The sequence below is a fragment of the Petromyzon marinus genome, unplaced genomic scaffold, assembly GCF_048934315.1.
Source record: "Petromyzon marinus isolate PM22_M1 ecotype Great Lakes invasive population unplaced genomic scaffold, UKy_Petmar_22M1.pri1.0 PM_Scaffold_361, whole genome shotgun sequence".
In the NCBI taxonomy this organism is placed as follows: domain Eukaryota; kingdom Metazoa; phylum Chordata; class Hyperoartia; order Petromyzontiformes; family Petromyzontidae; genus Petromyzon; species Petromyzon marinus.
In genome coordinates this window covers 42,215-104,622 of record NW_027423348.1, presented here as the reverse complement: position 1 = coordinate 104,622, position 62,408 = coordinate 42,215, and the positions used below count along the sequence as shown (strand labels likewise).

At 52.8% G+C, this 62,408-nt stretch overlaps 2 protein-coding genes across 4 annotated transcripts; one reads left to right on the top strand and one right to left on the bottom strand.

Moving 5' to 3' along the window:
- Positions 1-2,496: 2,496 nt before the first annotated feature.
- On the bottom strand, positions 2,497-45,528 carry LOC116958321 (scaffold protein ILK). Of its 3 annotated transcripts, none has more exons than XM_076064253.1 (10): positions 45,250-45,528; positions 32,154-32,246; positions 30,690-30,855; positions 28,996-29,091; positions 23,346-23,442; positions 22,452-22,535; positions 15,067-15,152; positions 13,115-13,224; positions 6,858-6,985; positions 2,497-2,741 (listed from the first exon to the last, which is right to left on the bottom strand). In XM_076064253.1, the coding sequence occupies exons 2-10, from the start codon at positions 32,240-32,242 to the stop codon at positions 2,521-2,523; spliced, it is 1,077 nt and encodes a 358-aa protein (XP_075920368.1). In that variant the 5' UTR covers positions 32,243-32,246; positions 45,250-45,528; the 3' UTR covers positions 2,497-2,520. The 3 variants fall into 3 exon arrangements, with proteins under 3 accessions (XP_075920368.1, XP_075920369.1, XP_075920370.1); XM_076064254.1 differs by lacking the exon at positions 45,250-45,528 and adding an exon at positions 33,561-33,633; XM_076064255.1 differs by lacking the exons at positions 30,690-30,855; positions 32,154-32,246; positions 45,250-45,528 and adding an exon at positions 30,324-30,443.
- Positions 45,529-49,036: 3,508 nt separating this feature from the next.
- On the top strand, positions 49,037-54,756 carry LOC142923253 (cytochrome c oxidase subunit 7B, mitochondrial-like). Its single transcript, XM_076064256.1, has 3 exons — positions 49,037-49,222; positions 51,272-51,408; positions 53,515-54,756. Exons 1-3 carry the CDS (start codon positions 49,186-49,188, stop codon positions 53,587-53,589), a joined length of 249 nt encoding a protein of 82 aa, XP_075920371.1. The 5' UTR covers positions 49,037-49,185; the 3' UTR covers positions 53,590-54,756.
- The last annotated feature ends 7,652 nt before the right edge of the window (positions 54,757-62,408 follow it).

Here is a 62,408-nt window from a genome sequence, read left to right as displayed (position 1 = left end):
AGTGAGTGACTGAGTGATGTGAGTGAGTGACTGAGTGAGTGACTGAGAGTGACTGATAGGAGTGTGTGAGTAGTGGGTGAGTGAGTGGGTGAGTGAGTGACTGAGTGAGTGTGTGAGTGAGTGTGAGTGAGTGGGCTGAGTGAGTGACTGAGTGGGTGAGTGAGTGACTGAGTGAGTGGTGAGGAGTTGAGTGAGTGTGTGAGTGAGTGAGTGAGTGAGTGAGTAGTGAGTGAGTGGGTGAGTGAGTGACTGAGTGAGTGGGTGAGTGAGTGAGGGGTGACTGAGTGACTGAGTGAGTGAGTGGGTGAGTGAGTGGGTGACTGAGTGACTGAGTGACTGAGTGAGTGAGTGGGTGAGTGGGTGACTGAAGTGGTCACCATAATGCTGCGACTGTTGAGGTGGAGGCGAGTGAGTGGGTGAGTGACTGACTGAGTGAGTGAGTGAGCGGGTGACTGGGTGAGTGAGTGAGGGGGTGAGCCGTCACCATAATGCTGCGACTGTTGAGGTGGAGGCGAGTGAGTGGGTGAGTGAGTGAGTGAGTGACTGAGTGAGTGAGTGACTGAGTGAGTGTGTGAGTGAGTGACTGAGTGAGTGAGTGTGTGGATGAGTGAGGGGGTGAGCCGTCACCATAATGCTGCAACTGTTGAGGTGGAGGCGAGTGAGTGGGTGAGTGAGTGAGTGAGTGACTGAGTGAGTGAGTGTGTGAGTGAGTGACTGAGTGTGTGGGTGAGTGAGTGTGTGAGTAGTAGGTGTGTGAGTGAGTGAGTGTGTGAGTGGGTGAGTGAGTGAGTGAGTGACTGAGTGAGTGTGTGAGTGTGTGAGTGAGTAAGTGACTGAGTGAGTAGGTGAGTGAGTGACTGAGTGAGTGAGTGAGTGACTGAGTGAGTGACTGAGTGACTGAGTGAGTGTGTGTGAGTAGTGGGTGAGTGAGTGGTGAGTGAGTGACTGAGTGAAGTGGTGAGTGAGTGAGTGAGTGGGTGAGTGAGGATGGTGAGTGACTGAGTGTGTGGGTGAGTGAGTGTGTGAGTAGTAGGTGTGTGAGTGAGTGAGTGTGTGAGTGGGTGAGTGAGTGAGTGAGTGACTGAGTGAGTGAGTGAGTGTGTGACTGAGTGAGTGAGTGAGTGACTGTGTGAGTGAGTGAGTGAGTAGGTGAGTGAGTGAGTGAGTGACTGAGTGAGGGGGTGAGTGAGTGGGTGAGTGGGTGAGTGACTGAGTGGGTGAGTGAGTGAGTGAGTGACTGAGTGACTAAGTGAGTGACTAAGTAAGTGGGTGAGTGACTGAGTGAGTAGGTGAGTGACTGGGTGAGTGAGTGGGTGACTGAGTGAGTGAGTGAGTGACTGAGTGAGTGTGTGAGTGAGTGACTGAGTGAGTGAGTGTGTGGATGAGTGAGGGGGTGAGCCGTCACCATAATGCTGCGACTGTTGAGGTGGAGGCGAGTGAGTGGGTGAGTAGGTGAGTGAGTGACTGAGTGAGTGAGTGTGTGAGTGAGTGAGTGAGTGTGTGAGTGAGTGACTGAGTGTGTGGGTGAGTGAGTGTGTGAGTAGTAGGTGTGTGAGTGAGTGAGTGTGTGAGTGGGTGTGAGTGACTGAGTGAGTGATGTGTGACTGAGTGAGTGAGTGAGTGACTGAGTGACTGTGTGAGTGAGTGACTGAGTGACTGGTGATGAGTACTGAGTGAGTGAGGGGGTGAGTGACTGAGTGAGTGAGTGAGAGAGTGAGTGTGTGAGTAGGTGAGTGAGTGAGTGACTGACTGAGTACTGTGTGTGTGAGTGAGTGACCTGAGTGTGTGAGTAGTGACTGACTGAGTGGGTGTGTGAGTGGGTGAGTGAGTAGGTGAGTAGGTGAGTGAGTGACTGAGTGAGTGACTGTGTGAGTGACTGTGTGAGTGACTGTGTGAGTGACTGAGTGACTGAGTGAGTGAGTGGGTGACTGAGTGACTGAGTGAGTGAGTGGGTGAGTGAGTGAGTGAGTGGGTGAGTGAGTGACTGAGTGAGTGAGTGAGTGACTGAGTGACTAAGTGAGTGACTAAGTAAGTGGGTGAGTGACTGAGTGAGTAGGTGAGTGACTGGGTGAGTGAGTGGGTGACTGAGTGAGTGACTGAGTGAGTGACTGAGTGAGTGACTGAGTGAGTGAGTGGTGAGTGGGTGAGTAGTGGATGAGTGACTGAAGTGAGTGGGTGACTGAGTGAGTGAGTGTATGTGTGAGTAGTGTGTGTGAGTGAGTGAGTGACTGAGTGAGTGACTGACTGACTGAGTGACTGAGTGAGTGTATGTGTGAGTGGGTGACTGAGTGACTGACTGAGTGAGTGAGTGACTGTGTGAGTGAGTGAGTGACTAAGTGACTGAGTGAGTTTGTGAGTGAGTGAGTGTGTGACTGAGTGAGTAGGTGACTGAGTGTGTGAGTGAGTGAGTGTGTGAGTGGGTGAGTGAGTGAGTGATTGACTGAGTGGGTGAGTGAGTGGGTGAGTGAGTGTGTGACTGAGTGAGTGAGTGTGTGTGTGGGTGAGTGAGGGGGTGAGCCGTCACCATAATGCTGCGACTGTTGAGGTGGAGGCGAGTGAGTGGGTGAGTAGGTGAGTGAGTGTATGAGTGAGTGACTGAGTGAGTGGGTGAGTGGTCACCATAATGCTGCGACTGTTGAGGTGCAGGCGAGGGATGAGAGGCTCCAGAGTGTGCAGGAACGCAAAGCCCTTGGCCACGTCCAGAGCAAACTTGACAGCCTGCGCCTGGTCCACCACCAGACCTACACACACATAGACACACACAGATAGACACAGATAGACACACACACAGAGAGACACACACACACAGATAGACACACACAGATACACACACACACAGATAGACACACACACAGACACACACACACACAGATAGACACACACACGGATAGACACACACAGACACACACACACAGATAGACACACACACAGACACACACACACACAGACACACACAGACACACACAGACACACACACACACAGACACACACAGACACACACAGACACACACACAGATAAACACACACACAGACACACACACAGTGACACACACACACAGATAGACACACACACAGTTAGACAGACACTCACAGTGACACACACACAGATAGACACACACACACAGACACACACACACACACACAGACACACACACAGTGACACACATAGATAGACACACACAGTGACACACACAGTGACACACACACACAGTGACACACAACAACAACCGCCATTCGCCACTAAGGTGGCGGTGACGTCACCACGACGCTTGTGCCAGGCTATGTGCACCTTGAGGCCACGTGAAGTGTCGAACGCCCGCTGGCAGGAGGTCACGGGGCAGACCCAGCAGGTGCCACGGGTCGACTGACTGAGATGACTGGCTGATGCACCACCTGTGCCCCCTACTGTGCCAACCTGCTGTGCTTTAGCCACCCGGCGCTCCGCTCGTTGTTTGTGAGCGTCGCTCCTCCGCCCTCCGTTGTTGTTGGAGGGCGACTGCCTCCAACTGTCCAGTAGCATCCTTCACGAGCCTCCTCCACAGAGGCCGATCTTGACACCGCTGGTACCAGTCATCGGCAAGTCCACTCAGCTCCACGTCCTCCCGTACCACGTCACTCCATCTCTTCTCTAGCCCATGCCGCGCCCGCTTAGCCCCCTCAATCCGGCAAAAACAAAAGCTGTTTCGGGATGCGGTGGCTGGGCATGCGGGCTACATGACCCAGCCATCGCAGCCTTGCCTGCCGGAGGAGCTCACCGATGGGACCCTGCCCAGATCTTTCAAGGATTTTTGAGCTCCTCACACAATCCAGTCTGGTTAAACCCAGGATGGATCGTAGGCAGGCCAGCCTAAATGTTTCTGACCGGCGAAGATGTTCCATTAGGGGGGTCCACGTTTCGCAAGCGTAGAGAAGGGAGGGAATGACCGTGGCCGAGAAGACCTGAAGCTTAGTGCGGAGCGACAGACCAGGTAGCTTCCACACAGCGTTACGCAACCGATGAAAAGATATTGCCGCTCGACTGATTCGGAGTGAGACCTCTGCTGTTAAACTGGAGCCGGTCATAAGCACACTGCCCAGGTATGGGAAACTCTCCACTCTCTCCACAACTGCCCCATCACCGATTGGGAGTTGTGGGGGGGAGTGTTCGATGGTACAAAATACCCAGGCAGGTACTTAGTTTTGGTGGGGCTGATGGTAAGGCCCCCATCTCTTAGTGGCACGCTCCAGTCTCAGCAGCAGCGTCTCCAACGCCTCCTCTGACTGAGCAGCTATTACCAAGTCATCAGCATACATAACGTGGTTGAGCAATAGGGAGCCATCCCTTGACCGCATCCGGGCATCAATCAGCCTCCCATTATATCTGTACCATATGGAGATTCCCCCGGCACAGCTATTGAAGGCTTCACAAACTACGTGGTCGAAATAGATGTCAAATAATGTGGGAGCCAGAGGACATCCCTGTCGCACCCCAAGGTGTACAGGGAATGGCTCTGACTCCCGGCCACGTAGTTTTATCCGGGCCCACTCACCATCATGAAGGTCCTTAATGATCGTGAGCAGTGGGTCAGGGACTCCAAAAGCACGAAGAACGACCCAGAGCCCAGGCCTACTGATGGTATCATAGGCCTTGACCAGGTCAATAAAGCAGAGATGTAGGTCTTGCTGGAATTCCCTACACTTCTGCTGTAGCAGGCGGACAGAAAAATATGGCATCTGTGCAGGACGGCCCTTTCCTGAAACCGCATGGGGCTCCGCAAGCCTCTCCTCAGCGTGCCTGGCAAGGCGATGTTGAATAATCCTTGCCAGGACCTTTCCCGGCACACTGAGGAGTGAGATGCCCCTGTAGTTGGTACAGTCTGTGCGGGGTCCCCCTTCTTAAAGAGGGGGACCACACATATAGGGCAGTCATATAGTCATATAGGGCAGTCTGTGCACAAACGCCACCCTCCCTCAGCATTTCGCTTGGGAGATCATCTCTGCCCTCTGCCTTTCCTGGTCTCAGACTCCGGATCGCCTTCAGTACTTCCTCAACAGATGGCACCTCAGCCAGCCACTCACAGGGGTGACTTCTTCCAATATTTGAGGCACCGCAGCCTCAGCAGGGTCATCCTCACTTTGTGCCACGATGTTTTCCTGGCTGAGGGATTTTCCCTCCCCCAGGACCTCACAGAAATGCTCAGCAAATCTGCAAACCTGTTCCTGGGGGTCGGAGATTGGATCACCATTTTTTCCTCTAATGATGGTAATAGGTGTGGCGCTGCAGGTTACTTTTTGATGGCGTTAAATAGAGATTTGTAATCGTGGGCCACTAAGGCAGACTCCATCTCCTCAGCAACCCGCGACCACCACCCATCCTTGCAGCGCCTCACGGCTCTCTGAACCTCCGAGCGAAGGCTGCGGTAATCCTCCTCATTCTCTGACGTGGGATTGTGGCCGATGACAGTGGGGCCTGTTGCTTTTCTCAACTATCCTGAACACCTCCTCTGTCAGCCAGGGTCTCTGGGGAGGTCTGGACCGCGTACCCAAAGCAGCCCATTGCAGCTGCATGAGTCACAGTCCTAAACCTCGCCCATTTACCCTCGACATCAGGAGGAGTCGGGGACGATGCCAATCCCAGCCGCAAGCGATGATGAAATTCTCGCTTGCAACTTTCATCAGATAACTGAGACCAGGCCACTTTAGGTTGGAATGGGGTCCTGGGTGTACACCCACCACCGGAGTGGAAGAATGGCAGGCACATCTTACAGCTGACTAGTCGATGGTCAGAGGGCAGATCAGCTCCACAGTAGGTCCTGGTGTCAAGGACATGGGCTCGCATCCACTGGTCCGTCACTATGTAGTCCAGCAGATGTTCTTGCTTGGACCCGGCATGCATCCATGATGTTGTGTGGATGCGCCGATGCCAGAACAGCGTGTTGGTAATGACAAGCCCATGGGCTGCACAAAAATCTAGCAGACTCCTACTATTGTTATTGAGCTGATCCGGCCCATGCCCTCCAATCACTCCAGACCAGGTACCAGCATCATGACCAACTCGGGCATTGAAGTCACCCAACAAGATGACTCTATCCCGAGGGGTCACTTTAGCCAGCACCTGTGACAGGAGGCCATAGAAGGCATCTGACTCATCGGCTTTGCCTGCATCCCTCCACGGATGTTCGTCTTAGGTGGGGGCATAAGTAACCACGACCACCACTCCTCACCTCCGATTGATGGGAAGGCGAGCCCAAAGTAGCCCGGGGCTTACGGCTTCCCACACCTCACCGCCACGCTCCCACGCCCCCTTCATTCTTTTGTTCAGAAGAAGAACCACACTCCCTGTTGTTTGGCAGTCTGCTGCCCCGAGTAGAGGACTGTCCACCCCTCATGGTGGCAGGAGCCAGAGCCGGTCCACCAGACCTCCTGAATGCCACACAGATCCAGGCGGTACCGGTCCAACTCCCGACAGAGGAGTGGCAGCCTCTCCTCGCAGTGAGCGTTCGAACATTCCACGTGGCCTCACGAAGTGGCTTTTCGTTGTTTCTGGAGGAACCCCGAGGGTAAAGATTCAATCTCCTGGCTCCGCCAATTGTGGTTTGGCCAGGAGACGTCTCACACACACACACACAGATATATATACACACACACACACACACAGATACACACACACACACTCACTCGTGTGTCATCCACTGATGCCCCACCCCCTACTGGTGCCCCCCCCCCCCCCGTGTGCCATCCACTGATGCCCCTCCCCCTACCGATGCCCCCACCCACCCCCCGCGTCACCCACTGAGGCCCCTCCCCGACTGATGACCCTCCCCCTACCGATGCCCCTCCCCCTACCGAGGCCCCTCCCCCCCCCACGTGTCACCCACTGGTGCCCTCGTGCAGGAGGTTGTAGAGGGAGCCGAAGGGCATCAGCTGGGTGATGACGGTGGGCGCTGGGGCCGTGGGGAAGGTGCAGGCACCCAACACCGGAAGCACGTTGGGGTGGGAGAAGATGCTGGGGGGGGAGGGGGGGGGAGACACGGGGGGAGGGGGAGACACGGGGGGGGGGGGGGAGACACGGGGGGGGGGGGAGACACGGGGGGGGGGGAGACACGGGAGGGGGAGAGAGACACGGGGGGGGGGAAGAGACACGGGGAGGGGGGAGAGAGACACGGGGGGGAGGGGAGAGACACGGGGAGGGGGAGAGAGACACGGGGAGGGGGGAGAGAGACACGGGGAGGGGAGAGAGACACGGGAGGGGGGAGAGAGACACGGGGAGGGGGGAGAGAGACACGGGGGGGGGGGGGAGGAGACACGGGGAGGGGGAGAGAGACACGGGGAGGGGGGAGAGAGACACGGGGAGGGGGGAGAGAGACACGGGGAGGGGGGAGAGAGACACGGGGAGGGGGGAGAGACACGGGGAGGGGGGAGAGAGACACGGGGAGGGGGGAGAGAGACACGGGGAGGGAGGGAGAGAGACACGGGGAGGGGGAGAGAGACACGGGGAGGGGGAGAGACACGGGGAGGGGGGAGAGAGACACGGGGAGGGGGAGAGAGACACGGGGAGGGGAGAGAGACACGGGGAGGGGGAGAGAGACACGGGGGGGGAGAGACACGGGGAGGGGGAGAGACACGGGGAGGGGGGAGAGAGACACGGGGAGGGGGGAGAGAGACACGGGGAGGGGGGGAGAGAGACACGGGGAGGGGGAGAGACACGGGGAGGGGGGAGAGAGACACGGGGAGGGGGGAGAGACACGGGGAGGGGGGGAGAGAGACACGGGGAGGGGGGAGAGAGAACGGGGGAGGGGAGAGACACGGGGAGGGGGGAGAGAGACACGGGGAGGGGGGAGAGAGACACGGGGAGGGGGGAGAGACACGGGGAGGGGGGGAGAGACACGGGGAGGGGGGAGAGACACGGGGATGGGGGGGAGAGACACGGGGAGGGGGAGAGAGGGGGAGACACGGGGGAGGGAGAGACACGGGGGGGGGGGGAGAGAGACACGGGGGGGGGGAGAAGACACGGGGGGGGGGGAGAGAGACACGGGGAGGGGGGGAGAGACACGGGGGGGGGGGGAGAGAGACACGGGGGGGGAGAGAGACACGGGGGGGGGGGGGAGAGACACGGGGGAGGGGGGAGAGAGACACGGGGAGGGGGGAGAGACACGGGGAGGGGGGAGAGAGACACGGGGGGGGGAGGAGACACGGGGAGGGGGAGAGAGACACGGGGGGGGGGGAGAGACACAGGGGAGGGGGGAGAGAGACACGGGGAGGGGGGAGAGAGACACGGGGAGGGGGGAGAGAGACACGGGGGAGGGGGGAGAGAGACACGGGGAGGGGGGAGAGACACGGGGAGGGGGGAGAGAGACACGGGGAGGGGGGAGAGAGACACGGGGAGGGGGGAGAGAGACACGGGGAGGGGGGAGAGAGACACGGGGAGGGGGGAGAGAGACACGGGGAGGGGGAGAGAGACACGGGGAGGGGGGAGAGAGACACGGGGAGGGGGGAGAGAGACACGGGGGGGGGAGAGAGACACGGGGGGGGGGGGGGAGAGAGACACGGGGGGGGGGGAGACACGGGGGGGGGGAGAGAGACACGGGGGGGGGGGGAGACACGGGGGGGGGGGGAGAGACACGGGGAGGGGAGAGAGAGACACGGGGAGGGGGGAGAGAGACACGGGGAGGGGAGGAGACACGGGGAGGGGGGAGACACGGGGAGGGGGGAGACACGGGGAGGGGGAGAGACACGGGGAGGGGGGAGAGAGACACGGGGGAGGGGGAGAGACACGGGGGGGGGGGGAGAGAGACACGGGGAGGGGGGGGAGAGACACGGGGGGGGGGAGAGACACGGGGGGGGGGGGAGAGACACGGGGGGGGGGGAGAGACACGGGGGGGGGGAGAGACACGGGGAGGGGGGAGAGAGACACGGGGGGGGGGAGAGACACGGGGGGGGGGAGAGACACGGGGAGGGGGGGAGAGACACGGGGGGGGGGGGGAGAGACACGGGGGGGGGGGGGGAGAGACCAACACAAGAAATGTGAACACGGTCAGCCACGGTCCTACAAAGACAAAGCTCCCCGTGTAGCCTGCCCAGACTGCCGGGGCAAGTGCAGTGAGTAGCGAGTGGCAGCGCCTACGTCACCACGGCGCCCGTGCCAGGCTAGGTGCACGTCCAGGCCAACTCCTCCATCCTTAGTCGTAACAGCAGTAGTAGTAGTAGTAACAGCAGCAGTAGTAGCAGCAGTAACAGTAGTGGCAGTCGTAGTAACAATAGTAGCAGCAGTAGTAGTAGCATCAGCATCATCAGCAACATCAGCAGTAGTAGCAGCATCGTCATCAGCAGTAGCATCATCATCATCAGCAGCAAGTAACTTCACCATCATCGCCATCATCATCAGCACCCGGGCATCGATCAGCCTCCCATTCCTGCACAGCCATTGAAGGCTTCACGAACTACGGGGTCAAAATAGATGTTAAATAATGTGGGAGCCAGAGGAAGACATCCCTGTCGCACCCCAAGGTGTACAGGGAAAGGCTCTGACTCCCGGCCACGTAGTTTTACCCGGGCCCGCTCACCATCATGAAGGTCCTTAATGATCGTGAGCAGAGGGTCAGGTACTCCGAAAGCACGAAGAACAACCCAGAAGCCCAGGCCTACTGATGGTATCATAGGTCTTGACCATGTCAATAAAGCAGAGATGTAGGTCTTGTTGGAATTCCCTACACCTCTGCTGTAGCAGACGGACAGAAAATATGGCATCTGTGCAGGACCGTCCTTTCCTGAAACCACATTGGGGCTCCGCAAGCCTCTCCTCAGCGTGCCTGGCAAGGCGATGTTGAATAATCCTTGCCAGGACCTTTCCCGGCACACTGAGGAGTGAGATGCCCCTGTAATTGTTACAGTCTGTGCGGTCCCCCTTCTTAAAGAGGGGGACCACCAGGGCATCCTTACAATCCTGCGGAACCCGTCCAGCGGTCCAGACTGTTGTTATGATGTCATATAGGGCAGTCTGTGCACAAACGCCACCCTCCCTCAGCATTTCGCTTGGGATATCATCTCTGCCCGCTGCCTTTCCTGGTCTCAGACTCCGGATCGCCTTCAGTACTTCCTCAACAGATGGCACCTCAGCCAGCCACTCACAGGGGGCGACTTCTTCCATTATTTGAGGCACCGCAGCCTCAGCAGGGTCATCCTCACTTTGTGCCACGATGTTTTCCTGGCTGAGGGATTTTCCCTCCCCCAGGACCTCACAGAAATGCTCAGCAAATCTGCAAACCTGTTCCTGGGGGTCGGAGATTGGATCACCGTTTTTTCCCCTAATGATGGTAATAGGTGTGGCGCTGCAGGTTACTTTTTTGATGGAGTTAAATAGAGATTTGTGATCGCGGGCCACTGAGGCAGACTCCATCTCCTCAGCAACCCGCGACCACCACCCATCCTTGCAGCGCCTCACGGCTCTCCGAACCTCCGAGCGAAGGCTGCGGTAAGCCTCGTCATTCTCTGACGTGGGATTCTGTAGACGATGAGAGTGGGCCTGTTGCTTTTTCTCAGCCAGCCTGAACACCTCCTCTGTCAGCCAGGGTCTCTGGGGAGGTCTGGACCGCGTACCCAAAGCAGCCATTGCAGCTGCATGAGTCCTAAACCTCACCCATTTCCCCTCAGGAGTGGGCGATGATGCCAACCACAGCTGCAAGCGATGATCAACTTCTCCCTTGCAACTTTCATCAGCTAGCTGATGGGTTTGAATGGGGTCCTGGGTGTACACCCACCACCGGAGTGGAAGAATGGCAGGCGCATCTTACAGATGGGCAGATCAGCTCCACGGTAGGTCCTGTGGCAAGGACATGGGCTCGCATCTGCTGGTCCATCACTATGTAGTCCAGCAGATATTCTTGCTTGGACCCAGCATGCATCCATGATGTTGTGTGGATGCGCCGATGCCGGAACACTCAGCCACTCACTCACCACACACACAGACTCGCACTCACTCCACACACACACAGACTCGCACTCACAACACACACACTCACAACACACACACTCACAACACACACACACAGACTAACACTCACTACACACACACAGACTAACAATCACTACACACACACACAGATTCACTACACACACAGACTAACACTCACTACACACACACACAGATTCACTACACACACAGACTAACACTCACTACACACACACACAGATTCACTACACACACACAGATTCACTACACACACACTCACTACACACACACAGATTCACTACACACACACTCACTACACACACACACACACTCACTACACACACAGACTCACACTCACTACACACACACACTCACTACACACACAGACTCACACTCACTACACACACACACTCACTACACACACAGACTCACACTCACTACACACACACTCACTCTCACTACACACATACAGACTCACACTCACTACACACACACATACAGACTCACACTCACTACACACACAGACTCACACTCACTACACACACAGACTCACTCTCACTACACACATACAGACTCACACTCACTACACACACACAGACTCACACTCACTACACACACACAGACTCACACTCACTACACACACACAGACTCACACTCACTACACACACACAGACTCACACTGACTACACACACACACTCACACTGACTACACACACACACACAGACTCACACTGACTACACACACACACACACAGACTCACACTGACTACACACACACACTCACACTGACTACGCACACACACACACTCACTACACACACTCACACACACACTCACTACACACACTCACACAGACTCACTACACACACACAGTCACTCACACACAGTCACACTCAAACACACACACACACAGATACTCACACATGCTCACACACACTCACTCACTACACACACACTCACTACACATACACACACACAGACTCACACTCACTACGCCCACACTCCACTCACCCCCTGGGTGTGCCTCTATCGCCAGTCAGCTGCTTCCTGCAACTTCCTGTTGTGACAGCTTCAACTACAGCCATCACCACCACCACCACCATCATCATGGCCATCACCACCACCACCATCATGGCCATCACCACCACCATCATCATCATGGCCATCACCACCACCACCACCACCATGGCCATCACCACCACCATCATCATCACCACCACCACCACCACCATCAACACCATCACCACCACCACCATCATCATCATCATGGCCACCACCACCATTACCATCATGGCCATCACCACCACCATCATCATGGCCATCACCACCACCATCATCATCATCATGGCCATCACCACCACCATCATCATCATCATGGCCATCACCACCACCATCATCATCATCATGGCCATCACCACCACCATCACCACCATCACCACCACCACCATCACCACCACCACCATCACCACCACCACCATCACCACCACCACCACCATCATCATGGCTATCACCACCACCATCATGGCCATCACCACCATCACCATCACCAGAGATGCACCACCACCACCACCAGCTGTAGCCCCCCCACTGTGCCAGGCTAGGTGCAGGAGCTCACGGGGACAGACCCAGCCGGTGCCGTGAGGTCGACCGACTGAGATGCACCACCACCACCAGCTGTAGCCCCCCTACTGTGCCAGGCTAGGTGCACCACCACCACCACCACCAGCTGTACCTCCCCTACTGTGCCAACTATAACCACGATCATCACCACCACCACTACAATGATGATGATGTATCATAACGCTGACGATGATCAGTGTTGCGATGGCGATGATTATGATGATGATCGATGCTCGTTAAAGCCAGAGCAGATGCTCCCACCGTCCATCGCCAGTAGCAGCGGTGGTGGTGGTGGTGATGATGATGATGGTGAAGTTACTTGCTGCAGATGATGATGATGCTACAGATGACGATGCTGCGACTACTGCTGATGTTGCTGACGATGCTGATGCTGCTACTACTACTATTGTTACTACTGATACTACTACTACTGCTACTACTACTGCTACTACTGCTGCTGTTACTACTACTGCTGCTACTACTACTAATGCAGCTACTATTACTACTACTGCTACTACTACTGCTACTACTACTACTACTGGTGCTACTACTGCTACTGGATGGTTACCGTAGTCGGGGGTATTCCTCGCAGAAGTCTCGACCCTTGCGAGTGCTGAAGTCTCGGACGTTCAGCATCTTCACCACCACATCGTTACCTTGCCAGCGAGCTCGCCACAGCTACACACAGAGACACACACAGACACACACACAAAGTCACACACACACAGAGTCACACACAGAGAGAGACATCTTCACCACCACGTCATTACCTTGCCAGCGAGCTCGCCACAGCTACACACACAGAGACACACAGAGACACACACAGAGACACACACAGAGACACACACACACAGAGAGACACACACACACAGAGATACACACAGAGACACACAGAGACACACGCAGACACACAGAGACACACACAGAGAGAGACATCTTCACCACCACATCGTTACCTTGCCAGCGAGCTCGCCACAGCTACACACAGAGACACACACAGAGACACACAGACACACAGCTACACACAGAGACAGACACACAGAGACAGACACACAGAGACAGACACACAGAGACACACACAGAGACACACACAGAGACACACACAGAGACACACACAGAGACACACACAGACATACACAGAGAGAGACACACACAGAGAGACACACAGAGACACACACACAGAGACACACAGAGACACACACACACAGAGACACACAGAGACACACACAGACACACACAGAGACACACACACACAGAGACACACACAGAGACACACAGAGACACACACACACAGAGACACACAGAGACACACACAGACACACAGAGACACACACAGACACACACAGAGACACACACACAGAGACATCTTCACCACCACGTCGTTACCTTGCCAGCGAGCTCGACACAGCTACACACAGAGACACACAGAGACACACAGACAGAGAGACACACAGAGACACACAGAGAGACACACAGACACACACAGAGACACACACACAGAGACACACAGAGACATACGCAGAGACACACACACACAGTGACACACAAAGTGATAGTGACACACACAGTGACAAAGTGATAGTGACACACACAGTGACACAGTGACAGTGACACACACACAGTGACAGTGACACACACACAGTGACAGTGACACACACACAGTGACAGTGACACACACACAGTGACAGTGACACACACACAGTGACAGTGACACACACAGTGATAGTGAAACACACAGTGATAGTGACACACACACAGTGACAGTGACACACACACAGTGACAGTGACACACACACAGTGACAGTGACACACAGTGACACACACACAGTGACACACACACAGTGACACACACACAGTGACACACACACAGTGATAGTGACACACAGTGACACACACACAGTGACACACACAGTGACACACACACACACAGTGATACACACAGTGATACACACAGTGATAGTGAAACACACAGTGACACACACACACAGTGATAGTGACACACACAGTGATAGTGACACACACAGTGATACACACAGTGATAGTGACACACACAGTGACACACACAGTGATAGTGACACACACAGTGACACACACACAGTGATAGTGACACACACAGTGACACACACACACAGTGATAGTGACACACACAGTGATACACACACAGTGACACACACACAGTGATAGTGACACACAGTGATACACACACAGTGACACACACAGTGATACACACAGTGACACACACAGTGATACACACAGTGACACACACAGTGATAGTGACACACACAGTGATACACACAGTGATAGTGACACACACACAGTGATAGTGACACACACACAGTGACACACACAGTGACACACACACAGTGATAGTGACACACACACAGTGACACACAGTGATACACAGTGATAGTGACACACACACAGTGATAGTGACACACACACAGTGACACACACAGTGATACACACAGTGATAGTGACACACAGAGTGATAGTGACACACAGAGTGATAGTGACACACACCTCGCCAGACTGGTTAGAGTGAAGTTTGCCCTGCAGCTGGATCTGCTTGAGGTCGATGCCAGCGTGTTTGTTGAGCGTCCCGTTGCCTGCCACCACCACAACAACAACCACAACAACAACAACCATGACCACCACCACAACAACAACAACCATGACCACCACAACAACCATGACCACCACCACCACAACCATGACCACCACCACCACAACAACCATGACCACCACCACCACAACAACCATGACCACCACAACAACAACAACCATGACCACCACAACAACAACAACCATGACCACCACAACAACCACAACAACCATGACTACCACCACCACAACAACAACCATGACCACCACAACAACAACCATGACCACCACAACAACAACAACCATGACCACCACAACAACAACCATGACCACCACAACAACAACAACCATGACTACCACAACAACAACAACCATGACCACCACAATAACAACAACCATGACCACCACAACAACAACAACCATGACTACCACAACAACAACAACCATGACCACCACCACAACAACAACCATGACCACCACCACAACAACCATGACCACCACAACAACAACAACCATGACCACCACAACAACAACAACAACCATGACCACCACAACAACAACAACAACCATGACCACCACAACAACAACAACAACAACCATGACCACAACAACAACAACAACCATGACCACCACCACCACAACAACAACCATGACCACCACCACCACAACAACAACCATGACCACCACCACCACAACAACAACCATGACCACCACCACAACAACAACAACCATGACCACCACCACAACAACAACAACCATGACCACCACCACAACAACAACCATGACCACCACAACAACAACAACCATGACCACCACAACAACAACAACCATGACCACCACAACAACAACAACCATGACCACCACAACAACAACAACCATGACCACAACCACAACAACAACAACCATGACCACAACCACAACAACAACCATGACCACAACCACAACAACAACCATGACCACCACAACAACAACCATGACCACCACAACAACAACAACCACCATGACCACCACCACAACAACAACCATGACCACCACAACAACAACAACCATGACCACCACAACAACAACAACCATGACCACCACAACAACAACAACCATGACCACCACCACAACAACAACCATGACCACCACCACAACAACAACCATGACCACCACCACAACAACAACCATGACCACCACCACAACAACAACCATGACCACCACAACAACAACAACCATGACCACCACAACAACAACAACCATGACCACCACAACAACCATGACCACCACAACAACAACAACCATGACCACCACAACAACAACAACCATGACCACCACAACAACAACCATGACCACCACCACAACAACAACCATGACCACCACCACAACAACCATGACCACCACAACAACAACCATGACCACCACAACAACAACCATGACTACCACAACAACAACAACCATGACTACCACAACAACAACAACCATGACCACCACAACAACAACCATGACCACCACAACAACAACAACAACCATGACCACCACAACAACAACAACCATGACCACCACCACAACAACAACCATGACCACCACCACAACAACAACCATGACCACCACCACAACAACAACCATGACCACCACCACAACAACAACCATGACCACCACCACAACAACAACCATGACCACCACCACAACAACAACCATGACCACCACAACAACAACAACAACCATGACCACCACAACAACAACAACAACCATGACCACCACAACAACAACAACAACCATGACCACCACAACAACAACAACCATGACCACCACCACAACAACAACCATGACCACCACCACAACAACAACCATGACCACCACCACAACAACAAACATGACCACCACAACAACAACAAACATGACCACCACAACAACAACAACCATGACCACCACAACAACAACAAACATGACCACCACAACAACAACAACCATGACCACCACAACAACAACAACCATGACCACCACAACAACAACAACCATGACCACCACAACAACAACAACCATGACCACCACAACAACAACAACCATGACCACCACCACAACAACAACCATGACCACCACAACAACAACCATGACCATCACCACAACAACAACCATGACCACCACCACAACAACAACAACCATGACCACCACCACAACAACAACCATGACCACCACCACAACAACAACCATGACCACCACCACAACAACAACCATGACCACCACCACAACAACAACCATGACCACCACCACAACAACAACCATGACCATCACCACAACAACAACCATGACCATCACCACAACAACAACCATGACCACCACAACAACAACCATGACCACCACAACAACAACCACCATGACCACCACCACCACAACCATGACCACCACAACAACAATAACCATGACCACCACAACAACAACCATGACCACCACAACCACAACCATGACCACAACAACCATGACCACAACAACCATGACCACCACAACAACAACAACCATGACCACCACAACAACAACAACCATGACCACCACAACAACAACCATGACTACCACAACAACAACCATGACCACCACAACAACAACAACCATGACCACCACCACAACAACCATGACTACCACAACAACAACCATGACCACCACAACAACAACAACCATGACCACCACCACAACAACAACCATGACCACCACAACAACAACAACCATGACCACCACCACAACAACAACCATGACCACAACAACAACAACCATGACCACCACAACAACAACAACCATGACCACCACAACAACAACAACCATGACCACCACAACAACAACAACCATGACCACCACCACAACAACAACCATGACCACCACAACAACAACAACCATGACCACCACAACAACAACAACCATGACCACCACCACAACAACAACCATGACCACCACAACAACAACAACCATGACCACCACAACAACAACAACCATGACCACCACAACAACAACAACCATGACCACCACAACAACAACAACCACCATGACCACCACAACAACAACCACCATGACCACAACAACAACAACAACAACCATGACCACCACAACAACAACAACCATGACCACCACCACAACAACAACCATGACCACCACCACAACAACAACCATGACCACCACAACAACAACAACAACCATGACCACCACAACAACAACAACAACCATGACCACCACAACAACAACAACAACCATGACCACCACAACAACAACAATGACCACCACAACAACAACAACAACCATGACCACCACAACAACAACAACAACCATGACCACCACAACAACAACAACAACCATGACCACCACAACAACAACAACAACCATGACCACCACAACAACAACAACAACCATGACCACCACAACAACAACAACCATGACCACCACAACAACAACAACAACCATGACCACCACAACAACAACAACAACCATGACCACCACAACAACAACAACCACGACCACCACAACAACAACAACAACCACGACCACCACAACAACAACAACCACGACCACCACAACAACAACAACCATGACCACCACCACAACAACAACCATGACCACGACAACAACAACCATGACCACCACAACAACAACCATGACCACCACAACAACCATGACCACCACAACAACAACAACAACCATGACCACCACAACAACAACAACAACCATGACCACCACAACAACAACAACAACAACCATGACCACCACAACAACAACAACAACAACCATGACCACCACAACAACAACAACAACAACCATGACCACCACAACAACAACAACAACAACCATGACCACCACAACAACAACAACAACAACCATGACCACCACAACAACAACAACAACCATGACCACCACAACAACAACAACAACAACCATGACCACCACAACAACAACAACCATGACCACCACAACAACAACAACCATGACCACCACAACAACAACAACCATGACCACCACAACAACAACAACCATGACCACCACCACAACAACAACCATGACCACCACCACAACAACAACCATGACCACCACCACAACAACAACCATGACCACCACCACAACAACAACCATGACCACCACCACAACAACAACAACAACCATGACCACCACCACAACAACAACAACAACCATGACCACCACCACAACAACAACAACAACAACCATGACCACCACCACAACAACAACAACAACAACCATGACCACCACAACAACAACAACAACAACCATGACCACCACCACAACAACAACAACAACAACAACCATGACCACCACCACAACAACAACAACAACCACAACCATGACCACCACCACAACAACAACAACAACCATGACCACCACAACAACAACAACAACCATGACCACGACAACAACAACCATGACCACCACAACAACAACCATGACCACCGCAACAACAACCATGACCACCACAACAACAACAACAACCACCATGACCACCACAACAACAACAACCATGACCACCACAACAACAACCATGACCACCACAACAACAACCATGACCACCACCACAACAACAACAACCATGACCACCACCACAACAACAACCATGACCACCACAACAACAACAACCATGACCACCACCACAACAACAACCATGACCACCACAACAACAACAACCATGACCACCACCACAACAACAACCATGACCACCACAACAACAACAACCATGACCACCACAACAACAACAACCATGACCACCACAACAACAACAACCATGACCACCACAACAACAACAACCATGACCACCACAACAACAACAACCATGACCACCACAACAACAACAACCATGACCACCACAACAACAACAACAACCATGACCACCACAACAACAACAACAACCATGACCACAACAACAACAACCATGACCACCACAACAACAACCATGACCACCACAACAACAACAACCACGACCACCACAACAACAACAACCATGACCACCACCACAACAACCATGACCACCACAACAACAACAACCATGACCACCACAACAACAACAACCATGACCACCACCACAAAAACAACCATGACCACCACCACAACAACAAGCATGACCACCACAACAACAATAACCATGACCACCACAACAACAACCATGACCACCACAACAACAACAACCATGACCACCACAACAACAACCATGACCACCACCACAACAACAACCATGACCACCACCACAACAACAACCATGACCACCACCACAACAACAACAACCATGACCACCACAACAACAATAACCATGACCACAACAACAACCATGACCACCACAACAACAACAACAACCATGACTACCACCACAAGAACAACAACCATGACCACCACCACAAGAACAACAACCATGACCACCACAACAACAACCATGACCACCACAACAACAACCATGACCACCACAACAACAACAACCATGACCACCACAACAACCGTGACCACCACAACAACAACAACCATGACCACCACCACAACAACAACCATGACCACCACAACAACAACCATGACCATCACCACAACAACAACCATGACCACCACCACAACAACAACCATGACCACCACAACAACCACAACAACCATGACTACCACCACCACAACAACAACAACCATGACCACCACCACAACAACAACCATGACCACCACCACAACAACAACCATGACCACCACCACAACAACAACCATGACCACCACAACAACAACAACCATGACCACCACAACAACAACAACCATGACCACCACAACAACAACAACCATGACCACCACAACAACAACAACAACCATGACCACCACATCAACAACAACAACAACCATGACCACCACCACAACAACAACCATGACCACCACCACAACAACAACCATGACCACCACCACAACAACAACAACAACCATGACCACCACCACAACAACAACCATGACCACCACCACAACAACAACCGTGACCACCACAACAACAACCATGACCACCACAACAACAACAACCATGACCACCACAACAACAACAACAACCATGACCACCACAACAACCATGACCACCACAACAACCATGACCACCACAACAACAACAACCATGACCACCACAACAACAACAACTACCATGACCACAACCACAACAACAACAACCATGACCACCACCACAACAACAACAACCATGACCACCACCACAACAACCATGACCACCACAACAACAACAACCATGACCACCACAACAACAACAACCATGACCACCACAACAACAACAACCATGACCACCACAACAACAATGACCACCACAACAACAACCATGACTACCACAACAACAACAACCATGACCACCACAACAACAACAACCATGACCACCACAACAACAACAACAACCATGACCACCACAACAACAACAACAACCATGACCACCACAACAACAACAACAACAACCATGACCACCACAACAACAACAACAACCATGACCACCACAACAACAACAACCATGACCACCACAACAACAACAACAACCATGACCACCACCACAACAACAACCATGACCACCACAACAACAACAACCATGACCACCACCACCACAACAACAACCATGACCACCACAACAACAACCATGACCACCACAACAACAACAACCATGACCACCACAACAACAACAACCATGACCACCACAACAACCATGACCACCACAACAACAACAACCATGACCACCACAACAACAACCATGACCACCACAACAACCATGACCACCACAACAACAACAACCATGACCACCACAACAACAACAACAACCCCCCCGTGTGTCTCCCCGTGTCTCCCCCACGTATCTCCCCCTGTATCTCCCCCAAGTGTCTCCCCGTGTCTCCCCCCGTGTCTCCCCCCTGTGTGTCTCCCCCCGTGTCTCCCCCACGTGTCTCCCCGTGTCTCCCTGTGTGTCTCCCCCCGTGTCTCCCCCGTGTCTCCCCCCCCCCCCCGTGTGTCTCCCCGTGTCTCCCCCGTGTCTCCCTGTGTGTGTCTCCCCACGTGTCTCCCCCCCCACGTGTCTCCCCCCCCCCGTGTCTCCCCGTGTGTCTCCCCACGTGTCTCCCCACGTGTCTCCCCCTGTGTCTCCCCCCGTATCTCCCTGTGTGTCTCCCCCACGTGTCTCCCCGTGTCTCCCCCTGTGTCTCCCCGTGTCTCCCCCACGTGTCTCCCCGTGTCTCCCCCTGTGTCTCCCCGTGTCTCCCCCACGTGTCTCCCCGTGTCTCCCCCTGTGTCTCCCCGTGTCTCCCCCACGTGTCTCCCCGTGTCTCCCTGTGTCTCCCCCTCACGTGGACGTGTCCGCGTGGTTCCCTTCCAGCACAAGTCGTTGTACGGAGTCCGCGCCACGTTCTGACCCAGGGTCTGGGCGAGCTCTACACACGCGGAGACGCAGAGACACACACAGAGACACACAGAGACACACACACAGAGACACACAGAGACACACACACACACAGAGACAGAGATACACACACACAGACACACACACAGACACACACACAGACAGAGACACACAGACAAACACATGCACAGACAGAGACACACAGACAAACACACACAGACAGATATATACACAGGCACACACACACAGAGACACACACTCAATCACCCACCCACCCACTCACCCTCACCCACCTACTCACTCACTCACCCTCACCCACCCACTCACCCACCCACTCACCAACCCACCCACCCTCAATCACCCTCAATCACCCTCACTCACCCCCTCAATCACCCTCACTCACCCACTCACTCACCCTCAATCACCCTCACTCACTCACCCACTCACTCACTCACCCACCCGCGCACTCCCACTCACCCACCCACCCACATACTCACCCACTCACCAACTCACCCACTCACCCACTCACTCACCCTCACCCACCTACCCACTCACCCACCCACCCTCACCCACTCACTCACCCTCACCCACCCACTCACCCACTCACCCACACACCCACCCACTCACCCTCACCCACTCACCCACTCACCCACTCACCCTCTCACCCTCACCCACTCAGTCACTCACTCACCCTCACCCACTCACCCTCACCCACTCACTCACCCTCACCCACTCACCCACTCCCCCTCACCCACTCACCCTCACCCACTCACTCACCCTCACCCACTCACCCTCTCCCACTCACCCTCACCCACACCCACTCACCCTCACCCACGCTCACCCTTGAGCAGCTGCTGCAGGTGAGGTTTAGCCTTGTCCAGAGCAGTTTCCCCGTAGCGGTTACAGATCCCCACCAGAGCCCCATTGTTTACCAGCTCCTACACACACACGTAGATATATAGACACACAGATACACACACAGATATATATACACAGATATACACACAGGTATACACACACACATATACACACACACACGCAGATATACACACACACACACACATATACACACGCAGATATATACACATATATACACACACACACAGATATATACACACACACACACATATATACACACACACACACATATACACACACACACACACATATACACACACACACATACACACACACAGATATACACACACAGACACATATATATACACACACACACACAAATATACACACGCAGATATACACACACACAGATATATACACACACACAGACACACACGCAGATATACACACACAGATATATATATACACACACAGACACACACGCAGATATACACACACAGATATATATACAACAACAACCGCCATTCGCCACTAAGTGGCGGTGACGTCACCACGACGCTTGTGCCAGGCTATGTGCACCCTGAGGCCACGTGAAGTGTCGAACGCCCGCTGGCAGGAGGTCACGGGGCAGACCCAGGTGCCACGGGTCGACTGACTGAGATGACTGGCTGATGCACCACCTGTGCCCCCTACTGTGCCAACCTGCTGTGCTTTAGCCACCCGGCGCTCCGCTCGCTGTTGTGAGCGTCGCTCCTCCGCCCTCCGTTGTTGTTGGAGGGCGACTGCCTCCAACTGCCCAGTAGCATCCTTCACGAGCCTCCTCCACAGAGGCCGATCTTGACACCGCTGGTACCAGTCATCGGCAAGTCCACTCAGCTCCACGTCCTCCTGTACCACATCACTCCATCTCTTCTCTAGCCCGTGCCGCGCCCGCTTAGCCCCCTCAATCCGGCCAAACAAAAGCTGTTTCGGCATGCGGTGGCTGGGCATGCGGGCTACATGACCCAGCCATCGCAGCCTTGCCTGCCGGAGGAGCTCACCGATGGGACCCTGCCCAGATCTTTCAAGGATTTGTGAGCTCCTCACACAATCCAGTCTGGTTAAACCCAGGATGGATCGTAGGCAGGTCAGCCTAAATGTTTCTAACCGGCGAAGATGTTCCATTAGGGGGGTCCACGTTTCGCAAGCGTAGAGAAGGGAGGGAATGACCGTGGCCGAGAAGACCTGAAGCTTAGTGCGGAGCGACAGACCAGGTAGCTTCCACACAGCGTTACGCAACCGATGAAAAGATATTGCCGCTCGACTGATTCGGAGTGAGACCTCTGCTGTTAAACTGGAGCCAGTCATAAGCACACTGCCCAGGTATGGGAAACTCTCCACTCTCTCCACAACTGCCCCATCACCGATTGGGAGTTGTGGGGGTGGAGTGTCCGATGGTACAAAATACCCAGGCAGGTGCTTAGTTTTGGTGGGGCTGATGGTAAGGCCCCACCTCTTAGTGGCACGCTCCAGTCTCAGCAGCAGCGTCTGCAACTCCTCCTCTGACTGAGCAGCTATTACCAAGTCATCAGCATACATAACGTGGTTGAGCAATAGGGAGCCATCCCTTGACCGCACCCGGGCATCGATTAGCCTCCCATTATATCTGTACCATATGGAGATTCCCCCGGTACAGCTATTGAAGGCTTCACGAACTACGTGGTCAAAATAGATGTTAAATAATGTGGGAGCCAGAGGACATCCCTGTCGCACCCCAAGGTGTACAGGGAATGGCTCTGACTCCCGGCCACGTAGTTTTACCCGGGCCCGCTCACCATCATGAAGGTCCTTAATGATCGTGAGCAGAGGGTCAGGTACTCCAAAAGCACGAAGAACGACCCAGAGCCCAGGCCTACTGATGGTATCATAGGCCTTGACCAGGTCAATAAAGCAGAGATGTAGGTCTTGTTGGAATTCCCTACACCTCTGCTGTAGCAGACGGACAGAAAATATGGCATCTGTGCAGGACCGCCCTTTCCTGAAACCGCATTGGGGCTCCGCAAGCCTCTCCTCAGCGTGCCTGGCAAGGCGATGCTGAATAATCCTTGCCAGGACCTTTCCCGGCACACTGAGGAGTGAGATGCCCCTGTAGTTGTTACAGTCTGTGCGGTCCCCCTTCTTAAAAAGGGGGACCACCAGGGCATCCTTCCAATCCTGCGGAACCCGTCCAGTGGTCCAGACTGTTGTTATGATGTCATATAGGGCAGTCTGTGCACAAACGCCACCCTCCCTCAGCATTTCGCTTGGGAGATCATCTCTGCCCGCTGCCTTTCCTGGTCTCAGACTCCGGATCGCCTTCAATACTTCCTCAGCAGATGGCACCTCAGCCAGCCACTCACAGGGGGTGACTTCATCCAATATTTGAGGCACCGCAGCCTCAGCAGGGTCATCCTCACTTTGTGCCACGATGTTTTCCTGGCTGTGGGATTTTCCCTCCCCCAGGACCTCACAGAAATGCTCAGCAAATCTGCGAACCTGTTCCTGGGGGTCGGAAATTGGATCACCGTTTTTTCCCCTAATGATGGTAATAGGTGTGGCGCTGCAGGTTACTTTTTTGATGGAGTTAAATAGCGATTTGTGATCACGGGCCACTGAGGCAGACTCCATCTCCTCAGCAACCCGCGACCACCACCCATCCTTGCAGCGCCTCACGGCTCTCCGAACCTCCGAGCGAAGGCTGCGGTAAGCCTCCTCATTCTCTGACGTGGGATTCTGTAGCCGATGACAGTGGGCCTGTCGCTTTTTCTCAACCATCCTGAACAACTCCTCTGTCATCCAGGGTGTCTGGGGAGGTCTGGACCGCGTACCCAAAGCAGCCATTGCAGCTGCATGAGTCACAGTCCTAAACCTCGCCCATTTACCCTCGACATCAGGAGGAGTCGGGGACGATGCCAATCCCAGCCGCAAGCGATGATGAAATTCTCGCTTGCAACTTTCATCAGATAACTGAGACCAGGCCACTTTAGGTTGGAATGGGGTCCTGGGTGTACACCCACCACCGGAGTGGAAGAATGGCAGGCGCATCTTACAGATGACTAGTCGATGGTCAGAGGGCAGATCAGCTCCACGGTAGGTCCTGGTGTCAAGGACATGGGCTCGCATTCGCTGGTCCGTCACTATGTAGTCCAGCAGATGTTCTTGCTTGGACCCGGCATGCATCCATGATGTTGTGTGGATGCGCCGATGCCGGAACAGCGTGTTGGTAATTACAAGCCCATGGGCTGCACAAAAATCTAGCAGCCTCCTACCATTGTTATTGAGCTGATCTGGCCCATGCCCTCCAATCACTCCAGACCAGGTGCCAGTATCATGACCAACTCGGGCATTGAAGTCACCCAACATGATGACTCTATCCCGAGGGGCCACTTTAGCCAGCACCTGTGACAGGAGGTCATAGAAGGCATCTGACTCATCGGCTTTGCCTGCATCCCTCCACGGATGTTCATCTTCGGTGGGGGCATAAGTAACCACGACCACCATTCCTCGCCTCCGGTTGATGGGAAGGCGAGCCCAAAGTAGCCTGGGGCTTACAGCTTCCCACACCTCACCGCCACGCTCCCACGCCCCCTTCATTCTTTTGTTCAAAAGAAGACCCACACCCTGTTGTTTGGCAGTCTGCTGCCCCGAGTAGAGGACTGTCCACCCCTCATGGTGGCAGGAGCCAGAGCCGGTCCACCGGACCTCCTGAATGCCGCATAGATCCAGGCGGTACCGGTCCAGCTCCCGACAGAGGAGTGGCAGCCTCTCCTCTGCAGTGAGCGTTCGAACATTCCACGTGGCCACCCGTAGTGGCTTTTCGTTGTTTCTGGAGTAGCCCCGAGGGTAGGTATTCAATCTCCTGGCTCCGCCAATTGGAGTTTGGCCAGGAGACGTCATAGACGCCTGGCCCCCCGGGGGCCTCCGGCACAAGCTTAGTTGTTACATATTTCACTTTAATTCGTGGTTTTGTGGTAATTAATTGAAGGTGGAGGGGTTACCAGCCCCTCGCACCCGTCCAGAGCCCCCGTTTAGCCCCTGTGGTGGACACATATGCCATGAGGGGAGGAGCCAATCAAAATTGGAACTCAGATATATATACACACACAGACACACACGCAGATATACACACACGCAGATATATATACACACACAGACACACACGCAGATATACACACACGCAGATATATATATACACACACACACAGATATACACACACACAGATATATATATACACACACACAGATATAAACACACACACACAGATATAAACACACACACACAGATATAAACACACACACACACACATATAAACACACACACACAGAGATATAAACACACACACAGATATAACACACACAGATATAACACACACACAGATATAACACACACACAGATATAAACACACAGATATACACACACCCACAGATATACACCCACAGATATACACACACGCAGACACACACACGCAGACACACACACGCAGACACACACACACACACAGACACACACACAGACACACACACACAGACACACACACACAGCGAGCGGCTGAGCGAGCGAGCGAGCATTGTCATCGTTATCGTCCTCATCATCGTCGTCATCGTCATTATCATCATAATCATCGTCATCATCATCATCATCGTCATCATCATCGTCATCATCATCATCGTCGTCATCATCGTCGTCATCATCGTCGTCATCATCGTCATCATCATCGTCATCGTCGTCATCGTCATCATCATCATCATCGTCATCATCGTCATCATCAAAATCATCGTCATCATCATCCCACCTCAGCCAGCAAGTCGTATCCCCAGAAGCAGGCGTAGTGGAGTGCTGTGTTGCCTTGTCGTCATCATCATCGTCATCATCATCGTCATCATCATCGTCATCATCATCGTCATCATCATCGTCGTCATCGTCATCATCGTCATCGTCATCATCATCATCATCGTCATCATCGTCATCGTCATCATCATCATCGTCATCCCACCTCAGCTAGCAAGTCGTATCCCCAGAAGCAGGCGTAGTGGAGTGCTGTGTTGCCTTGTCATCATCATCGTCATCATCATCATCATCGTCATCGTCATAATCATCGTCATCATCATCGTCATCATCATCGTCATCATCATCGTCATCGTCATCATCATCCCACCTCAGCCAGCAAGTCGTATCCCCAGAAGCAGGCGTAATGGAGTGCTGTGTTGCCTTATCATCATCATCATCGTCATCATCATCGTCATCATCATCGTCATCATCGTCAACATCGTCGTCATCATCATCGTCATCATCATCATCGTCATCATCATCGTCATCATCATCGTCATCGTCATCCCACCTCAGCCAGCAAGTCGTATCCCCAGAAGCAGGCGTAATGGAGTGCTGTGTTGCCTTATCATCATCATCATCGTCATCATCATCGTCATCATCATCATCGTCATCATCGTCAACATCGTCGTCATCATCATCGTCATCATCATCGTCATCATCATCGTCATCATCATCGTCATCGTCATCCCACCTCAGCTAGCAAGTCGTATCCCCAGAAACAGGCATAGTGGAGTGCTGTGTTGCCATGTCATCGTCATCATCATCATCGTCATCATCATCCCACCTCAGCTAGCAAGTCGTATCCCCAGAAACAGGCATAGTGGAGTGCTGTGTTGCCATGCTCGTTGGCCGCGTTCACGTCCGCTTTGCTCTGTAGCAGCTGGGGGGGAGAGGGGAGGGGGAGAGGGGAGGGGGAGAGGGGGGGGGAGAGGGGGGGGACATCACGGCAATTAATTAATTAATTAATTGCCTCGCACACAACGACGCCGGTGATGACGACGATGACATCACAACCACCACAACCACCACAACAACCACCACCACCACAACCACCACCACAACCACCACCACCACAACCACCACCACCACCACCACCACAACAACCACAACCACCACAACCACCACCACAACCACCACAACCACCACAACCACCACCACCACAACCACCACCACAACCACCGCCACAACCACCACCGCCCACAACCACAAACACCCACAACCACACACCATCACCACCCACCACCACCGCCACAACCACCACCACCACAACCACCACCACCACAACCACCACCACCACCACAACCACCACCACCACAACCACCACCACCCACAACCACCACCACCCACAACCACCACCACCCACAACCACCACCACCCACAACCACCACCACCCACAACCACCACCACCCACAACCACCACCACCCACAACCACCACCGCCACACACCACCCACCAGCACACACCACAACCACCGTCACCACCACCGTCACCACCACCATCACCACCATCACCACCACCACAACCACCACAACCACCCCCACCATCGTCACCACCACCGTCACCACCACCATCACCATCACCACCACAACCACCGTCACCACCACCGTCACCACCATCACCACCACCGTCACCACCACCACCATCACCACAACCACCACCACCATCACCACAACCACCACCACAACCACCACCACCACAACCACCACAACCACCACCACCGTCACCACCACCGTCACCGTCACCACCACCACCACAATACCACCACAACACCACCACAACCACCACAACCATCACCACCGTCACCACCACCGTCACCTTGGCCACGATGTCTCTGTGCCCGTGGCTGGCTGCCAGGTGGAGAGGAGCGTCGTCGCCACGATTCACAACCACCACCACCACCACCACCACCGTCACCACCATCACCACCATCACCACCATCACCACCGTCACCACCACCACCACCGTCACCACCACCGTCACCACCACCGTCACCACCACCACAACCACCACCACAACCACCACCACAACCACCACCACAACCACCACCACCGTCACCACCACCACAACCACCACCACCGTCACCACCACCGTCACCACCACCACCACCGTCACCTTGGCGACGATGTCTCTGTGCCCGTGGCTGGCTGCCAGGTGGAGAGGAGCGTCGTCGCCACGATTCATCACGTTAATCCGTGCTCCACGCATCACCAACATCTCCACCACCACCACAACCACCACAACCACCACCACAACCACCACCACAACCACCACCACCACCGTCACCTTGGCGACGATGTCTCTGTGCCTGTGGCTGGCTGCCAGGTGGAGAGGAGCGTCGTCGCCACGATTCATCACGTTAATCCGTGCTCCACGCATCACCAACATCTCCACCACCACCACCACAACCACAACCACCACCACCGTCACCACCACCACCACAACCACCACCGTCACCACCACCACCACCACCACCGTCACCTTGGCGACGATGTCTCTGTGCCCGTGGCTGGCTGCCAGGTGGAGAGGAGCGTCGTCGCCACGATTCATCACGTTAATCCGTGCTCCACGCATCACCAACATCTCCACCACGCTCGCTCGCCCCTCCTTGCAGGCCCAGTGCAGGGGGCTAAAGCCGTGGTCATCGCTGGGGGGGGAGGGGGGGGGAGAAAGGTCCCCCAGGGTTGGAGTGTGTCTGTGTGTGTGGGTGTCTGTGTGTGTCTGTGTGTGGGTGTGTCTGTGTGTGTGTGTGTGTCTCTGTGTGTGTGTGTGGGTGTGTGTCTGTGTGTGTGTGTCTCCGTGTGTGTGTGTGTGTGAGTGTCTCTGTGTGGGTGTGTCTCTGTGTGTGTGTGTCCCTGTGTGTGTGGGTGTGTCTGTGTCTGTGTGTGGGTGTGTCTGTGTGTGTGTGGGTGTGTCTGTGTGTGTGTGGGTGTGTCTGTGTGTGTGTGTGGGTGTGTGTCTGTGTGTGTGTGTCTCCGTGTGTGTGTGTGTGAGTGTCTCTGTGTGGGTGTGTCTCTGTGTGTGTGTGTCTCTGTGTGTGTGGGTGTGTCTGTGTGTGTGTGTGTGGGTGTGTCTGTGTGTGTGTGGGTGTGTCTGTGTGTGTGTCTCTCTTTTTGTGGGCGTGTCACTGTTTGTGGGCGTCTCTATTTGTGGGCGTGTCTCTCCGTGGGTGGGTGTGGGCGTGTCTCTGTTTGTGGGCGTGTCTCTCCGTGGGTGGGTGTGGGCGTGTCTCTGTTTGTGGGCGTGTCTCTGTTTGTGGGCGTGTCTCTGTTTGTGGGCGTGTCTCTGTTTGTGGGCGTGTCTCTGTTTGTGGGCATGTCTCTGTTTGTGGGCGTGTCTCTGTTTGTGGGCGTGTCTTTGTTTGTGGGCGTGTCTCTGTTTGTGGGCGTGTCTCTGTTTGTGAGTGTCTCTCTGTGTGTGGGCGTGTCTCTCTATTTCTGGGTGTGTCTCTCCCTAGGTGTGGGTGTGTCTCTCCCTAGGTGTGGGCGTGTCTCTCTATTTATGGGTGTCTCTCTGTGTGGGCGTGTCTCTCTATTTGTGGGCGTGTCTCTATTTCTGGGTGTGTCTCTGTGTGTGGGCGTGTCTCTCTATTTGTGGGTGTGTCTTTCCCTAGGTGTGGGTGTGTCTCTCCCTAGGTGTGGGCATCTCTCTGTGTGTGGGCGTGTCTCTCTATTTGTGGGTGTGTCTCTCCCTAGGTGTGGGTGTGTCTCTCCCTAGGTGTGGGCGTCTCTCCCTAGGTGTGGGCGTGTCTCTGTGTGTGGGCGTGTCTTTCCCTAGGTGTGGGTGTGTCTCTCCCTAGGAGTGGGCGTGTCTCTCTATTTGTGGGCGTGTCTCTCCCTAGGTGTGGGCGTGTCTCTCTGTGTGTGGGCGTGTCTCTCCCTAGGTGTGGGCTTGTCTCTCTATTTGTGGGCGTGTCTCTCTATTTGTGGGCGTATCGGGACTGACCCCTGGTTGAGGTCGTTCTCCGTGTTGTCCAACCACAGGCGGACGGCCACCGCATTGCCCTCTCGGCACTGCGCAAAGATGTCGTCCATCACGCTGGCGGGCGGAGAGAGGGGGGGGGGTGACAGTGATTATGGTGGTGGTGAAGGTGGTGGTGATTGTGGTGGTGACAGTGATTGTGGTGGTGTTGGTGGTGACAGTGATTGTGGTGTTGGTGGTGTTGGTGGTGGGGTTGGTGGTGAAGGTGGTGGTGGTGGTGTTGGTGGTGACGGTGGTGTTGGTGGTGAAGGTGGTGACGGTGGTGGTGTTGGTTGTGAAGGTGGTTGTGGTGGTGACGGTGGTGGTGTTGGTGGTGACAGTGATTGTGGTGTTGGTGGTGTTGGTGGTGGGGTTGGTGGTGAAGGTGGTGGTGGTGGTGTTGGTGGTGACGGTGGTGTTGGTGGTGAAGGTGGTGACGGTGGTGGTGTTGGTTGTGAAGGTGGTTGTGGTGGTGACGGTGGTGGTGTTGGTGGTGACGGTGGTGTTGGTGGTGAAGGTGGTGGTGAAGGTGGTGTTGGTGTTGGTGTTGATGGTGGTTGTGGTGATGGTGGTGTTAGTGGTGATGGTGGTTGTGGTGGTGGTGGAGGGGGGTTACACAACAAGGAAGAACAATCATGCACACGCAAGGACTCGGTAATGTGCCTGTGGCGTGCTCATTTCTGCGTCTTTGTCTGCGAGTGCTGGTAGTGATGACGGTGGTGGTGGTGGTGGTGATGACGGTGGTGGTGTTGGTGGTGAAGGTGGTGGTGGTGATGGTGATGACGGTGGTGGTGGTGATGATGGTGATGATGGTGGTGAAGGTGGTGGTGATGATGGTGGTGGTGATGATGATGGTGGTGGTGGTGATGGTGGTGTTGGTGGTGATGATGATGCTGCTGCTGGTGCTGGTGATGATGCTGCTGCTGGTGATGATGCTGCTGCTGATGATGCTGCTGCTGGTGATGATGCTGCTGCTGGTGATGATGATGCTGCTGCTGGTGATGCTGTTGCTGCTGGTGGTGATGCTGCTGCTGGTGATGATGCTGCTGCTGCTGCTGCTGGTGATGATGCTGCTGCTGGTGATGGTGCTGCTGCTGCTGGTGATGATGCTGCTGCTGGTGATGATGCTGCTGCTGGTGATGCTGCTGGTGGTGATGCTGCTGCTGGTGATGATGCTGCTGCTGATGATGCTGCTGCTGGTGATGATGCTGCTGCTGATGATGCTGCTGCTGGTGATGCTGCTGCTGGTGATGATGCTGCTGCTGGTGATGCTGCTGGTGGTGATGCTGCTGCTGGTGATGATGCTGCTGCTGATGATGCTGCTGCTGGTGATGGTGATGCTGCTGCTGGTGATGCTGCTGCTGGTGATGATGCTGCTGCTGCTGCTATTACTACTGCAGCTATTGCTGCTGATGCCGCTGCTGCTGCTGCTGCTGCCGCCGATGCTGCTGCTCCTGCTGCTGCTTTAGGGTTTTCACACATTCCTACAATGGCACGCCACCACCTCCCCCACCCCCACCATCGCACCCGGCTCTCTACACCCACACCCCCCTCTCGTCTCTCCAAATAAAGTCTCAAAAGTCTCGCAAGGCCCTGCCCACACACACACTCACGTACACACACACACACACGCACTCACGTACACACACACACACACGCACTCACGTACACACACACACGCACTCACGTACACACACACACACGCACTCACGTACACACACACACACATGTACACACACGCACACGCACTCACGTACACACACACGCACGCACTCACGTACACACACACGCACGCACTCACGTACACACACACACACGCACTCACGTACACACACACGTACTCACATACACACACACTCACGTACTCACATACACACACACTCACGTACTCACGTACACACACACACACTCACGCACTCACGTACACACACACACACTCACGTACACACACACACACACGTACTCACGTACACACACACACACTCACGCACTCACGTACACACACACACTCACGTACTCACGTACACACACACGCACTCACGTACACACACACGCACTCACGTACACACACACGCACTCACTCACGTACACACACACGCACTCACTCACGTACACGCACACGCACTCACGTACACACACACACTCACTCACGTACACACACACTCACGTACACACACACGCACTCACGTACACACACGCACGCACTCACGTACACACGCACTCACGTACACACACACACTCACTCACGTACACGCACTCACTCACGTACACACACACGCACTCACTCACGTACACACGCACTCACTCACGTACACGCGCACGCACTCACGTACACACACACACGCACTCACGTACACACACACGCACGTACACACACACACGCACGCACTCACGTACACACGCACTCACGTACACACGCACTCACTCACGTACACACACACGCACGCACTCACGTACACACACACACTCACTCACGTACACACACACACTCACTCACGTACACGCACACGCACTCACTCACGTACACACACACGCACTCACTCACGTACACACACACGCACTCACGTACACACACACGCACTCACGTACACACACACGCACTCACGTACACACACACACGCACGCACTCACGTACACACGCACTCACGTACACACACACGCACTCACGTACACACACACGCACTCACGTACACACACACGCACTCACGTACACACACACACGCACGTACACACACACGCACGTACACACACACACGCACGCACTCACGTACACACACACGCACTCACGTACACACACACGCACTCACGTACACACACACACGCACTCACTCACGTACACACACACACGCACGCACTCACGTACACACGCACTCACGTACACACACACGCACTCACGTACACACACACACGCACTCACTCACGTACACACACTCACTCACGTACACACACACACGCACGCACTCACGTACACACGCACTCACGTACACACACACGCACTCACGTACACACACACACACGCACTCACGTACACACACTCACACGTACTCACGTACACACACTCACGTACTCACGTACACACACACTCACGTACTCACGTACACACACACTCACGTACTCACGTACACACACACTGACGTACTCACGTACACACACACTGACGTACTCACGTACACACACACACGTACTCACGTACACACACACACGTACTCACGTACACACACACACGTACTCACGTACACACACACACGTACTCACGTACACACACACACGTACTCACGTACACACACACACTCGTACTCACGTACACACACACACTCGTACTCACGTACACACACACACTCACGTACTCACGTACACACACACTCACGTACTCACGTACACACACACTCACGTACTCACGTACACACACACTCACGTACTCACGTACACACACACTCACGTACTCACGTACACACACACTCACGTACTCACGTACACACACACACACTCACGTACACACACACACACTCACGTACTCACGTACACACACACACTCACGTACTCACGTACACACACACACTCACGTACACACACACACTCACGTACTCACGTACACACACACACTCACGTACTCACGTACACACACACACACTCACGTACTCACGTACGCACACACACACTCACGTACTCACGTACACACACACACTCACGTACTCACGTACACACACACACTCACGTACTCACGTACACACACACACTCACGTACTCACGTACACACACACACTCACGTACTCACGTACACACACACACTCACGTACTCACGTACACACACACACACTCACGTACTCACGTACACACACACACTCACGTACTCACGTACACACACACACACACACTCACGTACTCACGTACACACTCACGTACTCACGTACTCACGTACACACTCACGTACTCACGTACACACACACACTCACGTACTCACGTACACACACACACTCACGTACTCACGTACACACACACACGTACACACACACACTCACGTACTCACGTGCAACAACAACCACCATTCGCCACTAAGTGGCGGTGACGTCACCACGACGCTTGTGCCAGGCTATGTGCACCCTGAGGCCACGTGAAGTGTCGAACGCCCGCTGGCAGGAGGTCACGGGGCAGACCCAGGTGCCACGGGTCGACTGACTGAGATGACTGGCTGATGCACCACCTGTGCCCCCTACTGTGCCAACTTGCTGTGCTTTAGCCACCCGGCGCTCCGCTCGTTGTTGTGAGCGTCGCTCCTCCGCCCTCTGTTGTTGTTGGAGGGCGACTGCCTCCAACTGCCCAGTAGCATCCTTCACGAGCCTCCTCCACAGAGGCCGATCTTGACACCGCTGGTACCGGTCATCGGCAAGTCCACTCAGCTCCACGTCCTCCTGTACCACATCACTCCATCTCTTCTCTAGCCCGTGCCGTGCCTGTTTAGTGCCCCTCAATCCGGCCGAACAAAAGCTGTTTCGGCATGCGGTGGCTGGGCATGCGGGCTACATGACCCAGCCATCGCAGCCTTGCCTGCCTGAGGAGCTCACCGATGGGACCTTGCCCAGATCTTTCAAGGATTTGTGAGCTCCTCACACAATCCAGTCTGGTTAAACCCAGGATGGATCGTAGGCAGGCTAGCCTAAATGTTTCTAACCGGCGAAGATGTTCCATTAGGGGGGTCCACGTTTCGCAAGCGTAGAAAAGGGAGGGAATGACCGTGGCCGAGAAGACCTGAAGCTTAGTGCGGGGCGACAGACCAGGTAGCTTCCACACAGCGTTACGCAACCGATGAAAAGATATTGCCGCTCGACTGATTCGGAGTGAGACCTCTGCTGTTAAACTGGAGCGGGTCATAAGCACACTGCCCAGGTATGGGAAACTCTCCAATCTCTCCACAACTGCCCCATCACCGATTGGGAGTTGTGGGGGTGGAGTGTCCGATGGTACAAAATACCCAGGCAGGCGCTTAGTTTTGGTGGGGCTGATGGTAAGGCCCCATCTCTTAGTGGCACGCTCCAGTCTCAGCAGCAGCGTCTCTAACTCCTCCTCTGAATGAGCAGCTATTACCAAGTCTGGCAAAACAACCCCCTACCTCCTCGCGGTGCCGGACGGGCAACTCTGTCGTGGAAAGTGCTGTGGGGAGAGGGCCAATTCCGATTGGCCCTCTCCCCTCATGGATGCCTGTGTCCACCACAGTGGCTAAACGGGGGCTCTGGACGGGTGCGAGGGGCTGGTAACCCCTCCACCTTCAATTCATTACCACTAAACCACGACTTAAATATACTCACGTACACGCACGCACTCACGCACACACTCACGTACACGCACACACACAGTCACGTACACGCACACACACACACGGTCACGTATACACACACGCTGACACTTACACACACGTGCACACACACTCACTTACTAACTCATACACACGTAGACACACACTCACGTACACACACACACAAAGATCCCCCATATAGCCTTAACAGACTGTAGGGGCAAGTGCTGTTAGCGAGCACCTATGAAGGCCGGAACGGTACACGAGGGGGTGGGTGGCCAGCACCACGCCCGACCGCCTTTGTCTCCCCAGTGGCGATGTTTACACACTGCACCAGGTGACTCATTTGAGGCTGAGTCGACACTGACGTCGACACTGACACACACACTGACACACACACACTGACACAACCGCCATTCGCCACTAAGTGGCGGTGACGTCACCACGACGCTTGTGCCAGGCCAGGTGCACCTTGAGGCCACGTGAAGTGTCGAACGCCCGCTGGCAGGAGGTCACGGGGCAGACCCAGGTGCCACGGGTCGACTGACTGAGATGACTGGCTGATGCACCACCTGTGCCCCTACTGTGCCAACCTGCTGTGCTTTAGCCACCCGGCGCTCTGCTCGTTGTTGTGAGCGTCGCTCCTCCGCCCTCCGTTGTTGTTGGAGGGCGACTACCTCCAACTGCCCAGTAGCAGCATCCTTCACGAGCCTCCTCCACAGAGGCCGATCTTGACACCGCTGGTACCAGTCATCGGCAAGTCCACTCAACTCCACGTCCTCCTGTACCACATCACTCCATCTCTTCTCTAGCCCGTGCCGCGCCCGTTTATCCCCCTCGATCCGGCCGAACAAAAGCTGCTTCGGCATGCGGTGGCTGGGCATGCGGGCTACATGACCCAACCAACGCAGCCTTGCCTGCGGAGGAGCTCACCGATGGGACCGTGCCAAGGATTTGTGAGCTCCTCACACAATCCAGCCTGGTTAAACCCAGGATGGATCCGTAGGCAGGCCAGCCTAAATGTTTCCAACCGCCGACACTGACACACACACTGACACACACACACTGACAAAGATCCCCCGTATAGCCTTAACAGACTGTAGGGGCACACACACACTGACACACACACTGACACACTGACACACACACACTGACACACACACACACTGACAAAGACCCCCCGTATAGCCTTAACAGACTGTAGGGGCACACACACACTGACACACACACACACACTGACACACACACACACACACTGACACACACACACACACTGACACACACACACACACACTGACACACACACACACTGACACACACACACACTGACACACACACACACTGACACACACACACACACTGACACACACACACCGACACACTGACACACACTGACACACACACACAGACACACACACACTGACACACACACACACTGACACACACACACACTGACACACTGACACACACACACAGACACACACACACTGACACACACACACACTGACACACACACACACTGACACACACACACACACACTGACACACACACACACACTGACACACACACACACACTGACACACACACACACACACTGACACACCGACACACACTGACACACACACACACTGACACACTGACACACACACACTGACACACACACAGACACACACACACTGACACACACACACACACTGACACACACACAACAACAACAACAACCGCCATTCGCCACTAAGTGGCGGTGACGTCACCACGACGCTTGTGCCAGGCTATGTGCACCTTGAGGCCACGTGAAGTGTCGAACGCCCGCTGGCAGGAGGTCACGGGGCAGACCCAGGTGCCACGGGTCGACTGACTGAGATGACTGGCTGATGCACCACCTGTGCCCCCTACTGTGCCAACCCGCTGTGCTTTAGCCACCCGGCGCTCCGCTCGCTGTTGTGAGCGTCGCTCCTCCGCCCTCCGTTGTTGTTGGAGGGCGACTGCCTCCAACTGCCCAGTAGCATCCTTCACGAGCCTCCTCCACAGAGGCCGATCTTGACACCGCTGGTACCAGTCATCGGCAAGTCCACTCAGCTCCACGTCCTCCTGTACCACATCACTCCATCTCTTCTCTAGCCCGTGCCGCGCCCGCTTAGCCCCCTCAATCCGGCCAAACAAAAGCTGTTTCGGCATGCGGTGGCTGGGCATGCGGGCTACATGACCCAGCCATCGCAGCCTTGCCTGCCGGAGGAGCTCACCGATGGGACCCTGCCCAGATCTTTCAAGGATTTGTGAGCTCCTCACACAATCCAGTCTGGTTAAACCCAGGATGGATCGTAGGCAGGTCAGCCTAAATGTTTCTAACCGGCGAAGATGTTCCATTAGGGGGGTCCACGTTTCGCAAGCGTAGAGAAGGGAGGGAATGACCGTGGCCGAGAAGACCTGAAGCTTAGTGCGGAGCGACAGACCAGGTAGCTTCCACACAGCGTTACGCAACCGATGAAAAGATATTGCCGCTCGACTGATTCGGAGTGAGACCTCTGCTGTTAAACTGGAGCCAGTCATAAGCACACTGCCCAGGTATGGGAAACTCTCCACTCTCTCCACAACTGCCCCATCACCGATTGGGAGTTGTGGGGGTGGAGTGTCCGATGGTACAAAATACCCAGGCAGGTGCTTAGTTTTGGTGGGGCTGATGGTAAGGCCCCACCTCTTAGTGGCACGCTCCAGTCTCAGCAGCAGCGTCTCCAACTCCTCCTCTGACTGAGCAGCTATTACCAAGTCATCAGCATACATAACGTGGTTGAGCAATAGGGAGCCATCCCTTGACCGCACCCGGGCATCGATTAGCCTCCCATTATATCTGTACCATATGGAGATTCCCCCGGTACAGCTATTGAAGGCTTCACGAACTACGTGGTCAAAATAGATGTTAAATAATGTGGGAGCCAGAGGACATCCCTGTCGCACCCCAAGGTGTACAGGGAATGGCTCTGACTCCCGGCCACGTAGTTTTACCCGGGCCCGCTCACCATCATGAAGGTCCTTAATGATCGTGAGCAGAGGGTCAGGTACCCCAAAAGCACGAAGAACGACCCAGAGCCCAGGCCTACTGATGGTATCATAGGCCTTGACCAGGTCAATAAAGCAGAGATGTAGGTCTTGTTGGAATTCCCTACACCTCTGCTGTAGCAGACGGACAGAAAATATGGCATCTGTGCAGGACCGCCCTTTCCTGAAACCGCATTGGGGCTCCGCAAGCCTCTCCTCAGCGTGCCTGGCAAGGCGATGCTGAATAATCCTTGCCAGGACCTTTCCCGGCACACTGAGGAGTGAGATGCCCCTGTAGTTGTTACAGTCTGTGCGGTCCCCCTTCTTAAAAAGGGGGACCACCAGGGCATCCTTCCAATCCTGCGGAACCCGTCCAGTGGTCCAGACTGTTGTTATGATGTCATATAGGGCAGTCTGTGCACAAACGCCACCCTCCCTCAGCATTTCGCTTGGGAGATCATCTCTGCCCGCTGCCTTTCCTGGTCTCAGACTCCGGATCGCCTTCAATACTTCCTCAGCAGATGGCACCTCAGCCAGCCACTCACAGGGGGTGACTTCATCCAATATTTGAGGCACCGCAGCCTCAGCAGGGTTATCCTCACTTTGTGCCACGATGTTTTCCTGGCTGTGGGATTTTCCCTCCCCCAGGACCTCACAGAAATGCTCAGCAAATCTGCGAACCTGTTCCTGGGGGTCGGAAATTGGATCACCGTTTTTTCCCCTAATGATGGTAATAGGTGTGGCGCTGCAGGTTACTTTTTTGATGGAGTTAAATAGCGATTTGTGATCACGGGCCACTGAGGCAGACTCCATCTCCTCAGCAACCCGCGACCACCACCCATCCTTGCAGCGCCTCACGGCTCTCCGAACCTCCGAGCGAAGGCTGCGGTAAGCCTCCTCATTCTCTGACGTGGGATTCTGTAGCCGATGACAGTGGGCCTGTCGCTTTTTCTCAACCATCCTGAACAACTCCTCTGTCATCCAGGGTGTCTGGGGAGGTCTGGACCGCGTACCCAAAGCAGCCATTGCAGCTGCATGAGTCACAGTCCTAAACCTCGCCCATTTACCCTCGACATCAGGAGGAGTCGGGGACGATGCCAATCCCAGCCGCAAGCGATGATGAAATTCTCGCTTGCAACTTTCATCAGATAACTGAGACCAGGCCACTTTAGGTTGGAATGGGGTCCTGGGTGTACACCCACCACCGGAGTGGAAGAATGGCAGGCGCATCTTACAGATGACTAGTCGATGGTCAGAGGGCAGATCAGCTCCACGGTAGGTCCTGGTGTCAAGGACATGGGCTCGCATTCGCTGGTCCGTCACTATGTAGTCCAGCAGATGTTCTTGCTTGGACCCGGCATGCATCCATGATGTTGTGTGGATGCGCCGATGCCGGAACAGCGTGTTGGTAATTACAAGCCCATGGGCTGCACAAAAATCTAGCAGCCTCCTACCGTTGTTATTGAGCTGATCTGGCCCATGCCCTCCAATCACTCCAGACCAGGTGCCAGTATCATGACCAACTCGGGCATTGAAGTCACCCAACATGATGACTCTATCCCGAGTGGCCACTTTAGCCAGCACCTGTGACAGGAGGTCATAGAAGGCATCTGACTCATCGGCTTTGCCTGCATCCCTCCACGGATGTTCATCTTCGGTGGGGGCATAAGTAACCACGACCACCATTCCTCGCCTCCGGTTGATGGGAAGGCGAGCCCAAAGTAGCCTGGGGCTTACAGCTTCCCACACCTCACCGCCACGCTCCCACGCCCCCTTCATTCTTTTGTTCAAAAGAAGACCCACACCCTGTTGTTTGGCAGTCTGCTGCCCCGAGTAGAGGACTGTCCACCCCTCATGGTGGCAGGAGCCAGAGCCGGTCCACCGGACCTCCTGAATGCCGCATAGATCCAGGCGGTACCGGTCCAGCTCCCGACAGAGGAGTGGCAGCCTCTCCTCTGCAGTGAGCGTTCGAACATTCCACGTGGCCACCCGTAGTGGCTTTTCGTTGTTTCTGGAGTAGCCCCGAGGGTAGGTATTCAATCTCCTGGCTCCGCCAATTGGGGTTTGGCCAGGAGACGTCATAGACGCCTGGCCCCCCGGGGCCTCCGGCACAAGCTTAGTTGTTACATATTTCACTTTAATTCGTGGTTTTGTGGTAATTAATTGAAGGTGGAGGGGTTACCAGCCCCTCGCACCCGTCCAGAGCCCCCGTTTAGCCCCTGTGGTGGACACATATGCCATGAGGGGAGGAGCCAATCAAAATTGGAACTCCCCCCACAGCACTGTCCACGACAGAGTTGCCCGTCCGGCACCGCGAGGAGGTAGGGGGTTGTTTTGCCGGACACACACACACACACACTGACACACACACACTGAGACACACCACCGCTTATAGACCCGCACGTTCACGCGCTCACGCAACCAATTATAGACACACACAGATAAAGCTCCCCCAGGTAGCCTCTAACACGATGTAGGGCCAAGTGCTGTCAGCAGCAGCAGCGTCTATGAAGGCTACCGGCACTGTGACACACACAGACAAAGCTCCCCCAGGTAGCCTCTAACACGATGTAGGGGCAAGTGCTGTCAGTAACAGCAGTGTCTATGAAGGCTACCGGCACTGTGACACACACAGTGGTAATGATGATGTGACGGTGGTGGTGGTGATGTGACCAGCACCACCCCCACGCCCGGCCGTCTTTGTCTCTCCCCAGAGGCGGCGATGTTTGACTCCACGACACCGCTGCTACGCCAGCGACTCGTTTGAGAAATTCCCTTCGGCTCAAGCCCGCCCACCCGCCCTTACACGCTGGGGAGTCGTGCAACATTCACAACAACCAAACAACAACAACCACAACAACAACAACAACAACAACCACAACAACCAAACAACAACAACCACAACCAAACAACAACAACCACAACAACCAAACCACAACAACAACCAAACAATAACAACAACCACAACAACCAAACAACAACCAAACAACCACAACAACCAAACAACCACAACAACCAAACAACAACCAAACAACAACACAAACAGCCTTTACCCTCACCTCGCCAACTGCGCTCAACACCACCAACACCACCCACACCACCACCAACACCACCACCACCAACACCACCAACAACACCCTCAACACTACCACCAACACCCTCAATATCACCACCACCCTCAATACCACCACCACCCTCAATACCACCACCAACACCCTCACCACCAACACCCTCACCACCACCACCCTCACCACCACCACCCTCACCACCACCACCCTCACCACCACCACCCTCACCACCACAACCACCACCCTCACCACCACCACCCTCACCACCACCACCCTCACCACCACCCTCACCACCACCCTCACCACCACCACTCTCACCACCACCACCCTCAACACCACCACCACCACCCTCACCACCACCACCGTCACCACCACCACCCTCACCACCACCACCAACACCACCACCACCCTCAACACCACCACCACCCTCACCACCACCCTCAACACCACCACCACCACCCTCACCACCACCACCGTCACCACCACCACCGTCACCACCCTCAACACCACCACCCTCAACACCACAACCACCACCCTCACCACCACCACCACCGTCACCACCACCACCGTCACCACCACCACCGTCAACACCACCACCGTCACCACCACCACCGTCAACACCACCACCGTCAACACCACCCCCACCATCACCACCACCGTCACCACCACCACCCTCAACACCACCGTCACCACCACCACCGTCACCACCCTCAACACCACAACCACCACCCTCACCACCCTCACCACCACCACCCTCAACACCACCACCCTCACCACCACCACCACCCTCACCACCACCACCCCCTCAACCCCATCCAGTGTGGAGAAATTCCGTTACCTTCAAGCCGTGCAACATTCACAACAACCACAACAACAACTCCCCCCCATCACCTCAACAAAGACGAGGAGAGAGAGTGAGGAGAGAGAGTGAGGGGAGAGAGTGAGGAGAGAGAGTGAGGAGAGAGAGTGAGGGGAGTGAGGAGAGAGAGTGAGGAGAGAGAGTGAGGAGAGTGAGGGGAGAGAGAGGAGAGAGTGAGGAGAGTGAGGAGAGAGAGTGAGGAGAGTGAGGGGAGAGAGAGGAGAGAGTGAGGAGAGTGAGGAGAGTGAGGAGAGTGAGGGGAGAGAGTGAGGAGAGAGAGTGAGGGGAGAGTGAGGAGAGTGAGGGGAGAGAGAGGGGAGAGAGTGAGGAGAGTGAGGAGAGAGAGTGAGGAGAGAGAGTGAGGAGAGAGAGGGGAGAGAGTGAGGGGAGAGAGAGGAGAGAGAGTGAGGGGAGAGTGAGGAGAGTGAGGGGAGAGAGAGGGGAGAGAGTGAGGAGAGTGAGGGGAGAGAGAGGGGAGAGAGTGAGGAGAGTGAGGAGAGAGAGTGAGGAGAGTGAGGGGAGAGAGTGAGGAGAGAGAGTGAGGAGAGAGAGGGGAGAGTGAGGGGAGAGAGAGGGGAGTGAGGAGAGAGAGGAGAGTGAGGAGAGAGTGAGGGGAGTGAGTGAGGAGAGAGAGTGAGGAGAGTGAGGGGAGAGTGAGGAGAGTGAGGGGAGAGTGAGGAGAGTGAGGGGAGAGTGAGGGGAGAGTGAGGAGAGAGTGAGGGGAGTGAGGGGAGAGTGAGGAGAGGGGAGAGAGTGAGGAGAGTGAGGGGAGAGAGTGAGGGGAGAGAGAGGAGAGTGAGGGGAGAGTGAGGAGGTTTGAGACTCACCTCGTCGTGAACGCTGAGGTCCTCACGAAACTTAAAATCACCACCACCGAGAGAGATACAAAGACGGCCGCGCGGGTGGCCTCGCCAAAAAAAAACGACGGAGATTCGTGCAAAGTTTCGCTTCTAGAATTGCAACCGTCCGAGGGATTTGAAATTTGCAACTTTTTAAACGAATTTTTAGTTTTAGTTTTTTTAAAGTCGGCGCTGAGTGAGGGGCGCGGTCGCCTGAGGCCCTGCGGAGGCTTTTTCAGTGTGGAATGCGCCACGCCCACTGGAAATCACACAGCGGATAGGGATAGGAGGGTTGCAATTGGTAATGCGGATGGGTAGGGGCGAGACGAAGGGTTGTAATTCGTGGTGCGGATGGGTATAGGGCGAGACCGGGAGGGGGGGGGGTTGTAATTGGTGTTGCGGATAAGTATAACGGTCTCAGGAATAGTTGTAATTGGTAGTGCGGATAGGTATGCGGTGAGATGGGGGTTGTAATTGGTAGTGTGGATGGGTATGGGGCGAGACGAGGGGTTGTAATTGGTGTTGCGGATAAGTATAACGGTCTCAGGAACAGTTGTAATTGGTAGTGCGGATGGGTATGCGGCGAGAAAAGGGTTGTAATTGGTAGTGTGGATGGGTATGGGGCGAGACGAGGGGTTGTAATTGGTCTTGCGGATAAGTATAACGGTCTCAGGAACAGTTGTAATTGGTAGTGCGGATAGGTATGCGGCGAGATGAGGGTTGTAATTGATAGTGTGGATGGGGCGAGACGAGGGGTTGTAATTGGTGTTGCGGATAGGTATGCGGTGAGATGGGGGTTGTAATTGGTAGTGTGGATGGGTATGGGGCGAGACGAGGGGTTGTAATTGATGTTGCGGATAAGTATAACGGTCTCGGAAAGTTGTAATTGGTAGTACGGATAGGTATGCGGCGAAACGGAGGGTTGTAATTCGTAGTGCGGATGGGTATAGGGCGAGACGAGGGGTTGTAATTGGTGTTGCGGATAATAAGTATAACGGTCTCAGGAACAGTTATAATTGGTAGTGCGGATAGGTATGAGGCGAGATGGGGGTTGTAATTGGTAGTGTGGGTGGGTATGGGGCGAGACGAGGGGTTGTAATTGGTGTTGCGGATAAGTATAACGGTCTCCGGAACAGTTGTAATTGGTAGTGCGGATAGGTATGCGGCGAGACGGAGGGTTGTAATTGGTAGTGTGGATGGGTATGGGACGAGACGGAGAGTTGTAATTCGTAGTGCGGATGGGTATGGGGCGAGACGGCGGGTTGTAATTGGTGTTGCGGATAAGTGGATAAGTATAACGGTCTGAGGAACAGTTGTAATTGGTAGTACGAATAAATATGCAGCGAGATGGGGGTTGTAATTGGTAGTGTGGATGGGTATGGGGCGAGACGGAGAGTTGTAATTCGTGTTGCAGATGGGTATGGGGCGAGACGAGGGGTTGTAATTGGTAGTGTAGATGAGTATGGGGCGAAATTAGCTGTTGTAATTGGTAGTGCGAATAGGTATTGGGCGAGACGAGTGGTTGTAATCGGTAGTGTGGATAGGTATGGGCGAGATGGGTTTTTTTCAGTTTCATGTATTAGGTATAGCCTTGTGAGCCATTCGGCTCTTGAATCGGGTGCAACCGCAACACACAACACAAACATGGACAAGAAAACGTCTTACAGTGACTTTGTGACTGTGCAAACAGAAACATCCAGGAAAAAAACCCATCAAAATATTCCTGAATTAGCACCGTGTACCCCACCAACGCTGTGTGCAACAATCCCAGTGGGATGCAAGTCAAACAACAACAACAACAACCACAAGACAACTAAGGTTAAGGCCATCAGTCTAACTCCGTACTACAACAACTAAAAAACCATGGCCAAACCCAAAAAACTTTTCTAAATCACCTAAATAAAGCCATAAAAGCAATGTAACAGTGATCATAGGGGCTGTGACCGAAATTTCACAATAAACGATGGGTATGGGGCGAGATGGGGGGTTGTAGTTGGTAGTACGGATAGGTACGGACGAGATGGGGGTTGTAATTGATAGTACGGTAGGGTTTCGGGCGAGATTTGGGGTTGTAATTGGTAGTTGGGATAGGTATGAGGCGATATTTGGGGGTTGTAATTGGTAGTGCAGATGGGTATGGGGCGAGATTTGGGGTTGTAATTGGTAGCAGGGGTAGGTATGGGGCGATATTTGGGGGTTGTAATTGGTAGTGTAGATGGGTATGGGGCGAGCTTGGGGGTTGTAATTGGTAGTACGGATAGTTATGGGCGAGATTGGGGGTTGTAATTGGGAGTGCGGATAAGTATAATGGTCTCAGGAGCAGTTGTAATTGGTAGTGCGGATAGGTATGCGGCGAGATGGGGGTTGCAATTGGTAGTGTGGATGGGTATGCGGCGATTGTGGTGTTTGTAATTGGTAGTGTAGATGGGTATGGGGCGATCAGGGTGATTGTGATTAGCGTGTGTGTTGGAGAGCAAATCAACAACATTTACAATCTGTGTGTAATCAACGCCCGCGTGGGATGTCACAATGGACGACGTCACAATTGGCGACGTCAGAATGGGCGACGTCACAATCGGCGACGTCACAAACTTCAACGGCACGGAAGTATTTATATATTTATTATTTGGTGGTGGAATATTTACCAACAACAAAAAACCGGCCAGTTTTAATCGCATTGCCAAAGGTTCGTAATAAAACTAAACTTTTAAACAAATAAAAAATTTTTCACGTTTTTACAATTTTAATTAAATAAATATGTTGAAACTTTCGGCGGAAACACGTCACGATCGCTGGCGTTTGCTCGACACTCCGCATCGCCAATCGCCAGCAGCGACGTCACGTCCGGCGACTTGTTACATTTTCGTTCAAAAACGAGGATGGACATTAAAATATACGCCGCATAATTTGCTAACCCTTGGAGATAACAACGACTAAATCTCGCGTCAAAAAAATTGTAATATAAAAAATATTTTAGTATTTAGTTAGTGACGTCACGAGACAGGAACATCCGCCCCCGGACGCCCTCCCCCTGCATGAACGTCACGTCCGGTTCTTTCGGTAAAGTTACCATCACGTAGAAGGGAAGCAATAAAATAATAAAAATATAAAACAATAAAATTCTCACGACGTTTCGACTGCAACACAAGCAATCATTATCAGGAGTGAAAACCACAACAAAAAACATTTGATCAAAAACACCACTTTTTTCATTTTTTTTGTTTAAAAAAGAGGTTTAAATATTAAAATGTAAAATGCAGAATTTACTTACCCCGAAAGGTAACAAAAACAACTTAAGCAAGCATTAAAAAATATATCTTTTATTTTTTTATTAGTTAGTGACGTCACGTGCCGGAAGCGTCCGCCCCCGGACGCTGTCCACTGCACTGACGTCACATCCGGCAACCTAACAAAATTTAGTTTTTACAATTTTTGTTTAAAAACGAAGCATAAATAATAAAACAGCGCACAATTTTCTTGACTCCCTTTGAGTTAACCTGAAAAATATATATTTTACTTAGTGACGTCACGCGGCAAGAACGTCCGCCCCCCCCAGACGCCGTCTGCCGCATCAACGTTACATCCGGCAAACCAAACCAATTTTTTAAAATTATTTTATTAAACCGAAGCACAAGAATAAAACGGCGCATAAATAACAAAACATCAAGTTAATAAAAAACCTACTGCACGCGTCGAAAAACGAACGAACTTAGTTACAAAATTTAAATTAATTTCGCCTTTGACGGAAGTGACGTCTCGGGGCCACTCCCCCTTCCCGCCATTTCGTTCTTCAGCAGTGACCGGGTCCACCTTGCCGCGTTCGGCTTCGCAAGTTCTGAGGAGAAATTTTTGTTTGTTGTTAAAACAAACATTAAATAAAAAATTTCGTCGTTAATTGTTGTTTAATTAACAAACACCTCAACAATGCTGCGTCTCACCCGCTCCGCACTGGCGATCTCAGGTGCCTAAATGTTATATTTTAAGCGACCCCTCAGGCAATCAGCCCTCTCCGGCTGGTACAATAAAATTAAACTTTACAGATATAATAATAACAATAATAACACAGGGTGCTTCGAGCAAAAACAACACAACGTTAACACTTATATGGGACTCTCGTCGCTTTTTAATGCAAAAAGTCAACGTATGTGAACGCGATAACGAATTTATGGTTTAGAGCTATCCGCATCTCTCTTGCAAATTCTCAGAAATGTTTAAAAAATGTTTTGAGAAGCACCTTGTATATATTTTATTAATAGTTAATATTGACAGAGGTGAGTGGGGAGGTGTTAGAGGTTCATTAATGTAGGGGGGGGGGGGTCACAAGACATCTGGACAGCTTTGTGTACAGCGACTCTGCGGGACTTCTTTTGCACCGTACGCGGTCAGCCGTGAAAATCTCTGGGTCTGTGGGTTTCTGTCGATCTGTGTAGGTCTACGTGGGTCTCTGTGGGTCTGGGTGTCTCTATGGGTCTGGGTGTCTCTGTGGGTCTGGGGTGTCTCTATGGGTCTCTGTGGGTCTGGGTGTCTCTATGGGTCTCTATGGGTCTGGGTGTCTCTATGGGTCTCTATGGGTCGGGTGTCTCTATGGGTCTGGGTGTCTCTATGGGTCTGGGTGTCTCTGTGGGTCTGGGTGTCTCTGGGTCTGGGTGTCTCAATGGGGCTCTGTGGGTCTGGGTGTCTCTATGGGTCTGGGTGTCTCTATGGGCCTCTGTGGGTCTGGGTGTCTCTATGGGTCTAGGTGTCTCTATGGGTCTGGATATCTATGGGTCTGGGTGTCTCTATGGGTCTGGGTGTCTCTATGGGTCTCTGTGGGTCTGGGTGTCTCTATGGGTCTGGGTATCTATGGGTCTGGGTGTCTCTATGGGTCTCTGTGGGTCAGGGCGTCTCTATGGGTCTGGGTGTCTCTATGGGTCTGTGGGTCTGGGCGTCTCTATGGGTTTGGGTGTCTCTATGGGCCTCTGTGGGTCTGGGTGTCTCTGTGGGTCTCTGTGGGTCTGGGTGTCTCTATGGGTCTGGGTGTCTCTATGGGTCTGGGTGTCTCTATGGGTCTCTATGGGTCTGGGTGTCTCTATGGGCCTCTGTGGGTCTGGGTGTCTCTGTGGGGCTGGGTATCTATGGGTCTGGGTGTCTCTATGGGTCTGGGTGTCTCTGAGTCTTTATGGGTCTGGGTGTCTCTATGGGCCTCTGTGGGTCTGGGTGTCTCTGTGGGTCTCTGTGGGTCTGGGTGTCTCTATGGGTCTGGGTGTCTCTATGGGTCTGGGTGTCTCTATGGGTCTCTATGGGTCTGGGTGTCTCTATGGGTCTCTATGGGTCTGGGTGTCTCTATGGGTCTGGGTGTCTCTGTGGGTCTGAGTGTCTCTATGGGTCTGGGTGTCTCTGAGTCTTTATGGGTCTGGGTGTCTCTATGGGCCTCTGTAGGTCTGGGTGTCTCTTATTGGTCTGGGTGTCTCTGTGGGTCTGGGTGTCTCTATGGGTCTGGGTGTCTCTGTGGGTCTGGGTGTCTCTGTGGGTCTGGGTGTCTCTATGGGTCTGGGTGTCTCTGTGGGTCTGGGTGTCTCTGTGGGTCTGGGTGTCTCTGTGGGTCTCTGGGTCTGGAGGTGTCTGTGGGTCTGGGTATCTATGGGTCTGGGTGTCTCTATGGGCCTCTGTGGGTCTGGGTGTCTCTATGGGTCTGGGTGTCTCTGTGGGTCTGGGTGTCTCTGTGGGTCTGGGTGTCTCTGTGGGTCTGGGTGTCTCTATGGGTCTGGGTGTCTCTGTGGGTCTCTGGGTCTGGGGGTGTCTGTGGGTCTGGGTGTTTCTACCAGGCCCCCACCAGCCCCCCCCCTACCAGGCCCCCCACCAGGCCCCTCCACCAGGCCCCCCACCAGGCCCCCCCCCCTCCCCCACCACAGATTATCACGGCCGGTGCGAAAGAATATCCACGTGCAACCCCCGTTGGCACGAGTCGACCCCGTCTCCTCCCCGTGTCTCCCTCTCCATGACCCCCATCCCCCACCGCCTCTCCCTCCAGGCCGCGCGTCTGCCACGCTGCACGTGGCACGCCAGTGCCACCACGGCACCGGCGTGCAGGGCGCCAACTTCCACAAGAAGTACGGCTTCCTGCTGCTGGGCAGCGGCGCTGCCTTCTGCTCCGCCGTCTGGTTTTACGTGAGGCGCGCACGCACACGCTGCGCTGCGCTACATGTATAGACACACCACACACACACACTACGTACACACACTACACTACACACACACTACACACACACACTACACACACACCACACGCACACGCTGCACTACATGTATAGACACACCACGCACACTACACTACGTACACACACACTACACTACACACACTACACACACTACGTACACTACGTACACACACTACACACACACTACACACACTACGTACACACACACTACACTACACACACACTACACACACACACACTATGTACACACACCACACGCACACGCTGCGCTACATGTATAGACACACCACGCACACACACTACGTACACACACACTACACTACACACACACTACACTTACACACACACTACACTACACACACTACACACACACACTACATTCACACACTACGTACACACACACTACACTACGTACACACACTACACTACACACACTACACATATACTACACTACACACACTACACACACACTACGTACACACTACACTACACACACACTACACTACACACACACTACACACACTACACACACACTACGTACACACTACACTACACACACACTACACACACACTACACTACACACACACTACGTACACACACACTACGTACACACCCACACCACACGCACACGCTGCGCTACATGTATAGACACACCACACACACACACTACACACACACTACACACACACTACACACACACAACACACCCACTACGTACACACACACCACACGCACACGCTGCGCTACATGTATAGACACACCACACACACTACACACTACACTACACACACACTACGTACACACACACACCACGCACACACACTACACTACATTTACACACACTACATACTCACACACTACATTACTCACACACTACACACACTACATTCACACACACTACACTACATTCACACACACTACACTACATTCACACACACTACACTACATACTCACACACTACACACACACACTACGTACACACACACACACCTGTACAGATGTGGTGGTCACCCTGTACACACGCACACACTACACGGTACTTACCACAACGGGGGTCGTTGGTATCCCTGATCAAGACCCCCCCCCGCCTGAGGGGGTGGAGGCTGTGAAGTGTGTGTGTGTGTGCGTGTGTGCGTGTGTGCGTGTGTGTGTGGGATCGCCCAGAACCCTGGTCCGAGACCAGAGAGTGGGATCGAACAAACACAGAATGTTTGGGCTATCCTGTGGCCAGCATCTCTCCCGAGGGCCGGGGGAAATCGTACGAAAGGCGGGCCTCCTATGAGCAAAGCGGGTAGTCGTTCTCACGCCGATAGCCGGGGGGGCCCCCTCAGCCCGACCTCCTTCCCGGGGGGCAGCGTCTGGACGGGCCCAGTGGTCACGTGACCCAGCGGTGCCGGCGGCCGGTCAGCCTCCGCTGGGTCTCCAGCCAAGCCGGGGGGGGGGGGCCAACGGCCGGGGTACGGTAGCCCGGAGGCTGTGCCTCCCCCCTCGTGTTGCTCGGGCAGATGGCGGGGGGCCATTACCCCCTTCGCAGTGAGGGACCTAGTGAATCGTGAATCGTGATGAGGTGTAAATTTTAAAGTATTTTGCTTGCCACCACGACTCCATCTACGTCTACTACTACTACTACTACCACACACACACAGGCGCCGGTGTGAGCTTCGTCTCTCTTACCCTTGGTCCTTTCGGCAAAGCCACCGCGTAGAAGGGAAGCGATAAAATAACGAAACGGTAAAATCCTCGCGACGTTCCGACCGCAGCAAGGGGGCAGTCGCCTTCATCGGGCGCGAAAAGCACGGCGAGACGCTGGTGTGTTTTTTCTCTCTCTTTCTTTCTCTCTCTCGCTCGCTCGCTGTGCTTTTCGCAACTGATGACGGCAGTTGCCCGTGCCGCGGTCGAAACGTCGGGAGAAATTTTTTTATCGTTTTATATTCGGCGGCGGCGACAGCGGCGGCTTTACCCAAAGGAGTGTGAATCGCCTGCAGGTAGCGCGAAAGCTTTACATCAGAATCGGTCTCCCTTGTCGCCCCCCTTCCCTCCCCCCTGCCTGCCCAGGCCTGCACTCAGACCGGAATCTCGTGGAACCTGTCCCCCATCGGCAAGGTCACGCCCAAGGAGTGGAGGCAGTGAAAAAGGGGGGGAGGGGTTTGAAGGGGTGGGTGTTGTTGTTGTTGTGGGTGGGTGGGTGGGGAGGTCCAATGGACTCTCCCAACTCGGCTCTTGACCAATCACCCTCCTTCCCGTTCAATCCTCCATACCCCCCCTCCTCGCCCGCCACCGCCACTCAAATGGTTTCTTCCACACAGAGACCCCAGTGGAGTCTCCCAAATCGGCTGTTAACCAATCACCCTCCTTCCCGTTCAACCCTGCCACCGCCACTCAAATGGTTTCTTCCACACAGAGACCCCAGTGGAGTCTCCCAAATCGGCTGTTAACCAATCACCCTCCTTCCCGTTCAACCCCGCCACCGCCACTCAAATGGTTTCTTCCACACAGAGACCCCAGTGGACTCTCCCAACTCGGCTCTTAACCAATCACCCTCCTTCCCACTCAATCCCCCCCCGCCACCACCGCTACTCAAATGGTTTCTTCCACACAGAGACCCCAGTGGAGTCTCCCAAATCGGCTGTTAACCAATCACCCTCCTTCCCGTTCAACCCCGCCACCGCCACTCAAATGGTTTCTTCCACACAGAGACCCCAGTGGACTCTCCCAACTCGGCTCTTAACCAATCACCCTCCTTCCCACTCAATCCCCCCCCGCCACCACCGCTACTCAAATGGTTTCTTCCACACAGAGACCCCAGTGGACTCTCCCAACTCGGCTCTTGACCAATCACCCTCCTTCCCGTTCAATCCTCCATACCCCCCCTCCTCGCCCGCCACCGCCACTCAAATGGTTTCTTCCACACAGAGACCCCAGTGGACTCTCCCAACTCGGCTCTTAACCAATCACCCTCCTTCCCACTCAATCCCCCCCCCCCCTGCCACCACTACTCAAATGGTTTCTTCCACACAGAGACCCCAGTGGAGTCTCCCAAATCGGCTCTTAACCAATCACCCTCCTTCCCACTCAATCCCCCCCCACCACCGCCACTCAAATGGTTTCTTCCACACAGATTCCCTCCCCCCCGCCATGTGGACGATGATGCGAATGGTTTGCCCCACCGTACCCCCCCACCGTAGCCCTGTGGCTAACTTGGTTCGGTCCGAGCCCCGACCCTTAAACTGTGTGTGTGCACGTGACCCGCTCACGTGACGTCCAATTTAAATAAAAGGTGTATACATAATTACATAACTCCGCCTCATGTTGGAGTCTGTGTGTGTCTCTGTGTGTGAGTCTGTGTGTGTGTGAGTCTGTGTGTGTGTGAGTCTGTGTGTGTCTCTGTGTGTGAGTCTGTGTGTGTGTGAGTCTGTGCGTGTGTGTGTGAGTCTGTGCGTGTGTGTGAGTCTGTGTGTCTGTGAGTCTGTGTGTGAGTCTGTGCGTCTGTGAGTCTGCGTCTGTGAGTGTGTGTGTGTGAGTCTGCGCGTGTGTGAGTCTGCGCGTGTGTGAGTCTGTGCGTGTGTGTGAGTCTGTGCGTGTGTGTGAGTCTGCGCGTGTGTCAGTCTGCGCGTGTGTGAGTCTGCGTGTGTGTGAGTCTGCGTGTGTGTGAGTCTGCGTGTGTGAGTCTGCGCGTGTGTGAGTCTGCGCGTGTGTGAGTCTGCGCGTGTGTGAGTCTGCGCGTGTGTGAGTGTGTGTGTGTGAGTCTGCGCGTGTGTCAGTCTGCGCGTGTGTGAGTGTGTGTGTGTGAGTCTGTGCGTGTGTGAGTCTGCGCGTGTGTGAGTCTGCGCGTGTGTGAGTCTGTGAGTGTGTGTCTGTGAGTGTGTGTGTGTCTGTGAGTGTGTGTGAGTCTGTGCGTGTGTGAGTCTGCGTGTGTGACGGCGGAGGAGCGACGCTCACAACAACGGAGGGCGGAGCGCCGGGTGACTAAATATTTTAATCGCGCTTTGTGCCGGAGATATCAGCCTGAGCTCGTATAACCGCGGTGGCTGGCACGAGGTTTACCAGCTCGAAAATATGTAACTTGGGCTTGCACCCATTGGCACAGTCGGGGGCACAGGTGGTGCATCAGCCAGTCGTCTCAGTCGACCCATGGCACCTGCTGGGTCTGTCCCGTGACCTGTACCTAGCCTGGCACCAGCAGTCGACCCATGGCACCTGCTGGGTCTGTCCCGTGACCTGTACCTAGCCTGGCACCAGCAGTCGACCCATGGCACCTGCTGGGTCTGTCCCGTGACCTGTACCTAGCCTGGCACCAGCAGTCGACCCATGGCACCTGCTGGGTCTGTCCCGTGACCTGTACCTAGCCTGGCACCAGCAGTCGACCCATGGCACCTGCTGGGTCTGTCCCGTGACCTGCTGGCGGGCGTTTGACCCTTCACGTGTCTTGGGGGAGCGGTGGTGCAGTGGTTAGCGCACTGTGTGTGTGTGTGTGTCTTGGGGGAGTGGTGGTGCAGTGGTTAGCGCACTGTGTGTGTGTCTTGGGGGAGCGGTGGTGCAGTGGTTAGCGCACTGTGTGTGAGTCTTGGGGGGAGTGGTGGTGCAGTGGTTAGCGCACTGTGTGAGTGTCTTGGGGGAGCGGTGGTGCAGTGGTTACCGCACTGTGTGTGTGTCTTGGGGGAGTGGTGGTGCAGTGGTTAGCGCACTGTGTGTGCCTTTGGGGAGTGGTGGTGCAGTGGTTAGCGCACTGTGTGTCTTGGGGGAGTGGTGGTGCAGTGGTTAGCGCACTGTGTGTGTGTGCCTTGGGGGAGCGGTGGTGCAGTGGTTAGCGCACTGTGTGTGTGTCTTGGGGGAGTGGTGGTGCAATGGTTAGCGCACTGTGTGTGTGTCTTGGTGCAGTGGTTAGCGCACTGTGTGTCTTGGGGGAGTGGTGGTGCAGTGGTTAGCGCACTGTGTGTGTGTCTTGGGGGAGTGGTGGTGCAGTGGTTAGCGCACTGTGTGTAGGGAGTGGTGGTGCAGTGGTTAGCGCACTGTGTGTGTGTCTTGGGGGAGTGGTGGTGCAGTGGTTAGCGCACTGTGTGTGTGTCTTTGGGGAGTGGTGGTGCAGTGGTTAGCACACTGTGTGTGTGTGGGTGTCTTGGGGGAGTGGTGGTGCAGTGGTTAGCGCACTGTCTGTGAGTCTTGGGGGAGCGGTGGTGCAGTGGTTAGCGCACTGTGTGTGTGTCTTGGGGGAGTGGTGGTGCAGTGGTTAGCGCACTGTGTGTAGGGAGTGGTGGTGTAGTGGTTAGCGCACTGTGTGTGTGTCTTGGGGGAGTGGTGATGCAGTGGTTAGCGCACTGTGTGTGTGTCTTGGGGGAGTGGTGGTGCAGTGGTTAGCGCACTGTGTGTGTCTTAGGGGAGCGGTGGTGCAGTGGTTAGCGCACTGTGTGTTTTGGGGGAGCGGTGGTGCAGTGGTTATCGCACTGTGTGTGAGTCTTGGGGGAGTGGTGGTGCAGTGGTTAGCGCACTGTGTGTAGGGAGCGGTGGTGCAGTGGTTAGCGCACTGTGTGTGTGTCTTGGGGGAGTGGTGGTGCAGTGGTTAGCGCACTGTGTGAGTGTCTTGGGGGAGTGGTGGTGCAGCGGATGTGAATGACGTCACCTTTCCGAAGGCTCAGATGACGTCACCGCACCGGAGGCTCCAGTGACGTCCCGCACCGAAGGCTCCGGTGACGTCACCGCACCCCAGGAGCGGCAGGGACGGTAGATGGGGGTCACAACGACGTCAGAGGCCACTCACGGGGTGATGATGGTGGTGGTGATGGTGGTGATGGTGGTGTTGGTGGTGATGGTGGTGGTGGTGGTGATGATGGTGGTGATGGTGGTGGTGATGGTGGTGGTGGTGATGATGGTGGTGATGGTGGTGGTGGTGATGGTGGTGGTGGTGATGGTGGTGTTGGTGGTGATGGTGGTGGTGATGATGGTGGTGATGGTGGTGGTGATGGTGGTGGTGATGGTGGTGATGGTGGTTGTGGTGATGGTGGTGTTGGTGGTGATGGTGGTGGTGATGGTGGTGGTGATGGTGGTGGTGATGGTGGTGGTGATGGTGGTGGTGGTGATGATGGTGGTGATGGTGGTGATGGTGGTGTTGGCGGTGATGGTGGTGATGATGATGGTGATGGTGGTGGTGATGGTGGTGGTGATGGTGGTGGTGATGGTGGTGTTGATGATGATGGTGGTGCTGATGATGGTGGTGATGATGGTGGTGATGATGGTGATGATGATGATGATGGTGGTGATGGTGATGATGGTGATGATGGTGGTGGTGGTGGTGATGATGGTGGTGATGGTGGTGGTGATGATGGTGGTGGTGGTGATGATGGTGGTGGTGGTGATGATGGTGGTGGTGGTGGTGATGGTGGTGGTGATGGTGGTGGTGATGGTGATGGTGGTGATGGTGGTGGTGATGGTGGTGTTGATGATGATGGTGGTGCTGATGATGGTGGTGATGGTGGTGATGATGGTGATGATGATGATGGTGGTGATGGTGATGATGGTGGTGTTGGTGATGGTGGTGGTGGTGTTGATGGTGGTGGTGATGATGATGGTGGTGGTGGTGGTGATGATGATGATGGTGGTGGTGGTGATGATGGTGGTGGTGATGGTGGTGATGATGGTGGTGGTGGTGATGATGATGATGGTGGTGGTGGTGGTGATGATGGTGGTGGTAGTGATGATGATGGTGGTTTTGATGGTGATGGTGGTTTTGATGGTGGTGTTGATGGTGGTGGTGATGGTGGTGGTGGTGATGGTGGTGGTGGTGGTGATGATGATGGTGGTGGTGATGATGATGGTGATGGTGGTTTTGATGGTGGTTTTGATGGTGGTGTTGATGGTGGTGATGGTGGTGGCGATGGTGGTGGTGATGATGGTGGTGGTGATGGTGGTGATGATGGTGGTGGTGGTGATGATGCTGATGGTGGTGGTGGTGATCATGGTAGTGGTGGTAGTGATGATGATGGTGGTTTTGATGGTGATGGTGGTTTTGATGGTGGTGGTGATGGTGGTGGTGGTGATGATGATGGTGGTGGTGGTGGTGATGATGATGGTGATGGTGGTTTTGATGGTGGTTTTGATGGTGGTGTTGATGGTGGTGATGGTGGTGGTGGTGATGATGGTGATGGTGGTTTTGATGGTGATGGTGGTGTTGATGATGGTGGTGGTGGTGATGATGGTGGTGTTGATGGTGGTGGTGATGATGGTGTTGATGGTGGTGGTGGTGATGGTGGTGTTGATGGTGGTGATGGTGGTGTTGATGGTGGTGGTGGTGGTGGTGTTGGTGGTGTTGATGGTGGTGGTGATGGTGATGGTGGTGTTGATGGTGGTGGTGATGGTGTGGTGGTGATGTTGGGGATGTTGCTGATGATGATGATGTTGCTGGTGATGACGGTGATGATGTTGCTGCTGATGATGATGATGTTGCTGCTGATGATGATGATGTTGCTGATGGTGTTGGTGATGATGTTGGTGATGGTGATGATGATGGTGATGATGTTGCTGGTGATGATGTTGGTGGTGATGATGATGATGATGGTGTTGGTGATTTGTGGTTCGCCAATCACTGAAACAAAGGCAAAGGTCCCCCACTTCCTCCACCCAGGTAGCCTCCACGAGGCTGTAGGGGCAAGTGCAGTAAACAACAACATCAACACAAGTACAGTAAATAACATCAACACAAGTGCAGTAAACAACAACATCAACAACAACAAGTGTAGTAAACAACAACATCAACAACATCAACACAAGTACAGTAAACAACAACATCAACAACAACAAGTGTAGTAAACAACAACATCAACAACATCAACACAAGTACAGTAAACAACAACATCAAGAACATCAACACAAGTACAGTAAACAACATCAACAACACAAGTACAGTAAACATCAACAACATCAACAACAACAGTGTAGTAAACATCAACAACATCAACACAAGTACAGTAAACAACAACATCAACATAAGTACAGTAAACAACAACATCAACACAAGTACAGTAAACAACAACAACATCAACAACACAAGTACAGTAAACAACAACATCAACACAAGTGCAGTAAACAACAACAACATCAACACAAGTACAGTAAACATCAACAACACAAGTACAGTAAACAACAACATCAACACAAGTACAGTAAACATCAACAACACAAGTACAGTAAACAACATCAACAACAACACAAGTACAGTAAACAACATCAACACAAGTGCAGTAAACATCAACAACAACATCAACACAAGTACAGTAAACAACATCAACACAAGTACAGTAAACAACAACATCAACACAAGTACAGTAAACAACAACAACATCAACACAAGTACAGTAAACAACAACATCAACACAAGTACAGTAAACAACAACATCAACACAAGTACAGTAAACATCAACAACACAAGTACAGTAAACAACAACATCAACACAAGTACAGTAAACATCAACAACACAAGTACAGTAAACAACATCAACAACAACACAAATACAGTAAACAACATCAACACAAGTGCAGTAAACATCAACAACAACATCAACACAAGTACAGTAAACAACATCAACACAAGTACAGTAGACAACAACATCAACACAAGTACAGTAAACAACAACATCAACACAAGTACAGTAAACAACAACAACATCAACACAAGTACAGTAAACAACAACATCAACACAAGTACAGTAAACAACAACAACATCAACACAAGTACAGTAAACAACAACAACATCAACACAAGTACAACAACAACATCAACACAAGTACAGTAAACATCAACAACATCAACACAAGTACAGTAAACAACAACAACAACACAAGTACAGTAAACAACATCAACACAAGTACAGTAAACATCAACAACATCAACACAAATACAGTAAACATCAACAACATCAACACAAGTACAGTAAACATCAACAACAACACAAGTACAGTAAACAACAACATCAACACAAGTACAGTAAACAACAACATCAACACAAGTACAGTAAACATCAACAACATCAACACAAGTACAGTAAACAACAACATCAACACAAGTACAGTAAACAACAACATCGACACAAGTACAGTAAACAACAACAACATCAACACAAGTACAGTAAACAACATCATCACAAGTACAGTAAACAACATCAACACAAGTACAGTAAACAACAACATCAACACAAGTACAGTAAACAACAACATCAACACAAGTACAGTAAACATCAACAACATCAACACAAGTACAGTAAACAACAACATCAACACAAGTACAGTAAACATCAACAACAACACAAGTACAGTAAACAACAACATCAACACAAGTACAGTAGACAACAACATCAACACAAGTACAGTAAACATCAACAACAACAACACAAGTACAGTAAACATCAACAACAACACAAATACAGTAAACAACAACATCAACACAAATACAGTAAACAACATCAACAACATCAACAAAAGTACAGCAAACAACAACATCAACACAAGTACAGTAAACATCAACAACATCAACAAGTACAGTAAACAACAACATCAACAAGTACAGTAAACAACAACATCAACACAAGTACAGTAGACAACAACATCAACAAGTACAGTAAACAACATCAACACAAGTACAGTAAACATCAACAACATCAACAAGTACAGTAAACAACAACATCAACACAAGTACAGTAAACAACAACATCAACAAGTACAGTAAACAACATCAACACAAGTACAGTAGACAACAACATCAACACAAGTACAGTAGACAACAACATCAACACAAGTACAGTAAACATCAACAACAACACAAGTACAGTAAACATCAACAACAACACAAATACAGTAAACATCAACATCAACACAAATACAGTAAACAACAACATCAACAACATCAACAAAAGTACAGCAAACAACAACATCAACACAAGTACAGTAAACATCAACAACATCAACAAGTACAGTAAACAACAACATCAACACAAGTACAGTAGACAACAACATCAACACAAGTACAGTAGACAACAACATCAACACAAGTACAGTAAACATCAACAACATCAACAAGTACAGTAAACAACAACATCAACACAAGTACAGTAGACAACAACATCAACACAAGTACAGTAAACATCAACAACATCAACCCAAGTACAGTAAACAACATCAACACAAGTACAGTAGACAACAACATCAACACAAGTACAGTAAACAACAACATCAACACAAGTACAGTAAACATCAACAACATCAACACAAGTACAGTAAACATCAACAACAACAACACAAGTACAGTAAAAAACAACATCAACACAAGTACAGTAAACATCAACAACATCAACACAAGTACAGTAAACAACAACATCATCAACACAAATACAGTAAACAACATCAACACAAGTACAGTAAACATCAACAACATCAACACAAGTACAGTAAACAACATTAACACAAATACAGTAAACAACAACAACATCAACACAAGTACAGTAAACATCAACAACAACAACAACACAAGTACAGTAAACAACATCAACACAAGTACAGTAAACATCAACAACATCAACACAAGTACAGTAAACATCAACAACATCAACACAAGTACAGTAAACATCAACAACATCATCACAAGTACAGTAAACATCAACAACATCAACACAAGTACAGTAAACATCAACAACATCAACACAAGTACAGTAAACATCAACAACATCAACACAAGTACAGTAAACAACATTAACACAAATACAGTAAACAACATCAACAACATCAACACAAGTACAGTAAACAACAACATCAACACAAGTACAGTAAACAACATCAACACAAGTACAGTAAACAACAACAACATCAACACAAGTACAGTAAACATCAACAACATCAACACAAGTACAGTAAACATCAACAACATCAACACAAGTACAGTAAACAACAACATCAACACAAGTACAGTA

Excerpts from the sequence above, each read along its gene's own strand:
- LOC142923253 (XM_076064256.1), top strand. The coding sequence starts at position 49,186 with ATGCTGCGTCTCACCCGCTCCGCACTGGCGATCTCAG. Across the intron at positions 49,223-51,271 it reads CTCCGCACTGGCGATCTCAG|GCCGCGCGTCTGCCACGCTG; the intron begins GTGCCTAAATGT and ends CTCTCCCTCCAG. Across the intron at positions 51,409-53,514 it reads GCTCCGCCGTCTGGTTTTAC|GCCTGCACTCAGACCGGAAT; the intron begins GTGAGGCGCGCA and ends CTGCCTGCCCAG.
- LOC116958321 (XM_076064253.1), bottom strand. The coding sequence starts at position 32,242 with ATGGACGACATCTTTGCGCAGTGCCGAGAGGGCAATGCGGTGGCCGTC. Across the intron at positions 29,092-30,689 it reads ACAGAGACATCGTCGCCAAG|CTGCTACAGAGCAAAGCGGA; the intron begins GTGACGGTGGTG and ends TCTCCCCCCCAG. Across the intron at positions 6,986-13,114 it reads GAGGAATACCCCCGACTACG|CATCTTCTCCCACCCCAACG; the intron begins GTAACCATCCAG and ends CTCCCCCCCCAG.